The sequence below is a fragment of the Martes martes genome (genome assembly GCF_963455335.1).
Source record: "Martes martes genome assembly, chromosome: X".
NCBI lineage: Eukaryota > Metazoa > Chordata > Mammalia > Carnivora > Mustelidae > Martes > Martes martes.
The window spans coordinates 92,769,749-92,825,709 of NC_137897.1; the positions used below are offsets into that span (position 1 = coordinate 92,769,749).

The window sequence follows — 55,961 nt, forward strand, 5'->3', positions numbered from 1 at the left end:
TATAGTTTATGTTTAAAAATGAAATTCAGGGGGTGGGGAATAGGGATAGGGTGGCTGGGTAATGGACATTGGGGAGGGTATGTGCTATGGTGAGTGCTGTGAAGTGTGTAAAGCTGGCGATTCACAGACCTGTACCCCTGGGGCTAATAATACATTATATGTTAATGAAAAAACAAAATAACAAATAAATAAATAAATTAGACGTTTCTATACTAAAAAAAAATAAAAATAAAAACAAAATTCAGTTGGCTTTATTAAGGGATTCATGAATTGGGCAGTATCCCATCAGCAAATAGAGAGCTGCTCAGAAGAGCTGTACAAAATGGAAGGTTCTTATAGGTAGGAGGGTGGGGCAAGGAAGTTATGAGCAAAAGGAAATAAATGACTGTTTGAGGCTCAGACAGCTTTCTGAGAGAAAAGGAAAGGTAGGGTGTTTATGGTGCTGATTACCTCACTAGTGCTGATCAGGAACTTTCACCTTGAGTGTTAAAAGGTCAAATTCCTGGGACAGATTGAAACTGGAATTAAATCTTGGTTTGCTCTTGTGGTCGGGGGACGGTGGAATTGACTCCAGCTCATGGCTGCTCTTTTTTTTTTTTTTTAACTTTCTAAACACTTAACATAGTCAGAGCTTCTAGGGACTAGGGTGTAGACAACTTTGTGGGGGCATTATATTATCTACCACACACTGTAAAGTTTCTTTAAAAAAAAAGATTTTAGGGTGCCTGGGTGGCTCAGTGGGTTAAGCCTCTGCCTTTGGCTCAGGTTATGATCTCAGGGTCCTGGGATCGAGCCCAGCATTGGGCTCTCTGCTCAGCAGGAAGCCTGCTTCCCCCTCTCTCTCTGCCTGCCTCTCTGCCTACTCGTGTTCTCTCTCTCTCTCTCTGTCAAATAAATAAATCTTTTTAAAAAAAGATTTTATTTATTTGACATAGAGGGAGCACAAGCAGGGGGAGCAGCAGGCAGAGGGAGAGGGAGAAGCAGGTTCCCTGCCAAGCAGGGAGCCCAGCGTAGGGCTCAAACCCAAGACCCTGGGATCATGTCCTGAGCCAAAGGCAGACACTTAACTGACTGAGCCACCCAGGCGCCCCATGTAAAGTTTCTTTTTGTAATTAAACTTAATTAAGGTATAATACCTGTACAGACAAGTGCACAAATAATAAATGTACAACTTGATAAATTTTCACAGAATGAACACACTCACATAACCAGCACCCAGAGCAAGAAAGAGCATGGCCAGCAATCTAGATGCTCCCTTGGTTTCCCTTCCAGGTCACTTCCTCTACCAAGAATACCACCATCCTGACTTCTCACACACTGGTTAATTTTGCCTGTTCAGAAATTTATGTAAACTGAACTACATGGTGTGAATTCTTTATGCCTGCCTTCTTTCTCTTAACATTTATGGCTGCGAGATTCGTTTATATTCTCACATGTAGTTTTGAATTGTTCATTTTCATTGCTGTATAGTATTCCATTGTGTGAATCTACCACAGTGTTTCCATTTCGCTATGTGGGGTGCTGCTCTGAATATTCCAGTACATATCATTTGGTGATCATATGTATACATTTATATTGGATGCATATCTAGCATTGGAATTGCCGGATCATAGAGTAAGCATATGTTCCGTTTTAATAAAGGAAAAATTTTACTTGAACTCTTAAGATTCTTCTAGCTGGCCTAAGAATTAAATTGACATAAGACAGATTAATAGGAGAAAAAAAGCCAGAGTTTAATTACATGTGCACAGAAGCCTAATAATAAAATTGAGACCCAAAGAAATGACCAAGACAGATAGCTTTTTAATTTTTTTGCAAACAAATCTGTGAGGAATTGACAGGACAAAGAAAACTTATGTTCGGGGCGCCTGGGTGGCTCAATCAGTTAAGAATCTGCCTTTGGCTCAAGTCATGATCCCAGAGTCCTGGGACTGAGTCACACGTCGGGCTCCCTGCTAAACAGAAGCCTGCTTCTCCCTCTCCGTCCTCGCCCCTGCTCATTCTCTCTCTGTCTCTCTCTCTCTCTCTCTCTCTCTCTGTGTCTCTCTCAAATGAATAAATAAAGTCTTTTTAAAAAACTTATGTTTGGGAGCTTCGATTAGTAAGGAATTCTAGACAGAATTTGGGTTGGGGCAGTAAACTAGTAAAAATAACAAGACTTGTTTATACAAGCTTCTTGTTTATGAAGTCTCTATTTCTAATGATAAAGATGTCTCTTTGCCTCCTGGTACAGGAAGGGTACCTTTCCCGTGGGAGATTTATTCCTTGCTTTCTGGAGACAAAAGGAAGGCAGAATTTCGTGAGTAATTTTAATTCTATATAGTCACTCTGCCAAAATGTCACATTTGATGCAGCCTACCCTTGGCTTGCACACTGCCAAAGAACTTTCCAATGTGTTTGTACTATTTTACATTCTTAAGAGCCATGTGTGTTCCAGTTGCTTCATACCCTTGTGAAAACTAGATGAGCATATAGTGGTAGCCCACTGTTGTTGGTTTTCTTTAAGATTTTATTTATTTATTTGCCAGAGAGAGAGAGAGAGCAAGTGTACAAGCAGGCAGAGCAGTAAGCAGAGGGAGAAGCAGGCTCCCCGCTGAGCAGAGAGCCCAATGTGGGACTCGATCTCAGGCCCGGGACATCATAACCTCAGTCAAAGGCAGAAGCTTAACAGACCGAAGCACACAGAAGTCCCCCCTTGCAGTTTCACTTGGCACTTCTCTAATGATTAATGAAGTTGCCCACCTTTTCATATATTTCTCACTGTATATCTTAACCTTTTGGTTATTGTACCATGTTAATATATTATTAATTCCAAAACAAAAGGAAAAAACAAACAAAACCCAAGGGGAAAGGTGTGGTATGGCCCCTTTTCACCGGTTAAGGGGGAGAATAAAAGACAGAGAGAGAGAGGTAGAGAACTCTTCCGAAGTTCCTCACATCCTTGACTGTCACTGTTTCACTGTATAGTCCAAGATCCTTCTTCCCACTTCCCAAGCTAGGCATTATCATGGTTGGGGTTGTCTCCCCACCGGGAAGAGCAGAAGGGAAAATGTCTACATACACACAGAAAAGCCGTACTGTTTTTCTTCTGAAATTCTTTTTTTTTTTTAAGATTTTATTTATTTATTTGACAGACAGAGATCACAAGTAGGCAGAGAGACAGGCAGAGAGAGGGGAGGAGGCAGGCTCCCCGCTGAGCAGAGAGCCCGATGCGGGGCTCGATCCCAGGACCCTGAGATCATGACCTGAGCCGAAGGCAGAGGCTTTAACCCACTGAGCCACCCAGGTGCACCTTTTCTTCTGAAATTCTACTGAAATTCTTCCCCGGCCTTACTTGAGCAGGCCATTTTTTTATAAGTTGTATTGCCCCTTTTATATCTACTCCTTTCACAAATAAAACTCATGGGACTCATGTGGGACTGCTTGGTCTTCAGTTTCACCCAGCATAATGGGAACTGTAAGACTAACATTGTTTCAAGATCAAAATGATCTTTATTTATTTATTTTTAAAAGATTTTATTTATTTATTTGACAGAGAGAGAAAGAGGTCATAAGTAGGCAGAGAGGCAGGCGGCGGAGGGGAAAGCAGGTTCCCCGCCGAGCAGAGAGCCTGACGTGGGGCTCAATCCCAGGACCCCGAGATCACAACCCGAGCCGAAGGCAGAGGCCCAACCCACTGGGCCACCCAGGTGCCCCCAAATGATCTTTATTTAAACACTCTTGTATTCACTGTTGTTTGAAATTAATTCCTGACCCAGATCAGCTCTGAAATTACCCAGATCCCAAGCAGACATTTAGGAAAGGAGTTGGATGATTTATAAAGTACAAAAAGTTATTTCACATAAATACTTGCTGATTTTAATGTTATCTGTAAAGGCAAGGATAATATTTTATTTTATATATTAGCCGAGGTATTAAAGGTATTTTTGAGGACTTTGGATTCCAACATAAAAAGGAGGCTTACAAGGTATAATTATTTAAAGTACCTTACCATCAGTTAAAGATTATAACAAAAGATGCTAAGCAGCCATTCACCATGTCTGTTCATGACATAAAACAAGAGGTAATGGAAGATATGACATAAAGAATTTATTCACTTTCAGGACCTGGGTGGCTTAGTTGGTTAAGTGTCTGACTCTTGGTTTCAGCTCAGGTCATGATCTCAGGGTTGTGAGATCAAGCCCAGAATAGGGCTCTGCACTGGGCATGGAGCCTACTTGGGACTCTCTCCCTCTCCTTCTGCCTCTCCCCCGGCTTGTGCACTCTCTAAATAAATAAATACAGTGATGGTTATTAATGGAATATTACTCAGCCATAAAAAAGAATGGATCTTGTCATTTGCAACAAACATGGTTGGATCTAGAGGGTATAATGCTGAGCAGAACAAGTCAGTCAGAGGAAGACAAATTCCATTAGATTTCACTCATATGTGGTATTTAAGAAACAAAGGAAAAAAGAGATTAAAAAAACAGACTCTTAAATATAGGGAACTGTTGGTTACCAGAGAGGAGGTGGGTGGGGGGATGGGTGAAATAGGTAAAGGGGATTAAGATACACTCACCATGATGAGCACTGAGTAATGTGTAGAACTAGTGAATCACTGTATTTTATGCCTATAATATATTACTATATGTTAATTATACTGGAATTAAAATTTTGTAAAAATTAAAAGATGTTGCTTATGTTATATTATAAAAACATGAAGAGGTTTCATGTCAAATAGTAGACAAGCACTGTAACACATTCTATAGGTATAGAAGTAAAGGAAGACAATTAGATAAATAACAATTTAGAGAAATTCAGATTGGGAGGATTTGGAGCTATTTTTTTATGATTTTATTTATTTCTTTGACAGACAGAGATCACAAGTAGGCAGAGAGGCAGGCGGGGGCGGGGGGAAGCAGGCTCCCCACAGAGCAGAGAGCCCAATGTGGGGCTCAATCCCAGGACCCTGAGATCATGACCCCAGCCGAAGGCAGAGACTTTATCCCACTGAGCCACCCAGTCACCCAGGATTTGGAGCTATTTTAAAAAGCCCAAAGTAAAAAGAAAAATCAAAGAATATATTTAAAAAAAAATAAGGTCAGAAATGTTTCTCATTTATTTATGGTAAACAACTACCAAGCAGCCACTACTAATTCTATGGGGGAAAATGGTTCAAAGTTAATACTTTTCCTAATTTCTAGTAGGGCAGTGTCCCAAAGACCAAAAAAATTTAAAAAAAAATCTTCCAATGTTAAAAGATCTCATAGTTCTCATTTTGTCTTTTTTTTTAAGGTTTATTTATTTATTTGAGAGAGAAGGAGAACACGTGCATGAGCAGGGGGCTGGGCAAGGAGGGACAGAGGAAGAGAGAAAATTCTAAGAAGTCTCCCTGCTGAACGAGGAGCTAGATGCGGGGCTCAGTCTCACCACCCTGAGATCATGACCTGAGCCCCCAAATCAAGAGTCAGATGTTTAAACAACTGAGCCACCCAGGTGCCCCACATTTTGCCTTTATAGACATTAGAGGCCTTTTGCCTTTTGGTTGCTTCAAATACTATAAACCTTGGTTGTTCAGATAATCATATGAGTGTGTAATGAATAATGGTGAATTTAAAAGTGAAATCATTTAGAGACATCAGCTAAGAACAGAATATTCAAAATAGAAAAGCTTTATCGTAATGATGTTAAGATGAATACTTCATTTTTTTAGAGAAGAGAGAGAGAGAGAGAATCTCAAGCAGACTCCATGCCCAGTGTGGAACCCAACACAGGCCTTGATCCCATAACCCTGTGATTGTGACCGGAGCTGAAATCAAGTCAGATGCTTAACTGACTAAGCCACACAGGCACTACCCCCCCCCCCAGATGAATACTTTCAAATTAGTCTTTCTGCGGTACCTAGTTAGCTCAAGAGTATGTGACTTTTGATTTTAGTATTGTGAGTTCAAGCCCCTTGTTGAGTGCACAGATTATTTTTTCTTTTTAATTTTTTTTTTAAGTAAAGTTAGTCTTTCTGGGGCGCCCGGGTGGCTCAGTGAGTGAAGCGACTACCTTTGGCTCAGGTCATAATCCCAGGGTCCTGAGACGGAGCCCTGCATTGGGCTCCCTGCTCAGTGGGGAGCCAGCTTCTCCCTCTCCCTCTGCGTCTGCCCCCACTCGTGCTCTCTCTCTCTCAAATAAATAAATAAAATATTTTTTAAAAAGTTAGTGTTTCTGCTACTGTTGGAGAAGAAAATTTTTCCTCTATCCTCAAGACTCTCTACCTGGTCTAAGAATTAAATTGCCTTGAGACAGATAACAGGAGAAAAAACCCAGAGTTTAATTATGTATGCACAGAGGCCCAATAATGAAATTGAAACCTAAAGAAATGACCAAGGCAGACAGTTTTTATATTTTTTAGACAAAGAGACAATACATCTGTGAGGAACGGACAGGCCGAGAAAACTTGGGTTTAGGAGCTTCAATTGGTAAGGAATTCTGAACAGAATTTGAGCTGGGGTAGTAAGTTAGTAAAATATAAGGTTTGTTTATACAGCTTTCTTGGCTCTGAATTCTTTCTCTGGTGATAAGGATGTCTGTTTACCTCCTGGTACGGGGAGGGTGTACCTTTCACATGGGAGATTTACTTCCTGCTTTCTGGAGACAAAGTTGGGAGGGTGTCAGAATGTGCTGGCTATTTCTTTTTTTTTTACAGAGAGAGACACAGCGAGAGAGGGAACAGTTGGGGAGTGGGAGAAGCAGGCTTCCCGCCTAGCAGGGAGCCCAATGTGGGGCTCGATTCCAGGACCCTGGGATCATGACCTGAGCCGAAGTCAGGCGCCCCTTGCACTGGCTATTTCTTAAGTAAGTTTATTTTATTTTATTTTAAGATTTTTATTTATTTGTCAGAGAACAAGCGCAAGCAGGGGGAGCGGCAGGCAGAGCAGGCAGAGGGAGAAGCAGGCTCCCTGCTGAGCAAAGAGCTGGTTATGGGACTTGATCCTAAGACCTTGGGATCATGACCCGAACTGAAGGCAGGCGCTTAACTGACTGAGCCACCCAGGCATCCCTTAAGTAACTTTTTTTTTTAAAGTTGTTATTTATTTATTTGAGAGAGAGCACATGAGAGAGAGTGCAAGCAAGGAGAGAGAGACGCAGAGAGAGGGAGAAGCAGGCTCCCCACTGAGCAGAGAGCCTGATGTAGGACTCAATCCCAGGACCTTGGGATCATGATGTGAGCCAAAGGCAGACGCTTAACTGATTGAGCCACCCAGGCGCCCCTTAAGTAACTTTTAATTAAAAATAATCAATATGCCCAGTGGTACACTTTGAGATGGCCTGCCCTTGGCCCCTACCCTACAATTTTAAAAAAAGTTGTTTATTGGGGGCACCTGGGTGGCTCAGACAGTTGGGCGTCCCACTCTTGATTTTGGCTCAGGTCAGGATCACAGGGTTATGAGATCAAGCCCCACGTTGGGCTCTGTGCTCAGCCAGGAGTTGGCTTGAGATTCTCTCCCTCTCCTTCTGCCCCTCCCCCTGCTTGTGCTCTCACTCACTCAAATAAATAAATAAAATCTAAAAAGTTATTTGTTTTTTTTCCTAAATTTTTAAAAAGATTTTATTTATTTATTTGACAGAGGGAGAGATCACAAGCAGGCAGAGAGGCAGGCAGGGAGAGAGGGGGAAGCGGGCTCCCTGCTGAGCAGAGAGTCCGATGCAGGGCTTGATCCCAGGACCCTGAGATCATGACCTGAGCCGAAGGGAGAGGCTTAACCCACTGAGCCACTCAGGTGCCCCTGTTTTTTATTTTTTTCCTAAATTTAAAACTCAAACCAAAAGATTATTTCCCTAATTCTCCAAATCCTTCTCCTTTTCTATTCAGATTTACACAGAAGCAAAGAAGAGAATTATCTGTTGAATTTTATTGAAGATGAGCACTGAGTTCTCCTATAGCTACCACCTCCTGAAAACACACATGAGTTAGACAGTGTGTGAGAGGAGAAATGGAGAATACAACCATTTGCACTGTCCACTCCCAATTAAAAGGGAAAAATGGGCGAGGCGTATTGAACACACACAAAACCCTTTTTTCAACCTGAAATTTCTGTTCATTTATGTGCTTTGCTATAGATTGCTTTTCTAACTTTACTTATAAAAAAAAGCTGGAGGCGCCTGGGTGGCTCAGTCCTTAAGCGGCTGCCTTCAGCTCAGTTCATGATCCCAGGATTCTGTGATCAAGGCCCACATTGGGCTCCCGCTCAGCAGGAAGCCTGCTTCTCCCTCTCCCACTCCCCCTGTTTGTGTTCCTTCTGTCTCTCTGTGTCTCTCTCTATCAAATAAATAAATAAAATCTTTTTTAAAAAAAGCTGGAGAATATTTAAGACCATAGGAGCTAAATAAGAAAACATGTTGCCTGACTAATTATCTTGAAGGCACATTTCTAAGGAAGAATAAATTTGACTATATTTTGTTCTTTATCATAAGCTGCAGGGAACCTCTTTTTGTGCCTTCCTGACATTCAGTATAAGGAGATAAGGGTTCTTCTCATAATCTTTTACTAAAGAACCTGCCTTTACCCATTGTGTGTTAAGGCGTGTATTGGCTCCAATAGCTTGTAAGACATGTTTTGGAGAATTTCATGATGTCACAAACATGTCTATTGTAGAAAATAGTTCCAGCTCACAAGTTGTATCTGTTATTAATTACTCAGGTCATGGCAGACTGGCAGACCACAAGTAAAAGATAGTGTTTCTAATGGGATTTATTCACAATGCAAAGTCTTGCATATACTTCCCCTTACCTGTTTTAGTTAAAGTTTTTGGTCAATCATAGTTCATTGTTAACATTATCATGATAATTTATTGTTGTTCATAGCTGAGACATAAAATACAGTTGACCCTTGAACAACATGGGTTTGAACTGCACAGGTCCCCTCGTGCATGGTTTTTCAGTAAATATACATATAGTACTGTAATTGTATTTTCCTTATGATTTTCTTTTTTTTAAGATTTTGTTTATTTCTTTATTTGACAGAGAGAGAGATCACAAGTAGGCAGAGAGAGAGGGGGAAGCAGGCTCCCCACTGAGCAAGGAAACCAATGCGGGGCTCGATCCCAGGACCCTGAGATCATGACCTGAGCCGAAGGCAGAGGCTTAACCCACTGAGCCACCTAGCCACCCCTCCTTATGATTTTCTTAATAACATTTCTTTTCTCTAGCTTACTTTACTATAAGAACACAGTATGTAATACATATACAAAATATGTGTTAATCCAACTGTTTCTGTTATCAGTAAGGCTTCCAATCAACAGTAGACTCTTAGTAGTTAAGTCTTGGTGGACTCCGAAGTTAGACTGTTGACTGTGTGGGGGATTTGGTGCCCTTAATCCCTGCATTGTTCAAAGGTCAACTATATATTCTTATTATGCTGCTTTTCAAATATAACATTTTGTTTTACCTAGAGTTAATAATTACTTCGGCTATTTTGTTTAATTGATTTGTTTTCTTGTACCCATTAGTAATTATTCCACCAGACCCCTCCAGAGATGTAAAACCCTACTCGACAAGGTCAAAGGAATCAGGTAATCCTTTAGTATTAGTTTTCATTTTGTTTTTTTATTTGGAGACGTATTTCTTCTTGCCATCTACCCTTATACAACTGTAACGATTGATTGATCTCTAGGCCTGCTACACAGATGTCATCTTGGAAATTGACTTTGCCTTTCTTAGATTCCTGTTTTCTGGATGTCATTCTACTGTTTTTGACCATTTGAATTGTTTCTAATTTCTGAGTATTAAGTAATGTTATGTAAATTCTTTTTTTTAAGATTTTATTTATTTATTTGACAGAGAGAGATCACAAGTAGGCAGAGAAGCAGGCAGAGAGAGAGGAGGAAGCAGACTCCCCACTGAGCAGAGAGCCTGATGCGGGGCTCGATCCCAGGACCCTGGGATCATGACCTGAGCTGAAGGCAGAGGCTTTAATCCATTGAGCCACCCAGGAGCCCCGCCCGTGTACATTTTTATATATATGTTCCTTCATGGAAGTATTCCTGTTGGGTATATATTTAAGAGTGGACTTGCCGAGCCACAGGTATGTTGAACTTTCGAACTCGGTTGGAAAAAAGTTACATCTTATATTTTCACAAACCATTATGTGAAATTTAGCATTTCCTTCAATTATGAATGTAGGCAACAAAGCATAGCAGTATCAGTGGTACTTGTGGGACAGAAATCATAAATCTTTTCCCAGCATATTACAGTTGTTGTACATAATGTGAGATAGTGAATATGCGGATACCTTTATTTCCTCAACTTTCATGGGTTTCTGCAGCACAAACTGGATTCTATGTTGTTGGCTTCCCCGATATACATACTTAGTTTCATAATTCCTCCATTCCGCTAAGCAAGTTTTATGACTTTGTGGGTCCATATCTTTTATATTTATATATTACCATTTTCAATTAATTAATTTTTATTTTTAAAGTAATTTCCATGCTCATTGTGGGGCTCAAACTCATGACCCTGAGATCAAGAGTTGCATTCCCAGGTGCCTGGGTGGCTCAGTTGTTGGGCGTTTAACTTGGGCTCTGGTCCTGATCCCGGGGTCCTGGGATCACGTCCCACATTGGGCTCCTTGCTCTGCAGGGGGAGCCTGGTTCTCCCTCTCCCACTCCCCCTGCTTGTGTTCCCTCTCTCTCTGTCTCTATGTCTGTCAAATAGATAAATAAAAATCTTTAAAAAAAATAAAAAAGAGTCGCATGCCCTACCAACTGAGCCAGCCAGGTGCCCCATATAATTATGTATTATCATTTTAGTGGGATTTCAGGATGTTGGGGAAATGAAAACATTTTCATTCTGTCATGTTTCCAAAGTGTTCTATATAGCTTTACATTTTAATTGAATCTTGTAGTTATATCTTTTTTTCAGCATTATTTATATATACCTTTCAGTGTTTTTTTTTTAAGATTTTATTTATTTGAGAGAGAGAATGAGTGAGAGAGAGTATGAGGCGGGGAGGGTCAGAGGGAGAAGCAGACTCCCCACTGAGCAGGGAGCCCAATGCAGGACTTGATCTTGGGATTCCAGGATCATGACCTGAACCGAAGGCAGTTGCTTAACCAACTGAGCCATCCAGGCACCCTACCTTTCATCGTTTTAAATAGGTCAGGCTTCATAAAGGTAGATCATATTAGTCTTTCCAAAGAACCAGCTTTTGATTTTACTGATATTTCCACTCTTTGTGTATGTATTTATTAATTTTTACTCTTCTCTGTGTTATTTTTTTCCTCTGTCCTTTTAGGTTTCTTCTGCTCTTTCTCTAGCTTCAAAAGTGGAATTCTTGGGGTGCCTGGGTGGCTCAGTCGGTTAAGCGTCTGCCTTTTTTTTTTTAAGATTTTATTTATTTATTTCACAGACAGAGATCACAGGTAGGCAGAGAGAGAGAGGAGGAAGCAGGCTCCCTGCTGAGCAGAGAGCCCGATGCGGGACTCGATCCCAGGACCCTGAGATCATGACCTGAGCTGAAGGCAGAGGCTTAACCCACTGAGCCACCCAGGCGCCCTAAGTGTCTGCCTTTGGCTCAGGTCATGATTTCAGGGTCCTGGGATCAAGCCCAACGTAGGGCTCCCTCCTCGTTAGAGAGTCTGCTTCTCCCCTTTTATCTCCATCTGCCTCTCCCCCTCCTTATGTCTGTTCTCTCTCTCTCTCAAGTAAATAAATCAATAATCATTTATTTTTAAAAAATGGAACTGTTGGGGCGCCTAGCTGGTTCAGTTGGTAGAGCATTTGACTCTTGTTCTCAGGGTTGTGAGTTCAAGCCCCACACTGGTCACGGAGACTACTTAAAAAAATAATAAAAATAGAGATGAAAATGAATTTTAAAAATAGAACTCCTTATGCATTGATTTGCCATATTTTTTAGATTTTATTTATTTGACAGAGATTGAGAGAGGGAGAGAGCATGGAAGGGGAGCAGCAGACAGAAGGAGAGGGAGGAGCAGACTCCCCACTGAGCAGGGAGCCCAATGTAGGACTCGATCCCAGGACCCTGGGATATGACCTGAGATGAAGGCAGATGTTTAACCAACTGACCCACCCAGGCACCCTGATTTGGCATATTTTGGAAAAAATATATATAACTGTAAATTTTCTTCATGATTCCATTTTAGATGCATGTCACATGTTTTTATATTTTATTGTCATTCAGTTTTAACTTTTTCATGATTTCCACTACAATTTTCTCATGAGCTCATTGGCTATTCAGGGTTGTATTTTTAATTTTTTAAACTTATGTTTTGCTTGTTTTTACTATCTCTTGTAGTATTGATTTAAAATGTCAACATACATGTTTAATTTTTAATAAGTTGAGAGTTAATAAGTAACTACATCATTTTTGCAAGCAATACGTGGAGTTTTCAGGGCTTTAACTCCAATCCTTCCCATCACACCATCTACTTTTCTGTGTTATGGTTGTGAGCTATTTGAGTTTCATTTTTTAACCCTCCCTTTATATGTGAACAGTTAGTATTCATTTCGATTTTGCAAAATTGGGGCACCTGGGTGACTCAGTCGGTTGGCTAAGTATCTGACTCTTGGTTTCAGCCCAGGTCATAATCTCAGGTTCCTGAGACTGAGCCCCACATCAGGCTCCATGCCCAGTAGGGAGTCTGCTTCTTTCCCTCTCCTTCTGCCCCTCCCCCCACTCTCGTGCACACACTCACTCTGTCCCCAAAAAAGTCATTAAATCTTTAAAAAAGATTTTGTAAAGCCTTTGCTCACCATTTCTTTTTGCTTTTTTCTCTTTTTGTCTTCAGTTTCCTTCTTGCAAAAAATCTTCATTTTAATAGTTATGTCAGTGAGTGTGAGTAGTAAATACCCACAATCTTTATATGTCTAAAAATGCTCTTGTTTCTCTCTCATGCCTAAATGAATACTTATCTGGATACATTTCCACGAAGTACCTCACCTCTTTCAGATCTTTGCTGTAATGCCACCTCCTTAATGAGGTGACCCTGACAACCCTTTAATAACTTCCAGCCCATTTCCCACCTCAGACCATCTCAATTCTCTTACCTGTTTGGGTTATTTTTTTTTTAAAGAGAGAGAGAGCACGGGGCAGGGGGGTATGGGGGAGGCAGAGGGAGAGGGAGAGAAAGCCTAGCATGGAGCCTATCACAGGGCTTGATCTCACAACCCTGAGATCATGACCTGAGCCAAAACCAAGTCAGAGGCTTAACTGACTGAGGCACCCAGGCAACCTGAGGACTTGGATTTCTGTCTATTTCATTTGTTATGTATCACAATCATTTAGAAAAATGCCAGGCACAGAGAAGGTGTTGAGTTTTGAAAAAATGAATTCACTGCACTTGCTGAGTCTGTTGAATGAATGTAGAATTCTTGACTGACTTTTTTCTTCAGTACTTGGAAGATATTATTCTTTTATTATCCTATTATCTCTGATACCTTTTTTTTTCTTGAGAAATCTATAGTTATTTTTCTATTGCTACTTAGTTGGTAATCTCTCTCTCTTTTTTAAAAGATTTTATTTATTTTTTTTGTCAGAGAGAGAGAGAGAGCGCGTGAGCACAAGAAGGGGGAGCGGCAGGCAGAGGTAGAAGCCGGCTCCCTGGAGCCTCATGTGGGACTTGATCCCAGCACCCTGGGATCATGACCTGAGCTGAAGACAGATGCTTAACCAACTGAGCTACCCAGGCATCCCGGTAATCTCTCTCTCTTATTTTTTTTTAAGTTTTTATTGATTTGTTTGAGAAAGAGAGACACAGCCAGAGAGGGAACACAAGCAGGGGGAGTGGGAGAGGGAGAAGCAGGCTTCCTGCTAGCAGGGAGCCTGATGCAGGGCTCCATCCCAGGACCCCAGGATCATGACCTGAGCCAAAGGCAGACGCTTAACGACTGAGCCACCCAGGCACCCTCTCTCTTATTTTTTAAGATTTTCTCTTTGATTTTTATGTTCTTCAGTTTTACTACAACTTGTCTAGGTGTGGATTTATTTTTATTTATCTTGCTAAGTATTTGAGATTGCTCCTCTGGCTTGAAGGCTTATTTCTAAAAAATCTCTTAGTCATGGGGCGCCATATCTTTGCAGGTGTTAGAAATTTGAACCCTATCCCCAGACACCTCTGGGCATGAGGTATCCTTGGTATCGCATCCACCTTTTGCATTATTTTACTCTTATACAAATTACCTCATCCATCCTAGGATTCTGTTTTGCTCTCAATCCAAGCTCTTCTGTTTTTGGTCTTCCCAACTTAATTATTTGAGGTTAAGTTTAACTATATTCTAGACAAGATAAAAGATTTTTATGCTATAAAGTCAGAAGACATGAAGTCCAAGGTGAGTTGGGCGGTTTTGTGCTCATCACAGACACAAGCTTGGTCTTTATTGTTGCTCTATAGTCCTAAGTAGGCTATAGTCCAAAACAGCTGCTTGAGTTCCAGCCACTTGATTTGCATTCCAGCCAAAGGGAAGAAAGCAAAATGAACTTGTCCTTCTTTTAAGGGGCACATACCACTTCCACTTAAATCACTTGTCAAGGACTTGTTCTGTAATGGAGGTTGGGAAATGTTTTTACTCGACAACTATCAGTACTGTTTTTATTTAAGACAAAAGGAGAGAAAGGACAGTAGGGGATAATTAACAGTTTCTTTCACACCCATTAAACTGTTAACAAACTTAGAATGGGGATCCTGTTTTGTACCTTTTATAAAAATCAATGCTCACAAGGAGCTTAATAAAAATCTCTTTTTTTTTAAAGATTTTATTTATTTATTTGACAGATAGAGATCACAAGTAGGCAGAGAGGCAGGCAGAGAGAGAGGAGGAAGCAGGCTCCCTGCTGAATAGAGAGCCCAATGCGGGGCTCGATCCCAGGACCCTGGGATCATGACCTGAGCTGAAGGCAGAGGCTTTAACCCACTGAGCCACCCAGGCGCCCCAGTAAAAATCTCTTAATAATGACGATTAATCCTTTCAACAAACATTTATCTAGTACCTATTTTATGCCAGGGACTGTGTTAGGCACAGGAGCTACAAAAATGAACACAGGAAACAAAGAAGTTGGTGCTTTAAGCAGTTATTTGAACCATTAACAAACGTTGTCAGGCAGAGGAGAGGGAAGACATTCCAGGCAAAGGGGATAGTTTATGCAGATTATCAAAGGTACAAAACAGCATGTCATGTTAAGAACTGCTAGTTGTCTGGTATACGTAGACCAGTGGTCTTGATCATGGGCTATTTTCCCTTTTAGGGAACATTTAGCAAAACCTGGGGAGTATTTTTGGTTGTCAAAACCAAGGGAGTGCTACTCATGTCTGGTGGCTGGAAGACAGAGATGCTGCTAAAAATTTTACAATATGCAGGTTGCGAGCCTTACAAGTAAAACAGCCAGTTATTTTTACCAGCAAATGGGTTTATTCAGGAATAGCAGAATAATTGCAATTTGGGACAAGCAAGCCATAGGAAAAGCCACGGGCAAGTTCAGAGAACAAAGGAGAGGAACACTCTTAGAGAGGAAAGAGGAGAGTTGGGAGGGGCAGCTAAAAAGTCCGTTGGAGGCGCACCTGGGTGGCTCAGTGGGTTAAAGCCTCTGCCTTCGGCTTAGGTCATGATCTCAGGGTCTTGGGGTCTTGGGATCAAGCCCCGAATCAATCGGGCTCTCTGCTCAGCAGGGAGCCTGCTTCCTCCTCTCTCGCTCTCTGCCTGCCTTTCTGCCTGCTTGTGATCTGTCTGTTGAATAAATGGATAAAATCTTTAAAAAAATCCATTGGAGTAAACTGGGAGTTCAAACCATAGTGTAGGTTTCTTTTAAAGATTTATTTATTTGAGGGGCGCCTGGGTGGCTCAGTGGGTTAAGGCCTCTGCCTTCGGGGGCGCCTGGGTGGCTCAGTGGGTTAAAGCCCCTGCCTTCGGCTCAGGTCATGATCCCGGGGTCCTGGGATTGAGCCCCGCGTCGGGCTCTCTGCTCGTCATGGAGCCTGCTTCCTCCTCTCTCTCTGCCTGCCTCTCTGCCTATTTGTGATCTCTGTCTGTCAAATAAATAAATAAAATCTTTAAAAAAATAAAAAAAAAAAGATTTATTTATTTGAGAGAAAGAGAGTGAGCACAAAAGCAGGAGGGGCAGAGGGTGAGGGAGAGAATCTCAAGCAGACCCCTCACTGACCACAGAGCCTGACTTGGGGCTCCGTCTCACAACACTGAGATCAGGAGCTTCCTGGAAACCAAGAGTCTGTTGCTTAACTGCACCCACAGGCGCTCCTGATGTTCACATATAGAATCTTCCTTCCTCGTGTTAGGAACGTAATAAGACTAGTGAAGTGCATCTCGTCCTGTTGAGGTCCGTAATTGATGTGGTGTGGCAGTGCATGAGGGCTTCTTCCCCTTCTGGCTTCCTGACTCTATTTTATTCATTTATCAAAAAGATTTTATTTATTCATTTGAGAGAGAGAGAGCACAAGCATGGGGAGAGGGAGATGCAGGCTCCCTGCTGAGCAGGGAGCCCAATGCAGGGCTCGATCCCAGGACGGTGGTATCATGACCTGAGCCGAAGGCAGATGCTTAACTGACTGAACCACCTAGGCGCCCCTCAATTTTATTTTGTAAAGTTTTATTTATTTAAGTAAATAAAACAGCTGTGGGGCCCTAAGATCAAGCTTGACTCCATTTTATTTATTTTATATTTTTTATTTTTTTATATTTTTATTTTATTTTTTTTTAAGATTTTACTTATTTATTTGACAGATAGAGATCGCAAGTAGGCAGAGAGGCAGGCAGAGAGAGAGGAGGAAGCAGGCTCCCTGCTGAGCAGAGAGCCTGATGTGGGGCTCGATCCCAGGACCTTGGGATCATGATCCGAGCCGAAGGCAGAGGCTTTAACCCACTGAGCCACCCAGGCGCCCCTATTTTTTTTATTTTTAAAGATTTTATTTATTTATTTGATGCAGGGAGAGATCACAAGTAGGCAGAGAGGCAGGCAGAGATAGAGGGGAAGCAGGCTCCCTGCTGAGCAGAGAGCCTGATGCGGGGCTTGATCCCAGGACCCTGGGATCATGACCTGAGCTGAAGGCAGAGGCTTTAACCCACTGAGCCACCCAGGCACCCCTATTTATTTTATTTTTTAAGGATTTTAATTATTTATTTGAGAGAAAGAGAGGGAGGGAGAGAAGCAGACTCCCCACTGAGCAGGGAACCCAGCACGGGATTAGATCCCAGGACTCCGAGATCCTGACCTGAGCTGAAGGGAGACCCTTAACTGACTGAACCCCGGATTTCCTTTTTTTTTTTTTTTTTAAAGACTGAATGATATTCTGGGGTGCCTGGGTGGCTCATTATCTAAGTTGAGTTAATATTTATTATCTCAAATAAATAAACAAAACCTTTAGGAAAAAAAAGACTGAGTAATAATATACATTTCCTTTATCCATTCATCTGTTGAGGGACATTTAATTGGTTTCTACATACCAACTATGAATAGTGCTGAACGTAGGAGTGCTAATTCTTTGAGATCTTGATTTTAATTTTCTTGGATAAATACCCAGAAGTGGGATTTCTGGATCATATGGCAGTTCTATTTTAATTTAATTTTAATTTTTAAAAAATATTTTATTTATTTATTTGCCAGAGAGAGAGAGAGTGAGCACAAGCAGGGGTAGGGGCAGAGGCAGAGGGAGAAGCAGGCTCCGGGCTGAGCAGGGAGCCATACACGGGGCTCTATCCCAGGATTCCAGGATCATGACCTGAGCTGAAGGCAGATGCTTAACCAACTGAGCCACCCAGGCGTCCCTTAATTTTAATTTTTTAAAGGACTTCCATACTGTTTTCCTTACCAGCTACACCAGCAGTGTACAAAGGTTCCAGTTTCTCCACATCCTTGCCAACACTTGTCTTTTTGTTGTTGTTAGCCATCCTAACAGGTTTATGGTTTTGATTTGCATTTACCTGATAATTAGTGTTGTTGTGTATCTTTCCATGTATCTGTTGGCCATTTGAAAAATGTCTAATTGGGGGGGCACCTGGGTGGCTCAGTGGGTTAAGCCTCTGCCTTCGGCTCAGGTCATGATCTCAGGGTCCTGGGATCGAGCCCCACATCGGGCTCTCTGCTCAGCAGGGAGCCTGCTTCTTCCTCTCTCTCTGCCTGCTGCTCTGCCTACTTGTGATTCTATCTCTCTCTCTGTCAAATAAATAAAATAAATTCTTTAAAAAAAAAAAAAAGAAAAATGTCTAATTGGGGCACCTGGGTGGCTCAGTGGGTTAAGCCTCTGCCTTCTGCTCAGGTCATGATCCCAGGGTCCTGGGATCGAGCCCCGCATCAGGCTCTCTGCTCAGTGGGGAATCTGCTTCCTCCTCTCTCTCTGCCTGCCTCTCTGCCTACTTGTGATCTCTGTCTGTCAGGTAAATAAATAAAATCTTTAAAAAAAAAAAAAGAAAAATATCTAATCGAGTCCTTAGCCTATTTAAAAATTTTTTTTCATTTTATTTTATTTCTTTTCAGTGTTCCAAAATTCATTGTTTATGCACCACACCCAGTGCTCCATGTAATATGTGCCCTCCTTAATACCCACCACCAGGCTCACCCAACCCATTTTTTAACTGGGCTATTAATTTAGTTGGTTTTTTTTCACTATTGAGTTATAGGATTTTTTTATATATTTTGGAGATTTGGGGCGCCTGGGTGGCTCAGTTGTTAAGTGTCTGCCTTCGGCTCGCATTATGATCCTGGGGTCCTGGGATCGAGTCCTGCATTGGGCTCCCTACTCAGTGAGGAGCCTAGTTCTCCCTCTCCCTCTGCCCCTGCTTGTGTTCCCTCTCTGGCTGTCTCTCTCTGTCAAATCAATAAATAAAATCTTTAAAAAATTATATATGTATATATTTTTTGGAGATTTTCCCCTTATCAAATATCTAGTTTGCAAATATTTTCTCCCATTCCTTAGATTGCCTTTTCACTCTGTTGATTGTTTCCTTTATTGTACAGAAGCCTTTGAGTTTAATGTAGTCCCACTTGTTTATTTTTGTTTTTGAAGCCTGTTCTTTTAGTGTCATTACCATGAAATCATTGTTAAGACTAATGTCATGATGTTATCTCCTATGTTTTCTTCTAGGAGTTTTAACAGTTTCAAGTCTTATATTTAAGTCATTAATCCATTTTGAGTTGATTTTTATGTATGGTATAAGATAAAGGTCCAATTTCAATATTTTACATGTGAATGTCCAGTTTGCCCAACAACATTGGGAAGACTGTCCATTCCCCACTGTGTATTTTTGGCACCCTAATTCATAAAGTTGCAGGATACAAAATTGAAATGTAAATATCACTTGCATTTCTTTCTTTTTTTTAAAAGATTTTATTTATTCATTTGACATATAGAGATCACAAGTAGGCAGAGAGGGAGACAGAGAGAGAGGAGGAAGCAGGCTCACTGCTGAGCAGAGAGCCCAATATGGGGCTTGATCCCAGGACCCTGGGATCATGATCTGAGCTGAAGGCAGAGGCTTTAACCCATTGAGCCATCCAGGTGCCCTCTTTCTTTTTTAAAAAAGATTTATTTATTTGTCAGAGAGGGAGAGAGAGAGAGAAAGCAAGCGGGCACAAACAGGGAGAGTGGCAGGCAGAGGGAGAAGCAGACTCCCTGATGCAGGACCCTATCCAGAACCCTGGGATCATGACCTGAGCTGAAGGCAGATGCTTAACCAAGTGAGCCACCCAGGTGTCCCAAACAGTTGCATTTCTATATACTAACGATGATGTATCTGAATAGGAAGATAGGAAAACAGTTCCATTTACAATAGCATCAAAAAATGAAACACTTAGGTATAAACTAAGGAGGTGACATGTACACTGAAAACTACAAAATACTGATGAAAGAAATTGAAGATGCAAATAATTGGAAAGATATCACATGTTTATGGATTGGAAGAATATTGCTAAAATGGCCATATTACCCAAAACAATTTACAGAGTCAATGTAATCCCTATCAAAATCCCAATGTGGCGGGTGCCTGGGTGGCTCAGTTGGTTAATCGTCCAACTCTTGGTTTTGGCTCAGGTCGTGATCTTGGGGTCCTGGGATTGAGCCCCATGTCAGGCTCTGTGCTCAGGGCTGAGTCTGCTTGGGATTCTCTCTCTTCCTCTGCCCTTCCCCCCACCCATGTGTGTGTGCATTCTCTCTTTCAAATAAAAAAATAAATCTTAAAAAAAAAAATTCCGATGGAATTTTTTACAGAAAAACAATCCTAAAATTCATATGAAACCACATAGGATCCTGAATAGCCAAAACAGTCTTAAGAAAAAACAAAGTTGAAGGCACTGCACTTTGTCATTTCAAAATATATTATATTAAAACAGTATGATACTAGGGCGCCTGGCTGGCTTAGTCGGTGGAGCATGTGACGCTTGGTCTCAGGATTGTGGGTTGGAGCCGCACATTAAGTGTAGAGAGTGCTTTAAAATCTTTTTTTAAACAAAACCTTTAAAAAAAAAAACAGTATGGTACTGGCAGACAGACGTTAAGACTAATGGAATAGAATAAAGAGCCCAGAAATAAAAACAATGATCAGTATTTTGTTGATCTTGTTTCAACTGTCACTGAAGGACTTTAAACAGAGTTTAAAAGAGTTGCACGATGAGGTTTGTATTTTAGAGAGATCTCTGATGGCAGTTTCCAGGCCAAATTGAAGGGGCTGAAACAGAGGAGAGAGCCAAATGAGGACAGGGCCAAATTCCTTACTACCCACTGCCTTTTGAGCTCACTTCAATAAAGTTCACTCTGCTTCCAAGCCTCAGGATCCATACTTGCCAGGGTCATCTATGGCCTCGCTTCCTGCTGTCAAATCCAGCGGTAAATTATCTTACTGGACCTCCCAGTGGCATCTGACATAGTCAGTCACTCTGTTTTCCTTACCACCCTTGCTTCCCTTGGCTGCTGGGACACGAAGCTCTCCTGATTTATCTCTAATCTCCCCAGTCAGTCAGTCCTCTGTGCCTTCTGTGGTTTCCTCTTCCCTCCAACCTCTAGAGTCTGGAGGTTGGAGAGCCCTGGACCTAGGGCCTTCAACTGCCTCTCTGTGCTCTCACCTCCTCAAGGATCTCCTTCAGTCTCAGGCCTTTAAACACTGCATCTGCAAGGACACCTGCTGCCTGGAACTTTCCTCTGGGTTCCAGACAGACCAATCCAGCTGCCTCCTGGCCAGCTCCCTTTGGAGGTCTAATAGGCCTGTCAAACTTAGCACGTCCAAACCGAAGTCCTCCTGAATCTTTCCGCCAATATCCCCCACATCCCTTAATGGCATCTTCATCCTTCTAGTTGCTTGGGTGAAAGCCTTCACATCATCCTAACACCTAACACCTGTCACAGGTCCACAGGCAGACTGCCCGGAGCCACCAAGACCCGCCCATGATCGACTCTACGATAATGATCAATTTGACCTTCAGGGCCTATAGGCACGTGCCCACCCACTTTGCCCCACATTTTCCTAACACACCTGCAAGTATTTTTGGCACTTTGGAGACCGTCTTTTGAGACGCTAACCCACTGTCTTCCTGGTTTTGACCTCACTGAAATAAATTCATTTCTTGTTTTCACTACCAGTCATTTCTCTGCCTTTGGATTTTATCAGTGGGGAGTGGCCAAGCCTGGTCTGTTTGGGACCTCTGGAGGGACATGCTCTTGGCTGCCCTGCACACCAGCAACAAGTATGGTGGGGCTGAAAACACTGGGACCCTGATCACCTTGTCCTGGCTGGTAAGGTGGTTCCACACTGGAAGAGGCAAGACACCTGAGGCTGATGCCCCTCCCCCACCTAGCACCCCAGTCCCAAAGTGGGGATTTCACGAAGCAAGTCATTCATCTTACCCCAGCTCCATTCTTGGCTTAGAGATTTTTCCTTGAGGGAGAAGTAGTCACAAACAGATGGCTCTAAATCTCTTCCTGAAAGAGCTGACTTCATTGACAACAGAGGATGAGGACGTTCAAGCTTAAGAACATTCTCTGTAATGTCTTTTTTTTTTTTTTTTTTTAGTAAACTTTACCCCCAACTTGGGGCTCAAACTCATGACCCTGAGATCAAGAGTCGCTTCCTGTACAAATTAAGCCAGGCAGGTGCCCTCAAAAACAGTGGTGCTTATGGTGAAAGGACATTGGGAGATAGATACTAAACTGCAGGCCAGTTAATCTGCAAGAGAAACGGGTAAAGAGACAGTTGGGAGGAGCCCTCCAGGGGTCAGAACAAATCTAACACTGACATCAGGATCCCTTCTCCAAAAGAACTCGAGTTGGATTGAGCTGTCTATCCAGCAATTTAAGTCCCAGGGTATTGCTGGAAACAATAGAGCAATTATCCTGCAGTTAGTGGAGTTTAACATTTGGGCACAGTCAGGAAAAGAGGCAAGGAGAAACCTGTCAAATCCATTGTCATCTCAGGGTGACTGTGTGTGTACACCCAAGGCCACACCCCTTGAGGACCAACATAATAGGCTTAACACTGGTGTGTGTTCTGGTGGGGAGGAGGTGGTAGTGGTAGCAAGAAGACTTAAATAATCCAGTTAGTTACTACAAATAATAATAAACTTGAAAGAAGGGGTAGAGAGCATTCACCTAGAGTCAGTACACAACCTAAAACATCTGGTTTCCAGGGCGCCTGGGTGGCTCAGTCGTTAAGCGTCTGCCTTTGGCTCACATCATGCTCCTGGGATGAAGCCCCACATTGGGCTCCTTGGTCAGTAGGGAGCCTGCTTCTCCGTCCCCCTCTACCACAACCCCTGCTTGTGTTCTCTCTCTGTCTCTCTCTCAAATAAATAAACTCTTTAGGGGCGCCTGGGTGGCTCAGTGGGTTAAAGCCTCTGCCTTCGGCTCAGGTCATGATCCCAGCATCCTGGGATCGAGCCCCACATCGGGCTCTCTGCTCAGCAGGGAGCCTGCTTTCCCCTCTCTCTCTGCCTGCCTCTCTGCCTACTTGTGATCTCTGTCTGTCAGATAAATAAATAAAATCTTTAAAAAATAAATAAAATCTTTAAAAAATAGTTGGCTTTAAAAAAGGTAATCATAGGGACGCCTGGGTGGCTCAGTTGGTTAAGCGGCTGCCTTCGGCTCAGGTCATGATCCCAGCGTCCTGGGATCGAGTCCCACATCGGGCTCCTTGCTCAGCAGGGAGCCTGCTTCTCCCTCTGCCTCTGCCTGCCACTCTGTCTGCCTGTGCTCGCTCGCTCTCTCTCCCTCTCTCTCTCTCTGACAAATAAATAAAATATTAAAAAAAAATTAAAAAAAAGTAATCATAAACTTTTAAATATGAAAAATATTTTGAGTACACTATCAATGCATGTGCTTTTGTGGTTATAGTCCCTTTTTTATTTTCATATTTTTAAAAGATTTTATTTACTTACTTGTCAGAGAGAGTGCAGAAGGTAGAGGGAGAAGCAGACTCCCCGCTGAGCAAGGAGCCCAATGCAGGACTCTATCCCGGTGTCCCTGAGATGGTGACCTGAGCCGAAGGCAGACTCTTAACCAACTGAGCCACCCAGATGTCCTGGTCCCTTTTTTTTTTTTTTTAAGATTTATTTACTTTTTGGGGGGGGCAGGGGAGAAAAAGAGTGGGGAAGGACAGAGGGAGAGGGAGAGAGAGAATCCAAGCACACTCCCCACTGAGCACAGAGCCTAACACAGGGCTAGATCCCGGGACCCCAAGATCATGACCTGAACTGATTTTTTTAAAAGATTTTATTTATTTCACAGAGATCACAAGTAGGCAGAGAGGCAGGCAGAGAGAGAGAGAAGAGGAAGCGGGCTCCCTGCTGAGCAGAGAGCCTGATACAGGGCTCGATTCCAGGACCCTGGGATCATGACCTGAGCCCAAGGCAGAGGCTTTAACCCACTGAGCCACCCAGGTGCCCGACCTGAACTGATTATTAAGAGTCACATGCCCAACTGACTGCCTTTGGCTCAGGTCATGGTCCTGGAGTCCTAGAATGAAGTCCCGCATCAGGCTCCCCACACAGCAGGAAGTCTGCTTCTCCCCTGATCCCCCCTCTCTCGTACTCTCTCCCACTCAAATAAATAAATAAAATCTTAAAAAAAAAGAATCTGTTGAATGTTATAGATTCTAAAAATAATGCTCATTTGCATATATCTTGTATACTTTTTAAAAATCCTGTATACTCCTAAGATTCAGAGGCAGGTATTAAAACACGTGGAGCCGGGGCACCTCGGTGGCTTAGTTGGTTAAGCATCTGCCTTTGGCTCAGGTCATGATCTTGGGATCCTGGGCTAGAGCCCCCGCATCAGGTTCTGAGCAGGGAGCCTGCTTCTTCCTCTCCCTCTGCTGCTCCTCCTGCTTATGCTCTCTTTCTCTGTCAAATAAATAAATAAAATCTTAAAAAAATTTTTTTTTAAATGTGGAGTAGTGGACAAATGTCAGCTTTCTTCTATTCTCTCTCTCACCTCTTGACGACTAACTGCTTGATCTGTGCCTTCAGTCCCATCCCTTGTCAATTCTGGAGCTTAGTCTCCAGCTGCATTCTGTCCCTTTTCATCTTTTTCTCCTGAGCCATTTCCAACATAAATTCTCAGGAACAGAAAAAAAAAACAACAACACTATTTTGCACCTCATCGATGGATTTTTTCATGACACTTTTTAGAACACCTCCTTCCTTTGCCTTCTGTGGTAGTGTGCGCTCCTACTTCTCTGTTCTCCATTGATACATTCTCTTATAAAATGTATCACTTTGTGTCGAGTAAATTGGTGATACTGAATTCCGCAAGGCTGGGATTGGCTTAACCCTAAGAGGTCAACCCAGTGCACTTTTTCCCTTGTACTCATCACATCTGTCGCTGTTGTTGTTGTTGTTGTTGTTTTAGAGATTTATTTATTTACTTGGGGGTGGGGGCAGAGGGAGAGTATCTCAAGCAGACTCCCCACCGAGCACAGAGCCTGACATGGGGCTCCATCTCACAACCCTGAGATCATGACCTGAGCCAAAGTCAAGAGTCCGACGCTTAACCAACTGAGTCCCCCAGGCACCCCACTCCTGTCATTGTTTGATGGCTAGCTCCATGAAGATAGGGGTTGGGCCTGTCTTGTTTGCTAATATCCCCTATGCCAAGCACAGTGCCTGACACAGTAGGTGCTCAAGGAATATACTTGCATGGAGTAATGAGTGTGAATTTAAAAACTCTAACCCACAACTTATTACTGCATCTGTTTTCTGGGATCAGCACAAATACTAAGCAGATCAGTGAAAATTTATTCATCATTTGGTCTAATTGGTCTCCCTGCCTCTTCTCTTCCATCTTCCTGTAATCTATCCAATAGCCTGCAACAACAGTAACATTAAAAAAAAAGTCTGATTGTGTTCCCCTCCACAAGCCTCTGCTATCTCATGACCTACAGAATATAGTCAAACCTCCTCAACCTGGATTTGAGGCTTTGGCCCCAGTACTCCTTTCCAGACATCTCTGGGTTTATTTGTTTATCATATGCCAAGCACTGGGTTAGTCACTGAGGACTCTCCAAACTAGCTGGGAAGACAGGTACATAGATTAACATGACCAGCTCTATTACAGTCTGTGCGAACACATAATTTCAGACAGTGGATTATAAAATGTTAGTTTTTTGTTCTCTGAACTTGGCTTACAAGTTCAGCCTAGAACTGCAGTGTCCAATATAGTGGCTACCAGCCGCATTTCAGGTACTCAACTGTCCCCCGAAGCTAGTGGCTATCATACTGGACAGCACAGCATAAGCCATTTCGATCATTTGTAGAAGGGGGGGTACCTACAGTAGTTTATTTTTTCTTAAAGATTATGTTTATTTGAGGGGTGCCTGGGTGGCTCAGTGGGTTATAGCCTCTGCCTTCAGCTCAGTTCATGATCTCAGGGTCCTGGGATCGAGCCCAGCATCGGCTCTCTGCTCAGCGGGGAGCCTGCTCCCTCCCTCTCTCTCCCTGCCTCTGCCTACTTGTGATCTCTGTCTGTCAAATAAATAAATAAAATCTTTAAAAAAAGATGATATTTATTTGAGAGAGAGCGAGATTGAGAGAATATGTTGGGGAAGGGGCAGAGGGAGAAGCAGGCTCCCTGCCCAGCAGGGAGCCCACCATGGGACTGGATCCCACCACGCTTAGATCATGACCTGAGCGGAAGGCACTGGTTTAACCAACTGAGCCACCCAGGCACCCATCTGTGGTGCTTTAAGAGAGCAAGGACCATTTCCCATACGTGCACTCTGGTGCTAGCCACCAGCTCCCCCACCCAATTCTCCCACTCCCACCCCACCCTCCAAACACACAGCCTGGCCGGGGCAGATTTTGTAGTAGTACAGGCTTCCAGTAGAGCTCATACATGGAGGTACTTTTGTAAACTACTAACTGATACAGAAACGTGGTATAATAGGTTCAGTTCTTGCTTTCATCAGTTTTACTTCAAGCGAATTTTAGCTTTTTTCTCGAACTTCTCCCATCCCCGGAATTTATGCCAAAGGGCTCTGAAAAGTTATGTCACACCCAGGCAGCATATGTAACAGGTAAAAATCCAGACTGAACCTACCTCGAGGTTTTTATAAGCCATCCATCCAGGGCCCTATTTCACCACCCGCTTTTTCCTTTCACTTTCCCTAGAAAGGAAGGACAGGACGAATTAAGATTTCCAAACAACAAAAGATTTATTTTGAGGTGTGAGACTAATAGGGAAACTAAGTGATGGGGATTGGACTCTCATGGGGGTCTTCTGGGAAATCGGAAGCACCACCCTCTTCTGGAGCTCGATGCTTCTCCAATTTAGCAATCAATTCTTTCGCTGGATTGAAGACGCCATTGGTCTGCTGGTCACAGACATAGCAGCGAGGGGTGGTGCGGAAATGCTGCAGTGCACAGCTCTCGCAGAAATAATGCCTGCACTTGGTGACAACTGGATTCCGGAAGGTCTGGCGACAGATGAAACACTTGAATGGTATTTCCTCATCATCGCTTCCCACTTCATAGTTTTCGTCCTCATAGACACCATAGCGACCCTCATCAAGCTCACGCTCGATCTGCCACCCATGCTTGTAATCTGAACGGTCATGGAGGAACTTGCAGCTGTCTCCGAAGCCGCAAAAGCCAGTCTCCTTGTAGTCCTTACAAATGTCGGGCTGGTAATCCCAGCGCACGGTGGCACGTAGATGCTCGGGAGCTCGGATGGGGCCCTTCCTCACCATCCCGGAGGAAGCATTGCCCATAGACGTATCCTTGGGCTTCATGAATTTCTGGTAATTATTGATTCCCCGATAGATCTTGTCATCTTCCTTGCCCCTCAGCTCCTCCTGGATCTTCTGGCTGCGCTCAAAGATGGCTTGTGCGTCACGCTCCTTCTCTGTGTCTAGCTCGTAGACAGCAGTCGCCCCCATATCCTCTGGTCCCACGGGTTTTGCCGAGCGGGTGGACTTGTACACCACGCCAAGACTCTCGGGCTCCTTCACCTGCTCCTCCTCCTCCTCCTCGCTGCTCAAGTTGCCGTAAGCCGCCTTCTGTTTACCACTGCCACGAGTCTTCTGTATCATCGGATTGTGGATCGCCCGCTTCTTCTCCGGGCGAACCACAGTGCTGCCTTCGTCACTGCTGCTGCTGTTGCTGTCCCCGGGCTCCGGGTCGCAGACCGGGCGCTTCCTGCGGCCCGCAGCCCCTTTTCGCCCACCAGGCTTTTTGAAGAGGAAGGTGCACACCTGGTCTGCCGTCTTGGCCGGAGAAAGTTGCTCTGCCATTTTAGAGTCCGCAGCTCCGGAAGGCTATGGCGTGCTGGGCCTCGCGGGGCCTCTTCACGTCACCGCGCGTCGCGCGCCCGGCCGCCAGTCGGAGCGAAATGGGCTGCCCCAAGCGGACTGCGGGCGTCCGCGGGGGCGAGGATGCGAGCGCGCGCCGCCCTTGAGCCCTGCCGGCCCCCGTCGCTTCCTCCCGAGGCGTGCGCGGCCCCACCCCGCCGGCGGGCTGCCGCGGAGCCTACTGGGAAGGGGCCGAGGCCGGGTCACCTTTAACCGGGCCGGGAAGGAAGGTTTCGGCGTTGGCCGCCGCGGTGCGATGTGGTTCGAGATCCTGCCCGGGATCGGCATCATGGCCGTGTGCTTGGTCATCCCCGGCATAGCCACGGCACACATCCACAGGTTCACCAACGGGGGCAAGGTAAGGCGGCCTCTCCCGCGCGACGGCTGACTTCGCGGACGGGCGGTGGGAGGCCACTGGGGTCCGGAGCCGCTCTCCGACCTGGGGGACGCCAGGCTTGCACCCCCCTTCTTCTGTTTGCCTAAAAGCAGAGGCTTGCGGAACGAAACCCGACGGAAACCGCGTTCTGCTCTAGCAAGAAGCAGCTAGTTGTTGGGTGGAGTGGCCAAGACGGCGTTGTAGGTTCGGGGGCTGGAAAGGTAGATGAGAAGGTGGGTCCGAACTCCTGGGCCTCGTTTTAGTCTTGCCTCCACTCCCTCGGATCTCTAACCTTTTGATTGTAATTTCTCGCGTCCGCATCTTGGTACCTTCTCGGTTTTTAACCTCTCTGCTCTTAATTAGGTTTTTACTTTGACATTTTTTATCCCCCCCACCTTATCCCGCCTTTTCCCAAGCCTTGAGGAGTTTACCGCAAGGTCCTGCTTTTCACATCAGGATTTCATTTTTCTCTCTTCCAAGCCCATCACGTTATCCCTAGAGTACAGGGCATAATGTATTTGTTTTCTGGTTTTGTGATTGTTCTTCACGTGTGATCTGCCGCTATTGTTTCTTCTCTTTGAGGTCGCAAATGGAAACAAGTAGTCAGGTCTTTCAAATAAGGGGTTGGGGGGAAGGTAAGGAGGAAAGGGGAAAAAAAACATGCTGGTTAAAATAGAAAGTGTGAGAACTCATGGTTACCATCTCAATTTTGAAGCTTAATGGTCCGATTTTATTTAGGATCTGGTCTTAATTTGGTGTTTGTTTCAGTGATGATTCCATTTTCCCAGAATGCCACTTAATAAGTTCTGACAGCCCTCTATTATAGTAGAGTCACTCATCTTCGTAAACACTGTGCAATAATGATTTCTTCTAATTGTAGGAAAAAAGGGTTGCCTATTATCCATATCAGTGGAGTTTGATGCAAAGAGATAGGCGCATCTCTGGAGTTGATCGTTACTATGTGTCAAAGGTAAGATGGCTCTGATACTAGACATCCTCCGGGTTGAGATGGGTTCTGGTTATGTTTTGCCAAATGTCTTAACAGTGCTAATTGAATTTGAATCGTCTTGTCTGCTGGCGAAGTTGAGCAGCCTTTCAGAGATTTAATGATCGTTTGTATTTTTATTCCTTGGATTGTCTGCTTGTGTGTTTTGCCTTTTTTTTTTAATGGGGGTTCCTTATACGTTATGGTTATTAATCTTTTGTCTGTTTTATATGTGGCAGATCTTTTTTTTACCAGTCTGTCGTCTTCACTTTATGAAGTCTTCCATCAGTTTTTAATTTTGATGTTCGTTTTATCATATTTTTATTTTATTTTATTTTATCATATTTTGTCATTCAGGATTTTGAGTTTTATGTCTTGCTTACAAGTGACTTTCCTACCCAAGATTATAAATAAATTTTTAAAATTTCTCCAAATATTCTTTTTTTTTTAAACGTTTAGTGCTGACCTGTCTACAGGTCATTGGGTGTATAATGTGAAATCTTTTTTTCTGAAATACTTTTTTCCAAGAGATAGCCAGTTGTCACAATTATCCAGTTACAGAGCAGTCCATTTTTAATTTATTTTATTTTATTTTTTTAAAAGATTTTATTTATTTATTTGACAGACAGAGATCACAAGTAGACAGAGAGGCAGGCAGAGAGAGAGGAGGAAGCAGGCTCCCCGCTGAGCAGAGAGCCCAATACGGGGCTTGATCTCAGGACCCTGAGACCATGACCTGAGCTGAAGGCAGAGACTTAACCCACTGAGCCACCCAGGTGCCCCTCCATTTTTTATTTGAAATACCATTCGAGGGAACTAAATTTCTGTATACATACGGTCCTGTTTCACGAATACACTCTTTAATACTTCATGAGTTTGCCAGTTCGTGCACCCAGTACCATATGTAAAGAATTACCATAATTGTGCATTTGAGTGAATCCTGTGGAGTTGCTGTTTTTGTAGGTCAGATATAGGCAAACAGAACATTTTCATATGATTAAACCTGGTAGTATGTTCTTAAATCTTGTAGGAGTTCGTCATCATTATTCTTTAAAAAAAAATGTAGTTTTTAATATTTTCTCCTTGCTTGTTTATTCCTCACCGTGAACCTAGGTTAATACTCATTTTATAGATGAGAAAACAGGGTCAGAGTGGTTCAGTAACAGAGTGGTTCCTTAAGGACTCAGCCTAGGTGATCTGCCTGTCAGTACTGCGCCCTTTGAGAAGCTGACGAACATGATGATAGAGGTCTGCTCGACTAAGGCAGGATTTCCCAGTGTGGTCCAAGAGTGACCAGCATAGCCGGCCAGCACACGAAATGGAGAGAAGGTTCCCGATTAGAATTTCTGCAGGGCGGCTCCTAGGACTGTGCAGGTCTCATTTCTCTCAAGGTGGTTCTGCATGCGATAGTAAGCGGACTACCTGGACTGTGTTATTTAACGCTCGGAGGAAATGTCGTCCCTGACTGATGTTTTACTCTCCAGTTTCTGAAGTATTTGGTCGGGGGCTAAGAAAGAGTGGGTCTTCGGAATAAACAGTGTCACGCTCACAGGGCAAGAGTTCTGGAGTTGTGGGGTCCTTGACCTTGAATTCTGGCCCTGCCACTTCCTTGCTGACTTCAGCAAGAGCCTTTTAAGCTGAGTCTCCATTTGTTCATCTGTAAAAACTAGAATGAGGTTAATGGTCTCTTCCTCGTGTTGGCTGTTATTTTTTTTGTAATGATTTGACCCGATTGTCTTCACTCTCTGAAGGATCCAGACGGTCACTGGTTTTCCTTCTGATGGGCGGGGCACTTTTCGTATGAAGTGATGTTTGCTGCGGTCAGAAAATGGAAACTAGAAATCATTGTAGGTTATTCTTTGTACCTCAGTGATTAGAAAATTCAGTTCAGCTTATTGTTGCATCGAGAGAAAGGTGGGGTGTGCGGGTACGTCCTTAATAACAGAGCATGCCGCTGACTCTGGAGAGCACCTGCGTGCCTCGCCGCGTGTACGGATGCCGGGTGTTGGTGCACATCAAAGGTTTGGGGCAGCCCTGTGTGGAGCGAGTCTGTGGGCGCCGTTTGCCCACCAGCATTTGCTCACTTGGTGTCTGCGTCACGTTTTGGTAGTTTTCAAACTATTTCAAATTTTGTTACTGTTAACATTTGTAATGGTGATCTGCGATCTCTGCTTACGACTCACAGAGAACTCAGATGGTGGTTCCCGTTTTTTAGCACTAAGGTTTTTTGAAATTAAGGTGTGCACATTGGTTTGTAGATGTATGCTGTTGCACACTGAACAGACCGCACTGTCGTGCAAACGGGACTTTTCTATGCACCAGGCAACCAGACCGTTCCTTCCGCTCACTGTACTGCATTGGTCTGGAGCTGACTCGTGTCCCTGAGGAGTACATTGGTGGCCGCAACAGAATTCGCACATTTCCCTTTTGATTCTGTTTTTCAGGGTTTGGAGAATATCGATTAAGGAAGCATTTTCCTAATGGATGAAGAATAACTCAGTCGTGCTCATCTAGCCCTTCTAAAGGTTGTGCAGTGTATTAACGGAATGCATAATAAAAAAGTAAAATCAAAGGCTTTCTTGACTTTTTTTTTTTTAACAGTACTACACAAGCTCAAACAGTCTACCCAAATGGAGCTTTATCACCTTAAAAAAAACTAGGAGGCAACTGAGGCTTAGAATTATAGCTAGAATGTGCAACAAGCACCTGTCCCTGTGCCCACTGCCCAGCCTGTCATACATAGTAGTTATTACTGTTGGGAGATTATATATATATATATATATATATATATATATATATATATAAATTTGTTGGAACAAAATATACTGTTGGAATATTAAAAAAGACATTTCAGGGGGGCCTGGGTGGCTGAGTGAAGTGACTGCCTTTGGCTTGGACAGGTCGTGATCTCAGGGACCTGGGATTGAGCCCCACCTCTGGCTCCCAGCTCAGTGGGGAGCCTGCTTCTCCCTCTGCCATTTCCCCAACTTGAGCTCTCTCACTCTTGCTCTCTCTCAAATAAATAAAATCTTAAAAAAAAAAAAAAAAAAGAGGGGCGCCTGGGTGGCTCAGAGGGTTAAGCCTCTGCCTTCGGCTCAGGTCATGATCCCAGGATCCTGGGATCGAGCCCCACATCGGGCTCTCTGCTCAGCAGGGAGCCTGCTTCTCCCTTCCTATCTGCCTGCCTCTCTGCCTATTTGTGATTTCTCTCTCTGTCAAATAAAAAAAAAATTTAAAAAAAATCATTTAGAGATTGCTAGGAGAATACAGGAAAAAGTAGTACTTTTTTTCCCCCTGTAGTTCCTTTCCTGGGTGATTCCTGTTGTGTTAAGTTCCAGGTAGAATGCTTTTATTTTATTTTTTAAAGTTTTAATTCTTTTTTAAAAATATTTATTTATTTGACAGACAGAGATCTCAAGTAGGGGGAGAGATAGGCAGAGAGAGAGAGAGAGGAGGAAGCAGGCTCCCTGCTGAGCGGAGAGCCCGACTCAGGGCTCGATCCCAGGACCCTGGGATCATGACCTGAGCTGAAGGCAGAGACTTTAACACACTGAGCCACCCAGGCGCCCCTAAGGTTTTTGTTCTTTTTAGTGATCCCTACACCCAGCCTGGGGGCTGGAATCCTGAGATCCAGATCTTGCGCTCCTCCCACTGAGCCAGCCAGGCCCCCCCCAGGTGAATGCTTTTAAAACAGATTGCATCGGGCGCCTGGGTGGCTCAGTGGGTTAAAGCCTCTGCCTTCGGCTCCGGTCATGATCTCAGGGTCCTGGGATCTAGCCGCATCGGGCTCTCTGCTCAGCAGGGAGCCTGCTTCCTCCTCTCTCTGCCTGCCTCTCTGCCTACTTGTGATCTCTGTCTGTCAAATAAATAAAATCTTAAAAAAAAAAAAAAAGCTGAGCACAAAGAGGAAGGGGGGAATATTTAAAAAAAAAAAAACAGATTGCATCTTCGACATTCAGGCGTTCTGCATCTAACAGCTAGGATGCACTGAAGTGTTGATTTTTGTTTCTGTGGAGAGCAGCGACAGCAACCACCGTTTTACTCAAATTCGCATACTGACAACTTGAAATAAAGAGTTGCATGTTCACCCCTAAAGGTAACCCAATGGTACAAAGATCTGAAAAGATGTAACTTCCAGAGAGAGGGGAATCCTGCTGTGGGTGTAGACCAACCCCCCAGGTGATCACAGGCCCTCCAGGTGAGAAAACTCAACTGTTTTTCATCTCCCATCTTGGACCCATTTTAACCTTCGATGTGCTGGTGACCTTGAACCCTGCACTGGGTGCTTTCCATTGAACTCAGGGGGCAGGGCATGGCCTACAGAGGAGGCAGGCGGAGGTCACGTTGGGAGCATGACCCTCTGACCGGCCACCCTGCGATGAAGCTGTTGAAGGAGAGCCACGGTCACAATGACAAACATCACACGGCTCTGGTCCACACTTAGCTGCGCATGGGCCTCAGGCCACGGTTACAAGACTTGCTCCGGGAAGGGAGAGGGCAGGCAGTGCGGACAGGCCTGTGGAAGATGGGGACGACTGAGCCACGGCTAAGGCGCTGGGGTTGTGGGTCTGTCACCTGTCCGCCGTGCCTCTAGCGGGGGATCAGCCACTAAGCTTACCTCCTTAGCTGGATTCAGGCCTGGCTCTGAAGGGCCGCAGCCCGGCAGGTGGCGATCGGTCGGTCAGGCTCTGCACCTGGGGCCCAATCCTTCACGTCCCGTTTCTGTGGCACCTGCTGAGAAATTCAGCCTCATTATTACCCCCCGCTGCCAGCGAGTGAACCCGATGAAAACCCTGCAGCTAGGAGATTGTAGTGGTGGTTTGTAGCCTGCAGTTCTCTTGGTTTTTTTGCAAGTGCTATCAGCCAGAAGCATTTTCTTAATGCAGCTCTGACGGTGGTGGTCTGGCCACTGACCCCCTCCCACCCACCCCTGATCCACAGGTCACTTGCTCTTAGACTGAAATGATGTGGGGCGCCTGGGTGGCCCAGTCGGTCGACCCCAACTCTTGATTTCAGCTCAGATCCTGATCTCAGGGACTTGGGAACGAGCTCCTCATCATGCTCCCAACTCAGTGGGGAGTCTGCTGGAGATTTGCTCTCCCTCTCTCACTGCCCCCCACCCCCAAATAATATATCTTTGGGGGGAAAAGATTGAAGTGATGCTTAGGAAACAACACCACTCACATGGCTTTATTCACCATCTTTTTAAAAAAATTTATTTATTTGTCAGAAAGAGGGCAGGCAGAGGGAACAGCAGGCAGAGGGAGAAGCAGGCTCCCCACTGAGCAAGAAGCCCAATGCGGGGCTCGATCCCAGGACCCCGGGATCATGACTTGAGCCGAAGGCAGACGCTTAACTAACTGAGCCACCCAGGCGTCTATATTCACTCTCATTAATTTTTTAAAATACTGTATTCACATAGCTCAAACATCTAACAATATAAGGTATTGAGTGAAAAGGCTTGCTCTGATCCCTGGCCCAGCACCTCCTCATGGTCACGCCATCCCAAAGGGGCTCTTCATGGGTGTATAAACACAAACACGTGTTCTTCTGTCTCCCGTCAAGGTAATGTGACACAGTTTTTGTCACTTGTTTGGAAGAATGGTTCTTGTTTGGAACAGTATCTATGAGGCTGCTGCAGTTATTTCTAGGGTCCAGTGAAAAAGTCAATAGGAAAAGCCTTTGAAAAAGGTTCAAGGAAAGCCATACACATTCAAAAGGGGGAGGAAAACGATGGCCCTGCCCTTTTGGAAGCATTTTTTAAAAAGATTTTATTTATTCATTTGAGAGAGAGAGAGCACAAGCAGGGGGAGTGAGAAAGGGGAGAAGCAGACTCCTCACTGAGCAGGAGCCAGACGTGGGGCTCAATCCCAGGACCTGGTGATCATGATCTGAGCCGAAGGCAAATGTCCAACCATCTGAGCCTCCCAGGCGCCCTTGGGAAGCAGTTTTAAGTGGACTATTTATGAAAAAACATTATGGACTCAGCAATCCAGTTTCTAGGGACCCTTAGGCATTCAGTCCAAATTCTGATTCCCCAGATGAGGAAACAAAGGTTCAGAGATGGGAGGCGATCACTTAGCTAGCTAGTGGCAGAAGTGGGACTAGACTCCTGGTGTTTTGACTCCCAACCCAGCGTACTTTTTTTCCCCCCAACCCAGTGTACTTTTAACTGTTCTCTGGGGTTCAGTAAACACTGCTGAGTAAATGCTACCCGCCAGGGGCGCCTGGGGAGCTCAGGTCAGAATCCCCGGGTCCTGGAGCCTACTTCTCCCTCTCCCCCTGTTTGTGTGTTCTCTCGCTCTCAAATAAACAAACAAATCTTTAAAAAAAGAAGAAGAAGGAAAAAAAAAGGCTACACACCAGGCGCTGTGCCTCAGATTTGAGTAAGACCCAGCCTTGCCCTTCAGGAACTCACAGCAGGGGTGAAACAGGCCTGACGGGGATGGGGTGCGGAGTGCTAGGAACAGAAGTTTGCAGGAGGTGCGGGGAGCAAGACCCAGGGGCTGACTCAGTGGGGCGGGGGTGAGGGGGAAAGGGGGTGGAGGGGGCAGGGAAAAGGCTTAGGGTAAGCTCCCAGGTGATGCCCACACCAAGCTGAGTCTCGGAGGTTGGGTAGGATTTACAAACTCAACCACCGAGGGGGGACCCCCGCACGCAGAAAAACGGCCCGGCTGGGGGCACAGCCTAGCACGGCTGTGCGGGAGAGACCTACAAGCAGGGGTGGCGAACTAGAGCCAAGGGGGAGGCGGCAAGGAGGGGGGAAGAGTGACCGGAGAGGCCGGTAGGACCCAGAACCCGAAGGGCCTGGCCTATCTCCCTCAGGGCGCTGGACTCGCTCCTCGGGCAGCAGCGAGCCTCCGCAGGGCAGGAAGCGGGCGTGCGACGGTGACAGGCACACCAGTGCCCCGCTGCTCCGCGGAGCACGGACTGGAAGCCAGGACTAGTCTGTAGTCTAGTCACTTTTCATGGGGTGCTACTGCCACCTAGTGGGTAGAGGCTGGCAATTCTTCTGATGCCCAGGACCACTCCCCACCCCTCCCTGACCCATGGCAGTTTGCTTTTGGAAGAGGGGATGTGTGATGCAGAAACTCAGGGTGCCCCGAGGACCAGCTTCTGGGGGCGGCCCCGCCACCTGGGGGCTGTGTGACCTTAGGCAAGTCGCTGCACTGCTCTGAGCCTCAGGTCTCCCGTCTCTCAAGTGAGGCAGGTATGTGCTCTGCACGGGTCCCTGGGGCTCGGAGACGGCCAGGAAGTCATGTCCGGGAGGTGGTCTGTAACTACAGCCCGTGCTCGTGGGAGCGACTGTTGCTGACACTGCAGGCATCCCCTGAAGAGCCGTCCAGTCCACTCCTCGGTTCCCAAAGGAATGTCGGGCCACCCTCAGGCCCAGCGCATGACAAAGTGCAGCGGCCCGGGGTTCCCTCCTGGAATGAATGATCACAATGAAGGTATCCCCAGAGCACTGCGATCCAAGACAACAGACACTGATTGCTCTGAAGGTGTTTTCTGAGAGCAGAGAGCACAATCCAGCCTAATGCCACCGTGAGAACCGAGTGCCCCCTTGCCCCTCCGGGCAGCTGCCACCTGCCCCCTTCTATGGGAAGGTGATGAGTGGACAGGATTGAAGCCGGCCACCTCAACAGGAAGCTTCTGGATGAAGACAGGGAGTAGGGGCTGAGAGCTGGGCATCAATTGCTTTTCAAGATTTCCTCTCACCCTGATAACTTTTGTGATCATTTTCGTGACCCGAGAACACAAATTACTGTACTTTTGTGGGCATAAGACACATGAAACAGAGTTTCTTCTTCCTAGGTATGTCGATGTGGACTTTCAGGGCATACTCTTCCTTTGCTTTCTTTCTTTTTTTAGTTTTGTTTATTAGAGAGAGCCTGAGCAGTGCAGGGGGAGAGGGAGAAGCAGACTCCTTGCTGAGCAGGGAGCCCGATGCGGGACTTGATCCCAGGACCTTAGCATGAGGACCTGAGCCGAAGGCAGACGCTTAACCGACTGAGCCACCCAGGTATCCCACTGGAACACATTTTGTGTCTTGTTGCCTTGTTTCTTGGCAGATCTTCCTCAGGTCCAGAAACTGTGAAGAAACCAGTTATTACCTATGGGCCAGGTAATAAAGTTTACAAACAAGTAAGCAATTTCAGTGGTGATCCCAAAGCACTACAATCCCAAAGACAATAGGAAAAGGGAAAGACAGCTGAAACACTGAGCATTACGGCCCCAAGAAAACAAAAATCTTTCCCGTGTATTTAAGGGTTTCTTTGGTACCCCTTGCCCAGGGCCCCGCCTGTGCGCCCCCTACACATGGCTGGGAATGTCTGTTTCATTCCACCGAGAGTTTTCCTTCTGGGCCTAATACCCTTGGCTTCCAGAGGCCAGAAAACAGGGTGTCCCCCAGAAGCCCCCCTCTCCTCTCTTACCTGTAAGAGCCCCGTCTTGGGGGTGGGGTGGCTCAGGTCTCCGGGGCAACCCTGGAATTTGCATCTGGGGCCTGGAAGTGCTTATGAGTGGGGCGAGAATCAGGGCAGCACTGGCAAAAGTCCAGCTGCCCGGGAACAGCTCTGCCAATGGATTTTTGTTCTGAGTGACACCCTGTTCAACGAGGCACTCGCCCTGTGGCAGACGTGTGTGCTCAGGGATGGCTGGAGCATTCTGAGAGGACTTCAGGACAGTATGACTTTCGGGAACCCGCCGACCTGGGACGGACCAGCATTGGACTCCGGGTCCCCGGCCTTTACTGCTGGAGGACAGGCCTCAGCCTGGGAGAGTCCCTGGGCTCCTGCCTCCTCGCGCCCCTTCCTGGGACAGCCTGGTGGCCTCTCAGACCTAGAGCGCCATCATACAGCCCTGCTTGCTTAGAGCCTGCCTGAACCCGACAGGCCTTGCTACCTTTGACTCGCTCATTCTCTCTTCCGGGGGCTTTCCTTAGCTTCCCAACTAGGCCAAGTGTGCGGAGGGAGGCTGGGGGCCTTGTCCTCCCTGCACCCTCACTTGCCCACAGTGCCGGCTGCCCGTGCGCATTGTGGGGCCTTAAAAGCTCCGCGCGGGCTCTGCCTCACCTGACCGGACGGGGTCAGCGCTCAGCCCGGGCTCCAGGGAGGAGAGCTGAGCGCCTTGCCAGGGAGGGAGGAGGGCAGGGTGAGCAGATAAACCAGGTGGGCTGCAGGGGAGGGAGAGGGAGTGAAAACGACTGAGGGGACATGGAGGGCAAGAGTCCGATTCAGGGCCCAGGGTGTGGGCTCCCCCAGAGCGAGGTGCCTTCCCCTCTCCCCCCGGCGGCGTGCCCGCCTCAGGAAGGCCGCATGCACACGGCGCTGCCTGTCCCTCCTGCTCTGCCCATTGGTCTCCACGGACGTGGACGCGGAGCAGTGGCCTGGCCCACCGCTGGCCCAGGAGCCTCCCTCAGCGTGACCTGAAGGTCCCGGGCCGCGCTGTGGCAGCAGGCCGGGCTCCCCATTTCTTGGGCAAACAGAGGGGCATCGCTGGACTACAGGCTGGTGTCCAAGTGGGGGCCAAGGGCCCGGGAGGCTCCGAGGAGGCAGGACGCCCTATGTGAGGAGAGGCTCACGGTGGACTGGTGGGGGCGGGGGTGTGCAGCAAGGTGGGGACTTGGGTTTGGGGCTTCCTGGCCTGCTGCATCTACTTCCTCCCGGGAATGAGGAGCTGGGCTGGGTTCCTCCTCCACTGTCCCACCTGCTCCTCTCTTCTCCTCCCCCGCCCCCATCCCGGGGCCACGCTCACCTGCTGGGCAGGGGGAGCAAAAGCAGAAGAACCCGCCCTCAGCACCGCCTGGCATCCGAGGCCGCTCCACAGGAGGGCCCAGGGCCAGAATCTGTCACTTGGGGAAGAGGCTTGGCCGGGGTGTGGGAGGGGAAGGTCAAGTTCTGGCCACGGAGTTTAAGCTCCTCATTCAAAGAGGCACCTTCTAGCCCGGCTTCCCCCATGAACGCATCTTGCCTCCAAGGAGCTTCTTGTCACTTGCCCGCACGTCCTTCTCCTCTGGGCGATTAAGAATCCCGGTGCCAGGTCCTCGGCCCACACCCCTCACCAGTGGCCCCACAGCTTCTTCGGAAAGGTCCTGCTGCCTCTGCCCACCAAAGCCTGACACAAAGGAAGCTGGAGCTGGGCCCTTTTGGAATGCAGCTGCTGCGGGGCCGGCAGCTCCCACTTCCCCACTGTCCCCCAGGGAGTCCGGAAGGGCAGGCCTGCTGCTGCACTAGAAGCTTCAGAGCCGCTGGTCTGATGGGCTGTGTGGGAGGAGCACTGAGGCCGGTCGTCATCATTGAGAGGACTGGCAGCTCTGGAGCCTGAGCCCGCGTGCTCACCAGTGAGTGTGTCACACAAGTCCTCTTCCTGGCTCAGCGGCTGGGCACCGGGCCTGCACAGAGACAGCTCAAGACACACCAGTCCCTCCTGTCTCAGGCACGTGCCCTACTTTGTGGAAGCTGTGGACTCTGTCTGACTCCTCTACGTTTTGATTCTGCCCGTGGTGGCTCGTCTCCACCACCCTGACCATGGGAACTAGTGTTCATTGCACACTTTGGGTGTCTTTCCTTGTTCTGACGGCTCCCCATGAACCACCTCGTTTCACCTTATCAGGGGTATGAAGGGACTGCTAGTAAGATCCCCATGCTCAGAGACGTGACAAAACCTACCTAAAGTCACAAAGCCAGCCTGTGGCAGAGCTGGGATGTGAGCCCCTTGTCTGGGATCAGAGGCTGAGCTCCTGCAAGCCGCACCATTCCCTCCCACCCTTCTCCCTTCCAGCCCCAGCCCCCACGTCACTGCGCCATCGTACTAGCAGGCTCTGTGCGCAGGACCGTCTTCCAGGCAGAGCTCAGCGTTCATCCTGGGTGAAGAGGACACTTAGCAAATTGCTCTCCTTTCTTCACTGGGATCGAGACTGTCATGGGGTGAGAAGCCAAGCACTCCGGACACAAAGCATGGTGGTCAAAAGCAGGGCTTGTGAGATGGAGGGATTTCATAGAAAATTAATAAAATAAAACTGGGTCTTAACACAGGGCCAACAACTTTTTTTCAAGATTTTATTTATTTGACAGAGAGAGAGAGAGAGCACAGGCGCACAAGCAGGGGGAGCTGCAGAGGGAGGGGGAGAGGGAGCGCAGGGAGCCTGAGGATGACAATGACAACAACTACGATGACGATGACGAGGACTCAGGGCTCGATCCCAGGGTCCCAGGATTATAACCCAAGCCCAAGGCAGATGCTTAACCAACTGAGCCACCCAGGCGCCCCAGGGCCCACAACTTTTGATTTCACCATTTAAAAGAACACTCTATAGTTCTACTGCTATTAGTGATAATACTGGAAAAACGATCTGATTGTTGTAAAGACTGCTCTGATGCACCAGGCACTGTTCCCAGTCTTGACAGGAATCATGGGATCCGGTCCTCCTGCGAACCCCTATTCCACAGGCACCATGATCCCCATTTTGCAGACAAGTCAACTACGAAACGTGCAGTAAACTGTTCCCGGGTCTGGGCTGATAACCATTACGTTGGAAACTCATCCGTGATTCACAAAAGACATCCCTAAAAACAATCAAGCACACAGGGAGGTCCGAGCCTGGGAATGTCGGTCTCGAGAAGTAAGAACTTCCGTCAGTGAGGCCAGCAGCCCTGGGTCTGACACCCTGGGTGCCTCGCTGTGTTTCCTGTAATGCAAACACTACTGCCGGCCTGCAGGCTGCCAGGAGGAGGCGGAGACCCCCCCGCCCCGCGTGCGCGCGTGCGCACACACACACACACACACACACACGGCGCTGCACACAGTGGCCCAGAGAACGGACCCCCATCACCCCCACCACACGCCGGGCCTGCCATCCCTGCTCCTCCGGCAAAAGCCCTGCAAGCTCCCCTGCCAGAGGAAGCTGGCCACGGGTGCCACAGGGCACAGGTCACACGGTTGCTGGGACGGACTGTCCCCGCCTTCACTGGCAGAAGCAGGCGGCCACTCAGGGCTTTGCCTCCCATTGGTGGGAATGGGTGTTGCCCAGGGAGCACATGTAAACATTCTGTCTGGCAGGCCTGGGCCAGAGCCGCCGGGAGTCTCAGGCTGACCTGGCCGGTACTGTTCCAAACAAGGATCTGCTCACTCAGGTACTGGGGTGGGAGGCTGGTGGGGGGTGGGGGGCTGCTGCAGAGAGGCCTCACACTGGTTCTCCACAGCTGTCACCTGACCCCGGGCTCCACCGCACGCCCGGCCTTTCCTGCCCAACTGGCCTCTCTCCTTAGGAAAGGATCGGAGACAAAACATGAGGACAGGTCAGTCGGAGGGATGCTTATGAAGGATTTGTGCCCACGGACGTGCAAGGGCACGATGTGAGCCCCGCTCCCCTTTCTCCCTCCTGCCGGAATACAGGGCTCCCTAGGGAAGGTCTTAAGGAGGTCCTTCCATGGATGAGAAGCCCGCCACCTCCTCTGCCTGGTTTTGGAGGTCACATATTTGGCTTCTGTTCAATTCATCAAGAAGCAGTTTGCTGAAACCCAAGTCACTGAGTGACCAAGTCGCCATGTGGGCCATTCTTTAAAGGATCAAGTTGCTGTATGGTTAACTCACCAAAGCCTCCTAAATTTACCGGTTTACCAAAAAAACTCCACTGTTGTCTTTAACGACAAAGTTTATAGCAAATTGCTGTGGCCTAAAATTGGCCCAATTCTTAGGCTGGGGACAGCCAGTTCTCTAGGCTCAAGGGCCTTCGGAGTCCCTCACTGGCCACCCTTCAGGCTCTCTCACTGTCTGGGACGGGAGGCCTGGGAAGACTCTGTCCTCCCCCAGTAGACGGCCTTGTCCACCCCCGGAGAGCAGCCACAGGAAACTGAGGCAGATGCAAACCGAGCCTCAAATGCTAATATGAAGACCCAAATGAACACGAGTCAGCATTACCCAAGGCTTGAAAGGCTGTTCAGACCATCCCTGGACTGACGGCCCCAAGAACTGGGCTGCCCTGGACAGCCCCCAGCACACCCTGGAACCAACCATGAGAAAGGGGCCAGAGGGTGCCTCTCCTCGAAGGAGGCTCACAGAAAGCGTGTGAGCACATTCTAGACTTCAGGAGGGCTTCAGACTCTGGAGTCCTGGAGGGAGGAGAGTGGGGTAGTTGAGTGCATCAGCCGCCGAGCCAGACAGTCTGGCCGTGAGCCTGGCCTCCTCCTTTCATGTGGTGAACAAGAGTCTCTCTGTGTCGCAGGGTCCCACCAGGAAACCTGGCATACTAAGAGCAGTGCAGGTAGAAAAAGGTTAAGCGAACAGAGTGTTTACGAAGGTATGGGCGGACAGGAGGGCAACAAGGGCGAGTGCAGCTCCCCTGGGGCTAGAACAGCGGGGCTGTTCTAGAACAGGGCTGAGGGGAGAGCATAACTGCCCTTACGGGACTGAGAAGTGAGACCCCTGCCTTGGGACAAGCAGGGTCCACTCCAGCCACAGGGGACCCTGAAGGCGGACTGCTCCCCAGGGAACGTATCACTTGCCCTCATTCTCCTCCCTCAGCCTGGTCTCTGCATCGTGCAGAACCTCCTGGAAGCCAGAGGGAAGGGGAGAGCCCACTGATGCAGTCCAGCCAGGTCAGCCTTCCAGGACAGAGAGCAGGGGACACAGGAGGAGTGGATCTGAAAGGGCAAATGGAAGGTGCCCAGTGCACGATTTCATGGAGTAGGGCTGAGTTAAATGAAACAAGGCACATTAAACACCCCCAAATTGGGAGCGGTAACTACAGAAGAATAATGAGCTCCCTTTGGAGAGAGACACCCACTTTGCTACAGCACCCCCCCATGCAACTGGCCGCAGGGATGCATAGCTGTGCTAGAAAGGAAGTGATTTCTCAAAAGTGAAGAGACTTAAGTAGCAGCCAGGAAAGAAAGAGAATCCAAGACTCAAGAGGAAAGGATGGAAAAAAGACAGAAAAGGTGCAGAGTCTTAGCCCTGTGAGGAACCCTTGCTCACAGCCCGAATAACGATTAAGTTTCACCATCTCAGTAGATGTTAAAAACATCTGGAAAATTTTAATGATCATTTATGATAAACCTCTTACCAGAACAGGAGCAAAGAGTTTCCCGATGTGACACATCTGTCACCATAAACCAGCAGCACACGTTATGATAGAACAGCAGAAAGCACGCCCACTGAAGTCAGGAGGCACGTTACCTTCCCTTTCACTGAACAGTTTTCTGGAAGTGTTCACCAAAGCAAGTACTTATGGAAGTATATTATCTCAGGAGAGGAGAGGGTAAAAAATGATCGTTTCTGGGAGACAATATATAATTTGTACACCTGGAGAATCCAAGAGAAAAAAAACTGAAAACCCATCCCCATCCTATGCTGTATTGCCTCTAATGATTTTAATTCACATTATCCTTTTAAAAAAGAGATTTATTTATTTATTTATTTATTTGAGAAAGAGAGCGAGCACAAGCAGGGGAGGGACACAGGGAGAAGGAGAGCATCTCAAGCAGACTCTGCACTGAGCACCGAGCCCAACACAGGGCTTGATCCCACGACCACGAGATCATGAACTGAGCCAAAATCAAGAGTCCAATGTTTAACTGACCGAGCTACCCAGGTGCCCCAGGGCACATAGCTCCGGGTGCCTGGGTGGCTCAGTTGGTTAAGTATCCGACTCAGTTTTGGCTCAGGTTGTGATCTCAGGGTCGTGGGATCGAGCCCTGCGTTGGGCTCGGTGCTCAGTGGGGAGTCTGTTTCTCTTTCTCTCTTCCTGTCCCTCTGCCCCTCCCCCTGCTCATGTTCTCTCTTTCTCAAATAAAATAAATAAGATCTTTAAAAAAGGGGGCAGCATGTGCCCTCAATTGCCTAAGCAGGGATTGAGGTTCTATTAAAGACTCGGCTAGAAATCCATATTGTTAGAACTCCAAAGAAGTTAGGACTCATTCTACTACATCTTGATTGAACTGTTCATGGTTCTAAGAATCTGAAAACCCTTGGTTTTCAGGAAAAACAGATCTCTGAAGCTAGGCACAAAGGATAAACCGTAAGGCCTCACTCCCATCCCCACCCTGCAGCCTTTGTTGCCCCCTAGAGGCAACAACCATTTCCTACATCTTATCCTTCAAGCGGTGGTCTGAACTTAGACAAGTGTTGTAGGCAGATGCACGCACACATGCGCAAGGGCTAACTTCCTGAGCTTCTTTTTCCAGGGGAAAGAAAATGGATGGGACCAAGAATTTCAATATCCAGAAGATGGATGTGGATCAAAGTCCTACAAGCCAGGAGACAGACAGAGAAGATGACAACGGCGATGTGAATGAGCTAGCTCTAGAGTTAGTGAAGAGTGCCATCCATGCTGCTGTTAAGAGTATGGAAGGTAGGGGCGCCTGGGTGGCTCAGTCGGTTAAATGTCTGCCTTCGGCTCAGGTCATGATCCCAGGGTCCTGAGATCGAGCCCGGCATCGGGCTCCCTGCTCAGCGGGAAGCCTGCTTCTCCCTCTCCCACTCCCCTCGCTTGTGTTCCCTCTCTCACTGTGTCTCTGTCAAAGAAACAGGTAGAATCATTAAAAACAAATGAAAACACCTGACATTTAAAAAGGAAACCCGACATTTAAAGAAAAAAAAACTGTGGAAGGTAGTCATCCTGCTTGGGGGCCTGAAGGACAGTCCCATTAAACAATGCCACACCACCAGGCAACTGACAAATTCTCACCTCCTTTTCTTGCAGAAGCTGAAAAGCCCACCAAAAGCATCAAATGGATCACACATGGTGAATTCACAGCAGAAAGGGGCCGCAAACAAATCGAGGAGTTCGTTCTGGTAAGTTCGCTGACCACCCCAGATTGGTATACAAGGACGAGGAACAGTGAAAAGGAGCATCTGATGAAAAGTTTAAGACCCAGAAACCCTAGATGATTTCAAAGGTGACTAAATAAGTTAACAACTGTCCCCCATCTGGGTTCCAAGATCAAAATGGTGTGGCTTAACGGTGAGAGGCACAGTCATCTTTCCTTGTTTGTATCTTCCTAACCTTACGTCTCCCTCAGCAAATCCGAGAGTCCCAGTTAAGCCATTTTCCCATGCTGGCTTTCAAACCAGGAATTCTCCCGTCACCAACTTCAGAAATCTGGTATTAACAGAGGGGATGCCGATGGGTCTTTCTGAGTTGGTTTTGGAATATCATGCCTGCACACTGCGATGTGCATGTCTGTGATTTCCTGTCTCTTTTCTGCCTCTGCCTGGCTCTGACCCATTTGTGTGGCTTATCCTGGAGAGAAGCCCCTGGGTTGCCTTGCATGCCTGGTGGGGTGGGTGAAACCATGATCTGAAATCCCTACTCGCTGGATTTCCTCAGTCCCTACTCGCCCGCTGTATTTCCTCAGAAGACAGCTGAGCCGAAACAGGTGGAGGCAAACTCCTCAGCCCTCGAGAAGCTTCCCGCTGTCTCTGCTTCTCTGGCCGGCCCGTCACGGCCTACAGCTCTGAGGGCAGTTCCCAAGGCCCGAGGAAGGCCCAGTGAGGTGGAAGCGAGGTGCACGGTGCAAAGTACTACTTACTCTTGGACCTTCTTACTCTGGAGAACATCCCCCTTTGGAGTCGGGCGAAAGCCTCGGCCTACTGCAGCCAGGGTTTGTGAATCAGGCTGGAATGGGACACAGAACAAGCAGAAAAATTTCCCCTAACAATGCCACCCATTACTCTGAGTAAAAGGCAAAAGTCAGTCCTGACAATGGCCTACAGAGCTTGAAGTGATTGGAGTCCCCTCTTCCCTCCCAACGTAGCGCCCAGAGTCATCGCCTGCTACCTTCTCCCTTTTCACCTTTCTAACTGCAGCCACACCCATCTCCTTCCTGTTCAACTGCCAGGCCTGCTCCCACCTCAGGGCCTTTGCACTGGCAGTGCTCCCTGCCTGGAACCCTCTTCCCTGGGATCTGTTCTCATGGTTCATGCCTTACCTCTCTTGAGATCTTTGTTAAGATGCCGCCTGTTCACTCACTCTGAGAGTGACCTGAAGACTAGAAGAGCTCTTCCACAGCTAAGGATATGAAGAAAAAGCCATGTTAAGAAGGGTAGCAGGGACAGAGACAAAGTCAGGAGCTAAATCCCTGCACAGCAACCCACACATGGTGGGGTCATCACAGGCGGGCAGGCCCTCCCCGAGGAGCGGGAGGTCCAAGCCCCACCTCTGGGTACCACCCACCACCCCGGAGACCGCACTGAGAAGATGAGCCCCCTAACATCTGGCCTTGAAAATCAGCAGGGCTTCATCCCAGGGACTCTGAAAATCAGGGGGGCTGCTTGACCAGAGTATTATGGGAAACCAAGACTCGGCTCTTAAAGGGCCCACACGCTACCATTCTCTCTGAGCCCAAGCACAGAGGCAGTGGTTTGAAAGGTGCCTGGACTATTTGCGAAGGGGATTTACCAGGTCATTTTAGGGTTACGTGCCAAAGGGGCAGGGGTCTGTAGGAACGCCCTCTGGGAATGAAAGTGCTGGTGGGTACCAGTTCTGACATTTCTCCATCTACCCTGCTAGCGCTCCTGACCCCACCCTGGCAGGTGCCCCTCTGAAGCAGCTCCTGGCCCGCCACAACAGGCAGGTAGCCTCACTTGGGACCAGCATCTCCCCAAAGTCATTACCACCCTGCCACAGCTGGTGGGCAGCCTTGGCCAAGACCAGTGTCCCTCCAAAGCAACTTATGCCCCGGGGGGGTGGAGGGGTACAGCCCTACCTACCAGCACACCCACAATAGCCACCAGCAGCCACTGCAGCCAGCGGGGCCAAGGGTCAGCCCCGCTCACCAGCACCCCCACAGCAATCACAGTGGAGTCAAAATAGGACAGTGCATTGTGGACAGTGCAGTGGGCTGTAGCCCACACGTGGGACACCCCCAGAGTGCCTGGTTCTGGTGATGAGGGCTCATGATACTACTGGGCCCCACAGAACACCTTCTACATAAGGCCGCTACTTTCAAGACCAGGAGTCAGAGCTGATGTACCTAATACATAGAAACAAACACAGAGAGTCAGACAAAATGAGGAGACAGAGGAACAAGAGTAAGACAAAATCACAGAAAAAGGCTAAAAACATTGATAAATTTACCTGATAAAGAGTTCAAAGGAATGGTCATAAAGATGCTCACAAGAGTACAAGAGTTGGGAGACGAATGGATGAACTTGGTGAGAACTTTAACAAAGAGATAGAAAATATTTTTACTTTTATCTTTTGAGAGACAGAGAAAGCTCAAATGGGGCTGGGGCAGAGGGAGAGGGCGGGAGAGTCCCAAGCAGGTTCCTCACCTGATGCGGAGCCCAATGCGGGGCTCGGTCTCATGACCCTGAGATCATGACCTGAGCTGAAATCAAGAGTTGGACACTTAACTGACTGAACCACCCAGGCACCCAAGAAGATGGAATTCTTAAGAAATGGGAGTAGGATAAGGTGCCACTGGAACACCACCAAGCATACGAACATCTGCATTATCGGGGTCCCGGAAAGAGAGAGAGAAAGGGGCAGAAAACATTTCTGAAAACACAATAGCTAAAAACTTCCCTAACACGGAGGAAGAAACAGACATCTGGGTCCAGCGAGCCCAGAGAACCCCAAATAAGAGGAACCCAAGGAGGTCCATGCCAAGACACATAAAAATTAAAATGGCAAAAATTAAAGATAAAGAGAGAATCTTAAAAGCAGCAAGAGAATACAAATAGTTATGTATCTGAGAACCCTCATAAGGCGATCAGCTGATTTTTCTGCAGAGTTCGCAGGCCCAAAGGGAGTAGTGCAATACATTCAAAGTACTGGAAAGAAAACCTACAACCAAGAATACTCTACCCAGCAAGGTTATCAATCAGAACTGAAGGAGAGATGAGTTCTCAAACAAAAGTTAAAGGAGTTCATCACTACTAAACCAGCATTACAAAAAATGTTAAAGGGACTTGTTTAAGTAGAAAAGGCCATGATTAGAAGACAATTACAAAAGAAAAAATCTCACTGGTAAGAGCAAACATATAGTAAAGGTAGTGGGTCAATCCCTTAGAAAGCTAGTGTGAAGGTGAAAAGACAAAAGTAGTGTCTCAATTATAGCTACAATAATTACTTATGAGGTACACAAGATAAAAAGATGTAAAATATGATGTCAACTACATGAAATGGGGAGGGAGTAAAAACGTAGAGCTTTTAGAATGTGTTCAAAATTAAGTGACCATCAACTTGAAATGCACGGCTCTATATAGTGTGTTATATGTGAACCTTCTGGTAACCACATCCCCAAAATCTAGAATGGACACACAAAAGACACAGAATCCGAACATAACAGTAAAGAAAGTCACCAAGTCACAAGGGAAGAAAGGAACAGAGAAGAACTACAAAAACAACCAGAAGACAATGAACACATTAATCATAAGTACATGCCCAGCAGTGATTACTTTAAATGCAAACAGACTACATGTTCCAATCATAAGACACAGGGTGACTGAACGGATAAAAAAACAAAACCCAGGGGCACCTGGGTGGCTCAGTGGGTTAAAGCCTCTGCCTTCGGCTCATGTCGTGATCCCAGGGTCCTGGGATCAAGCCCCGTGTCGGGCTCTCTGCTCAGCGGGGAGCCTAATTCCTCCTCTCTCTCTCTGCCTGCCTCTCTGCCTACTTGTGATCGCTGCCTGTCAAATAAATAAATAAAATCTTAAACAAAAACAAAAACAAAACCCACCTATAAGCTGTCTACAGGAGACTCAGTTCAGACCTCGAGATACATACGGACTGAAAGTGAAGGGATGGGAAAAGATATTCCAAGTAAATGGGAGAAAGAAAAGGAAAACAGGGATAGCCACACTTATACCAGACAAAACAGACTTTAAAACAAAACCTGTAACCAGAGGCAAAGGGCATTACATAACGATAAAGGGGTCAATCCAACAAGAAGATATAAGACTTGTAAATGTCTATGCACAGGAGCACCTAAATATATAAAGAAAATATTGACAAATATAAAGGGAGAAATTGACAGTAGTTCAGTAATGGTAGGGGACTTTAACACCTGACTAATATCAACAGATCATCCAGGCAGAAAATCAGTAAGGAAAGTGACTTTGAATGACACATTAGACCAGATGGACTTAACATATATCCAGAACATTGCATCCCAAACGAGCAGAATACACATTCTTTTCAGGTACACATGGGACACTCTCCAGGACGGATCTTGTGTTAGGCCAGAAAACAAGTCTCAAACTTAAGAAGACTGAAATCACATCAAGCATCCTTTCTTAGCACAACGGCATGAACGTAGAAACCAATTACAGAAGAAAACTGGAAAAACACTACAAACTACAACACCTGGAGGCTAAGCATGATACTAAGCAATCAATGGCTGAACCAAGAAGTCAAAGAGGAAGTAAAAAAATACCTCGAGACAAATGAAAATGGCAACAACAGAGTACAAAATCTATGCGATGTAGCCAAAGAAATTTTACAGGGAATTTTTTTTTTAAAGATGTATTTATTTAAGGGCACCTGGGTGGCTCAATCAATTAAGCATCTGCTTTTGCTCAGGATATGATCCCTGAGACCCAGGATGGAGCCCTGCATCAGGCTCCCTGCTCAGCGGGAAGTCTGCTTCTCCCTGTGCCCATCCCCCTGCTTGGGCGTGTTCTCTCTCTCTCAAATAAATAAATAAAATCTTAAAAAAAGATTTATTTATTTGTTTGAGGGGGTAAGGGGCTGAGGGAGAAGGAGAAAGAAACTTAAGCAGACTTCACGCTATGGGAAGTTTATAGGACTACAGGCCCAACTGAAGAAATCTGCAAATCTCAAACAATCTAATCTTACACCCAAAGGAAGTAGAAAAAGAACAAAGCCCAAAATTAGTAGAAGGAAGGAAATAATAAGTATCAGAGAGAGGATAAATGAAATAGAAACTTAAAACATTAGAAAAGATCAACGAAACTAAGGGCTGGTTCTTCGAAAAGATAAAACTGGAAAACCTTTAGCAAGACTCATGATGAAAAAAAGAGAGAGGACTCGAATGAAGAAAATCAGTAATGAAAGATATCATAAGTGACACCACAGAAATACAAATGATTACAAGAGACTAGACTAGTCTGAAAAATTATTTGTTGCAAACAAATTAAACAACCTAGAAGAAATAGATAAATTCCTAGAAACAATCTTCCAAGACTGGAATCAAGAAGAAATGGAAAATCTGAACAGATAAAATGTTAATAATGAAATTGAATCAGTACTCAAAAACACAAGATGTCTGGGACCAGATGGCTTCACAAGTGAATTTCACCAAACATTCATTTTTAAAAAGATTTTATTTATTTATTTGAGAGAGAGAGAGAGAGCATGAAGGGGGAGGCAGAGGGAGAGACAGGGGCAGACACCCTGGTGAGCAGGGAGCCCGATGCAGGGCTCGATCCCAGAACCCTGGGACCATGACCTGAGCTAAGAGCAGATGCTTAACCAGCTGAGCCCTTCACCAAACATTTAAAAAGGAGCTGATACTTATCCTTCTCCAACTATTCTAAAAAGTTAAAGAGGAAAGGATGTTTCCCAATCACTCAATGAGACCAGCATTACCCTGATACCAAAACCAGACAGACAGACAAAAAGAAAATTCCAGATCAATATTCCTGAGAACATAGATGCAAACATCCTCAATGACATATTAACAAACTGAATTCAACAATACATTAAAAGTATCATATAAACCAAAATCAAGTGGGATTTATTCCAGGGATACAAGGATGATTTAATATTTACAAGTTAATCAATGTGATACAGCATGTTAACAAAATAAAGGATAAAAACAATATGATCATCTCAATAAATGCAGAGAAAACACCTGACACAACAACCAAATATGATAAAAACTCTCAACAAAGTGGGCACTGAGGAAACATATCTCAACATGAGAGAGGCCAGATATGACAAATTCAGGGCTAACATCATGTTCAAGAGTGAAAGGCTGATGGGGCGCCTGGGTGGCTCAGTGGGTTGGGCCTCTGCCATCGGCTCAGGTCATGATCCCAGGGTCCTGGGATTGAGCCCCACGTCAGGCTCTCTGCTCAGTTGAGGAGCCTGCTTCCCTTCCTCTCTCTCTGCCTGCCTCTCCGCCTGCTGCTGATCTCTGTCTGTCAAATAAATAAGTAACTTAAAAAAAAAAGAGTGAAAGGCTAAAAGCATTCCCTCTGAGATCAGGAACAAAATTGAACGTCCACTCTTGCCCCTTTTATTCAACATATAGTGCAGCGCCTAGCTGTAGCAATGAAACAAGGAAAGGAAATAAAAGGCATCCAAATTGATAAAGAAGAAGCAAAACTACCACTGTTTGCAGACATCATAATACTATATATAGAAAACCCTAAAGACTCAACCAAAAACTATTAGAACTAATAAATGAATTCGAGGGGTGCCTGGGTGGCTCAGTCATTAAGCGCCTGCCTTTGGCTCAGGTCATGATCTTAGGGTCCTGGGATCGAGTCCTGCATCCGTCTCCTTGCTCAGCGGGGAGCCTGATTCTCCCTCTCCCACTCCCCCAGCTTGTGTTCCCTCTCTCACTGGTTCCCTCTCTGTCAAATAAAAACAAAATCTATAAGAAATGAATTCAATGAAGTTGCAGGATACAAAATTAACATGCAGAAACCTGTTGTTGCATTTCTATATGCTAATAATTATCAGAAAGAGCCACTGAGGAAACAATCCCATACACAATTGCATCAAGAAGAATAAAATACCTAGGAATAAATTTAACCAAGGTGTTGAAAGACGTGTATTCTGAAAACTGTAGGAGAGTGATGACAGAAATTGAAGGTGACAAATAAATGCTCATGGAATGGAAGAATTAGTATTATTAAAATGCCCATACTACCCAAAGCAATCTGCAGAATTCAATACCATCCCAATAAAAATACCACTGGCATTTTTTTCATTTTAGAACAAATAATCCTAAAATTTACATGGAACAATGTAGGACCCTGATTAATCAAAGCAATCTTTTTTTAAAAAAGATTTTATTTATTTATTTGACAGAGAGAGAGAGACAGTGAGAGAGGGAACACAAGCAGGGGGAGTGGGAGAGGGAGAAGCAGGCTTCCTACTGAGCAGGAAGCCTGATGTGGGGCTCGATCCCAAGACCCTGGGATCATGTTCCAAGCCGAAGGCAGATCCTTAACGACTGAGCCATGCAGGTGCCCCCAATCAATGCAATCTTAAGAAAGAGGAGCAAAGCAGGAAGTATTATGCTCCTGGATTGCAAACTATACGACAAAGCTATCGTAATCAAAACAGTATGGTACCGGCACAAAAACAGACCCATACATCAAAAGAACAAAACGGAGTCCAGAAATAAACCCACACTTAGATGGTCAATTAATCTATGCCAAAGGAAGCAAGAGTATACAACAGGGAAAATACAGTCTCTTCAATAAAAGGTGTTAAGAAAAATGGACACCTACATGCAAAAAAAAAAAAAAAAAGAAAATGGAGGGGTGCCTGGGTGGCTCAGTCGGTTGCATGCCCAACTCTTGGTTTCAGCTCAGGTCATCATCTCAGGAGATCGTCTTGTGAGATCGAGCCCTAAGTCAGGCTCTGCACTTGAAGCACAGTCTGCTTGAGATTCTCTCCCTCTGCCCCTCCCCCTGCTCACATGCTCGCTCTCTCAAATAAAATCTAAACAAAACAAAACAAAAACCAGACCATTTTCTAACACCATATACAAAAATAAGCTCAAAATGGATTAAAGACCTAAATGTAAGACCTGAAACCACAAAAATCCTAAAAGAAAGCACAGGAAGTAACACTTGGAAATCAGCCTTAGCAGTACATTCCTCGGTGTGTCTCCTCAGGCAAGGAAAACAAAACCAAAAATAAACAATTGCAGCTACGTCAAACAAAAAAAACCTTTGCACAGCAAAGGAAACCACCAATAAAAGAAAAGGCAACCTACTAAATATGAGAAGATATTTTACAAATGATATGTTTGATAAAGGGTTAATATCCAAAATACATGAAGAACTCCTACAACTCAACACCAAAAAAGAAAAAAAAATCCGTTTAAAAAATGGGCAGATGGCCTGAATAGAAACTTTTTCTGAAGAAGACATACAGATGGACAAGAAACACATGAAAAGATCCTCAACGTCATTTATCATCAGGGAAATGCAAATCACAAGCACAACATCACCTCACACCAGTCAGAATGGCTAATATAAAAAAGACAAGAAATCACAAGTGTTGGTGAGGACATGGAGAAAAGGGAAGCCTCGTGCACTGTTGGTGGGAATGTAAATTTGTGCAGCCCAATGGAAAACAATATGGAGGTTCCTCAGAAAATTTTATATAGAAATATTATATGATCCTGCAATTTCACTACTGTGTGTTTGTCCAAAAACAAAAACACGAACTTGAAAAGATATACGCACTCCACGTTCATTGCAGCATTGTTTGCTCTAAGTCAAGATGTGGAAGCAACTTTAGTGTCCATCAGTAGATGAATGGATAACAAAGATGTGATATATATAAAATAGAATAGTATTCATCCATGAAAAAGAATGAAGTCTTGCCCATGGATGGACCCAGAGGGTATTATACTAAGAAGTAAGTTAAAGAAAGACAAATAATATATGATTTCACTTACAAGTGGAATCTAAAAAACCAAACAAATGAACCACCGAAATGAAACAGAAACAGAGTCAAATACAGAGAACAAACTGGTGTTACCAGAGGGGAGAGAGGGGTATGATTTGGGTGGAACAAGTGAAGGGGATTAAGAAGTACGAGGTTCCAGTTATAAAATGAACTAGTCACAGGGCGCTCTTGGCTCAGTTGGTGGAGCAATGTGCCTCTTGATCTCGGGGTTGAGTTCAAGGCCCACATTGGGCACAGAGATTACTTAAAATCTTTAAAAATAAATAAAATAAAATAGTCATGGCGATGGGGCACCTGGGTGGCTCAGTTGGTTAAACGTCTGCCTTCGGCTCCAGTCATGATCCCAGGGTCCTGGGATAGAGCCCTGCATCGGGCTCCCTGCTCGGCAAGGAGCCTGCTTCTCTGTCTCCCTCTCCCTGCTGTTCCCCTACTTGTGCGCTCTCTCTCTCTGTCAAATACATCAATAAAATCCTTAAAAAAATAGTCATGGGGATGAAAAGCACAGCAGAGAAAGTAGTCCTTATAGAGTCATAATTTTGACATAATGGTGACAGACCTAACGTGATCATTTCATAACGTACATTAATATTAAATCACTACGTTGTACACCTGAAACTAATATAACACCGTATGTCAACTATAGCTCAATGGAAAAAAGATTCCACCTGCTCACTGAGGCCTTTCCTGGTCACCTCATCTAAAACTGCAACCCGTTCTCCTGCCTTGATTTACTTTTTCCCTTAGCATTCAGCTCTACCTAAGATACTAGATTTTACTTACTTACCCTTTGCCTTTCTTCCACCTACAGATTATATAGACCATAAGGGCAGAAGCTTTTATCCAATTCTCTGTTCCCAGTTCCTAAAAGGTCACACACACAGAGATGCTCTAAAATATGTGTTGGGGGCACCTGGGTGGCTCAGTGGGTTAAGCCTCTGCCTTCGGCTCAGATCATGATCTCAGGCTTCCGGGATCGAGCCCCGCATCGGGCTCTCTGCTTGGCAGGGAGCCTGCTTCCCTCTCTCTCTGCCTGCCTCTCTGCCTACTGGTGATCTCTCCGTCAAACAAATAATAAAAAAATAAAAATCTTAAAGAAACTATATTAAAATATGTGTTGAATACGTGAACAGATTTGTTCTTTCCATACCATTATTTGTTCACAGATGAAGAACTTACCTACTGCGTAGGACTGTTACGAGGATAAGATGATTAGAAAGTAGAAAGTTAACTGAAAAGTTAAAAGTTCTATAAAGCTACTGACAGAAAATCCCCTTGTTCCCAGACCTGCTAATGCAGCGAGCCCTGGAAGCGAAGTCTGTCCTCCGGGGGTCAGACATTGCTGATGGAGAGCTTTCTCAAGCTTATTGCCAATTTCCCAGAATCCACTGTACACCAGGGGATGGCAAATGAGTAGTTACCATTTCCTGAGCATCACTGTGTGTCGAGTACTGCTAAGTACTTCGCATGCATGATCTCATCTAATCCCCACAACGGACCTGCGTGGAAGTACATCAGTGTACGCATTTTACAGATGAGAAACCCTGAGGTTCAGAGAGGTTGGACAATTTGTCCAAAGTCTTGAAGACTGTATTTCTTTATTTATTTCAGAAAGAGAAAGTGTGCATGAGCGAGGGGAGGGGCAGGAGGAGAGGGAGAGGTAGAGAATCTCAAGCAGACTCTGCCCTGAGCATGGAGCCCATGATGGGGCTTGATCCCATGACCCTGGGGATCATGGCCTGAGCTGAAACTCAGTCAGACCCTTAACTGACTGAGCCACCTAGGCGCCCTGGTCCTAAGTCTTTCTGATCAAGCAGCAAAATAAAGTTTTGATCACAGGTCTGATATACTTTGGCCACCATAGTAGGAGAAGTTCCTTCTTTTTTTCTTCAAAGATTTTATTGATTTGAGCGTGCAAGAGAGTGAGCGAGCATGAGTGGGGGGAGGGGCAGAGGGAGAAGCAGACTCCCCCCTGAGCAGGGAGCCCGATGTGGGACTCAGAGCTCTATCCTGGGACCCTGGAATCATTACCGGAGCTGAAGGCAGACACTTAACTGACTGAGCCACCCAGGTGCCCCTGAAAAGTTTCTGATGACAAAAATAATGCAGAGTTTTACTATCAGTGAAAAATGCAAATTCACAAGATTCTGAGGTATTACAATGTGAATAAGAATGATGAAACCTGGTGTCCAAAGGCTCGTGTGTTTTGGGGA

The 55,961-nt window shown here is 45.9% G+C and overlaps 2 protein-coding genes across 2 annotated transcripts; one reads left to right on the forward strand and one right to left on the reverse strand.

Moving 5' to 3' along the window:
* Window positions 1-26,611: 26,611 nt before the first annotated feature.
* Window positions 26,612-27,705, reverse strand: RNF113A (ring finger protein 113A; the record flags this gene model as incomplete). The annotated part of the gene is made up of 1 exon (XM_080795094.1): window positions 26,612-27,705. The coding sequence occupies one exon, from the start codon at window positions 27,703-27,705 to the stop codon at window positions 26,659-26,661; it is 1,047 nt and encodes a 348-aa protein (XP_080651220.1). The 3' UTR covers window positions 26,612-26,658.
* Window positions 27,706-27,844: 139 nt separating this feature from the next.
* NDUFA1 (NADH:ubiquinone oxidoreductase subunit A1) lies at window positions 27,845-31,695 on the forward strand. Its single transcript, XM_080795095.1, has 3 exons — window positions 27,845-28,120; window positions 29,019-29,108; window positions 31,568-31,695. Exons 1-3 carry the CDS (start codon window positions 28,019-28,021, stop codon window positions 31,586-31,588), a joined length of 213 nt encoding a protein of 70 aa, XP_080651221.1. The 5' UTR covers window positions 27,845-28,018; the 3' UTR covers window positions 31,589-31,695.
* The last annotated feature ends 24,266 nt before the right edge of the window (window positions 31,696-55,961 follow it).

Excerpts from the sequence above, each read along its gene's own strand:
- NDUFA1 (XM_080795095.1), top strand. The coding sequence starts at position 28,019 with ATGTGGTTCGAGATCCTGCCCGGGATCGGCATCATGGCCGTGTGCTTG. Across the intron at positions 28,121-29,018 it reads GGTTCACCAACGGGGGCAAG|GAAAAAAGGGTTGCCTATTA; the intron begins GTAAGGCGGCCT and ends TTCTAATTGTAG. Across the intron at positions 29,109-31,567 it reads ATCGTTACTATGTGTCAAAG|GGTTTGGAGAATATCGATTA; the intron begins GTAAGATGGCTC and ends TCTGTTTTTCAG.